General features: G+C 36.3%; 4 protein-coding genes across 5 annotated transcripts; 1 reads left to right on the forward strand and 3 right to left on the reverse strand.

Moving 5' to 3' along the window:
- Nucleotides 1-15,377: 15,377 nt before the first annotated feature.
- Nucleotides 15,378-17,630, reverse strand: LOC125494872 (uncharacterized). Its single transcript, XM_048638730.1, has 2 exons — nucleotides 16,862-17,630; nucleotides 15,378-16,345 (listed from the first exon to the last, which is right to left on the reverse strand). Exons 1-2 carry the CDS (start codon nucleotides 17,628-17,630, stop codon nucleotides 15,378-15,380), a joined length of 1,737 nt encoding a protein of 578 aa, XP_048494687.1.
- Nucleotides 17,631-19,728: 2,098 nt separating this feature from the next.
- LOC125494873 (uncharacterized) lies at nucleotides 19,729-20,982 on the reverse strand. Its single transcript, XM_048638731.1, has 3 exons — nucleotides 20,863-20,982; nucleotides 20,649-20,736; nucleotides 19,729-20,564 (listed from the first exon to the last, which is right to left on the reverse strand). The coding sequence occupies exons 1-3, from the start codon at nucleotides 20,980-20,982 to the stop codon at nucleotides 19,729-19,731; spliced, it is 1,044 nt and encodes a 347-aa protein (XP_048494688.1).
- Nucleotides 20,983-27,180: 6,198 nt separating this feature from the next.
- On the forward strand, nucleotides 27,181-34,341 carry LOC104886577 (thermospermine synthase ACAULIS5). 2 transcript variants are annotated; one of them, XM_010671035.4, is made up of 10 exons: nucleotides 27,181-27,433; nucleotides 28,305-28,371; nucleotides 29,177-29,271; nucleotides 30,362-30,467; nucleotides 31,087-31,175; nucleotides 31,282-31,438; nucleotides 31,595-31,670; nucleotides 32,088-32,146; nucleotides 32,270-32,406; nucleotides 33,591-34,341. In XM_010671035.4, exons 1-10 carry the CDS (start codon nucleotides 27,285-27,287, stop codon nucleotides 33,709-33,711), a joined length of 1,056 nt encoding a protein of 351 aa, XP_010669337.2. In that variant the 5' UTR covers nucleotides 27,181-27,284; the 3' UTR covers nucleotides 33,712-34,341. The 2 variants fall into 2 exon arrangements, with proteins under 2 accessions (XP_010669337.2, XP_010669338.2); XM_010671036.4 differs by having other exon boundaries at nucleotides 30,365-30,467.
- A 2,222-nt stretch (nucleotides 34,342-36,563) lies between these two features.
- Nucleotides 36,564-42,294, reverse strand: LOC104886579 (mechanosensitive ion channel protein 10). Its single transcript, XM_010671037.4, has 6 exons — nucleotides 40,688-42,294; nucleotides 40,465-40,585; nucleotides 38,953-39,246; nucleotides 38,668-38,870; nucleotides 37,668-37,958; nucleotides 36,564-36,835 (listed from the first exon to the last, which is right to left on the reverse strand). The coding sequence occupies exons 1-5, from the start codon at nucleotides 42,001-42,003 to the stop codon at nucleotides 37,709-37,711; spliced, it is 2,184 nt and encodes a 727-aa protein (XP_010669339.2). The 5' UTR covers nucleotides 42,004-42,294; the 3' UTR covers nucleotides 36,564-36,835; nucleotides 37,668-37,708.
- Nucleotides 42,295-72,089: the final 29,795 nt, after the last annotated feature.

The following is a 72,089-nucleotide window of genomic DNA, read 5'->3' on the forward strand; positions in this document are numbered from 1 at the left end:
TATTCAACAAAATGTTACAATTAATGCTCTTTAACCAATTATTCTCCATTTTCTCTCCTAAAATCATCTTTTCCCATACAACATTTATTTAAGTAAACAAAAAAAAGAAAAAAAGATGTTAGAGAAAGAAAGAGAGCGAAACACAGAAAACCCTACTAAAAAGAACCCCCAAATCGATTTCCCTAAATCCTCCCCCTATAAGCAAATTCTTCTTGATGGTTTTCTCATCATCTTCAGTTCAGCTTTTTGTATCCCTATTAAAAAGCTAGTGGTGGGATCACTTTTAATCTCACCCTTTAGAGGCGTCCTTTTCGTTTCCCCAAATTTTCCCCCAAATCAATTGCATAGACTTTCGGCTAATAAATCATGGTGGTGGTTAGGGTGCCAGTCTTTTAAAGTGTTCTTTTGGCATGCCGATGCTTCATTTCCCCTTTCTAGAGCCTCTCAAAAAGCTGTAAATTGGATTCGAGGGATTTATTATTTATCTATAACTTCAAAAATTGGAGTGAAGCTAGGGTTTTCTAGGTGCTTGCATTTAATGCGAGTGAGAGTTCCTTTGCTCTGTCAGCCGTTGTGTGCTGCAGTGGTGTTAATGTTGTTCATGATTGTTGGTTTCTTGTGCCAGTTGGAGGTCTTTCAGAGGCTTTGCTTATGAACTTGAATTTTCTCTTTCCCATTGAAGTTTCCGTGGCATTTAATGCGATGGAATGGCTCAATGTGGTAGCTGGATCCCTTATTGGGAGTAGTTCATCATTCAAGTAGTTAACTTTGCCTATAAAAGGCAAAGTCTGGTATGGTTTCTTTCCACATCTCCCTATCATAGTCTCGTTTATTCTTTCTCATTCCCTCTGCCTGGCTTTTATTTCTTATTCTGATTGTTAGAATTTATTATGGCTCTCCTTTCTTCATTTAAAGAAATTTTGTTAGGAACCCTAACCCTAATTTCTGAGTATGTTATTATTGAAATGGTAATGTTGCTGTTCCAAATGATCATGAGTCCATCACTATTCCCTTAGGTCCCCATCCTACTATTCCCCCAAGGTCTTCTATATGTCATGAGTCTGATCAGGACCCCCCCTTTCCCCGAGTCTATTGTCTTGGATGACCTCCCTTAGGTCAAACAGGATATTGCTGAGCTATTGAGGTCTTGTTTGTTTGCAAAAATGCTATATGCTACCTGGATGTGCGTACCATTAAAGCACGAACCAAAGCTGATTGAAAATGCATTAAAGGTGAGGTGGATCACCTTGAGATAGGTAATGGCTGGTTGTTGCTAAGATTTGCTAATCCTAAGACCTCTCCCTTGTGTGGTCCCAAAGACCTTGTGTAATACCCCATATTGTTAGTATTTATTTAAATAATTAAATATTTATTTTTCAAAATAAATATTTTAAACAAAGGGTATTTTAGTATTTTTATTAGGTTTTAAATTATTTTGGCGGGAATATGGTGCCAAAATTGAATTTGTTAAGCTTTTGGTATTAAATCCTAGTCAAAAAATTTCAGAAAACCAAAAAAAAAAAATTTTTTTTAGGGGCCATATATTCCTACGGGATTTACGGTGATTGGAGGGAGTTTTGTTTTCCTATAACTTCCAAATTTATGATGGAAGTTACAAATCTTGGTTTAATCCCCTAATTTATGGTGAAGGTTACAAACTATTTAATTTTTGAAATTAAGTACTCCTATTCTACTCCTATAAATACCCCTACCTTAAACCATCTTTTCCAAAAAAAAACTTTGAAGAATCCATATTCTCTTACTTCAAAGTTCTTCTTTCTCTTCCTATCTATTCTAGTTTTATATTTCTTATTCAAGTTTCAATTTTCTTTGGTTTAAGAAAAATATTTTCATATTCTTACTCAAAAATATTATGCTCATGATAGGTCATTCATGTTTAAATTCATTATTAAGTTCATGTGGTAAATTGCTTATTGGTTGGTTATGAGAAAGCTCAAGTATAAGAATAAGTGAAGATATTAGTATACTTTTGTGCAAGATCAAGGTACGTTATGTAGCTAGATCTTTTGAAATATGGTTTTATGTGTAAAGTTGTTTATTGATTTAATGGTTGGATTGGTTTAGAAATTTGATTTGAAATGGTTACAATATTTTATTATTCACTCTTGAAAGTGAAAAGAATGGAATGATTTTCAATCATTTTATATAGAAGTTTTGTTATCCTTTTTGGAAAATTAAATTATTTTTACAAGGAAAGGTTATTGGTTTTTATGAACTTTGAATGTTCAAAAAGTTGTTTATGAGGAAAGAGGTTTATTCATGACTTACAAGTCATATTATTATTATTTCCGCTTGATTAATATCAAGAGATTCAAAGTCCACTTGTTGGCAATTATAGTTACCCCTTGATATAGCTCCTGATGGGATGACTAGCTTGGGGGTTGCAACTTAGCAAAATAGAAGGGGAGATAAGAAGAGGAATTTTTTCAGGATTATTTTTCATCCAAGTTGTTTGGAAAGAGTTTGTTCTTAAAATGTTATTTTTGAATTATTATTCAAGTGTTTGGAAAGAGTTTGTTCTTAAAAGGTTATTCTTGCTTGAATTATTTTTCAAGTGTTTGGAAAGAGTTTGTTCTTAAAAGGTTATTCTTGAATTATTTTTCAAGTGTTTGGAAAGAGTTTGTTCTTAAAATGTTATTCATGAATTATTATTAAGTGTTTGAAAATAGTTTATTCTTAAAGAGTTATTCTTGAATTATTGGTGATGGAGTTTTCGTAATGAAAAATTGTTACGAACTAACAAACGTGTTACTTATCTAGTACATTTCGTACTTAGTTTTATACTGACGCGTATTTCTTTTTTCCTATTTGGCTGTTTACATTTTTGGTAAGTAGATTTACAGGTGAATTTTGGATGTGCATGGGAGCATACTAGAAAGCGGATCTTCACCTAGATTAGAGTGTTTCATTTATATTGAGTTTTGAGACAGTATTTTACTTTTATTAATAAAGAAGTATTATTATCTTTGGTTAAAGTCTTCCGCTGCAAGTTATTTGTTAGTTAGTAGTTGGTAGCCGAAAGCGTGTTAGTCACGTGGCGGTAATACTCCTAAATTACACAAATATTATTTACTAAATTTTTTTTTAAAAGCGAGTAATTTGGAGGCGTTACACCTTGGCATATCCAATGTGACTTACTTGTATCGCAACCCTGGAAAACTTTTTTCGACCCCTATCTTGAAGAGATTCAGTGGGTAGATTTGTGGGTTAGAATCCCCCGTCTCCCTACTGAGCTTTTAAACTTTGATTCTATTGCTAACCTCCTAGGTGCTAATGATATTGGGGCTTTGATTAAGTTGGATCAAAGTTCTTTGCTTAAGAATAAAATTTGGTTTGCGAGGGCTTGTGTGAGAGTTAACATTCAAGCCCCTCTTCTTGAGTTTGCTGAAATTTATCGTATTGGTGATCTAGTTCATGGCTATGTGATTTATTATGAGGATTTTTAAGTGGGTTGTTCCTTTTGTAGTGAGATTGCTCATGTGATAGATGTTTGTCCCTTGTTGAATGCTCCTAAGAAAGAAATTACAGTGCAACTGTTGAAAAATCCAAAACAAAAAGATCTTTTTATGTATATGACCAAGGCTTATGAGCAAGAAATGCATGAACCCACTGCTGAGCAAGCTAGAGTGGTTCATGTCAAGTCCAAGTATGTTAATAAAAGTGGTTTTACTCCCCCTCTACCCTCATTCAAGAAAGATAACAAGTCCCCCCATGGTGGTATTCTGCCTACTCCCCCTGCGAGAGGTATTATCATCAAAGAAAATGTTCATGCTAGTAAGTCTGTTGCTGGTCATCTCCCTCCTCCTCCTATTCATGGTAAAGGTAAGGGTAAGTTTATTGTAGCCCATCCTGTGTTGTCTGACAACTCCTCTGACAACTCCTCTTGTTCCCCTACACCGCTTTGAGTCAACTGGTCCTGAGATTGAAGTGGCTAGTGAGAGTCACTCCCCTACTTGCTCTCTTGCTCCCTTGTCTGTTTTCAGCCCTCCTGTGCTGGAGGGTTCTGCCTAGAATTTGGTCCTCCAGGCTGATAGCCCTATTGTGCTCCTCTCTTCTCCTAATGATAAGAACGATGGCACTACTTTTCTCTTATACAATGTTGGCTCAGGCGGCCTGGGTGACCTGAATTCATTTGCTAAAAATTCATTCCACTCTCTTCACTTTGATAGCACTATTGTGAAGCATATTGAGCAAATGGGGATAGATTCAACTCGTCTAGTCCTTCTCTCATCCCAGTATGGCTCTATTAGGCGCAGGGAAGAAGACATGGAGAGTGATGATGCCTCTTCAACCCTGAAGAGGAAAAGAAATTAAATCATTTTAGTCCTCCTGCAATGGTATGATTTTTGTTAGTTTTTAAAATGTCAATTGCCTGTTGGAATATTCGTGGAACCAGTAGAAAGAATGCCTTGCCTGAGGTGAAGGACTTTTGTAAGAGCTGCCACATTAGTATCATGATGTTGTGTGAAGTTAAAGCTCAATCTCCTCCCTCCTTTCATACTGCTATCCAGTTAGGGTTCCAATATTTTGATTTTGTTCCAATGCAAGGCTTTGCGGGTGGGAATTGGCTTTTATTGGAAGCCTTGTAATGTTAATCCTTTTCGCTTGCATGTTATCCACACGTCTAGTAGATTTATAGCATGCAATATTAATTTACTCTCTTATGATTATAATTATACAATAATTTTTGTTTACGCTCCTGCTAGACAAGAACAAAAACTTGTTTTTTGGCAAGATCTTATTATGTATATTAACTCTTTATCCACCCCTTTTCTTATAATTGGAGACTTTAATGAAATTTGTTGCTCTAGAGATAATTGGATCATCAATGTTGTCTTATATTTTCTCGCAAATAACTTGTGTTGATCTTCCTTTTTCTGGTTCTCGATTCACTTGGAGGAAAAAGAAGGGAGGACCGAATAATATTTTTGAACGTCTAGACAGAGCAATTGCTAGTATTCCATGGCTAGCTGAGTTCCCTCAAGCTAAAGTCCACCATCATAACTCTACTTCATCAGAGATCATTGTTGCATCTCATTAGCCTTTGCTAATCTAGGCATACCCAAACCCCCCCCCCCTTTCGATTTGAAAAAATATGGTGTTCCCGTAAGGATTATGACAATCTAGTTATAAAAAACATGGTGTACTCAATTTGAGGGGTCCCATATGTTTCGTCTTGCAAGTAAATGCAAACTTCTCAAAGCTAAAACTAAAATTCGGAATCAAACTCAATTTGGTAACATCTTCCGACAACTTTGAAATCTCGATTTAAAATTAGCCACCATCCAAGCTGAGCTGATTTTAGATCAACTTAATTTGGCCCTCCTCAATAAGCAAGACCCGCTTCTTTTAAAGAGAAGTAAACTGATTGCCTTTAGTCACGAGTATTGGAAACAAAAAAGTAAAACTAATGATCTAAAATTGGGAGATGCTAACACTAGTTATTTTCATGCTCACGCTTCAATCCGCCGCAACCGAAATCAAATTTCAGAGTTCACCTCTCATAGTAACACCATTTTTTCGTCCCCAACAGAAATTTCTAGTGCAATCACGTTTGAGTTCACTCAAAGGTTTGTTTCTAACCCGAGTTTCTCTTTCATTAGCTCGAAGGATTTTGAGCTTATCTCTCCAATCATCTCCCATGAAGACAATGTGTTACTTTCTGATGTGGTGTCAGGGGAGGAAATAAAAAATGCTACTTTTGATCTAGCTTCAGACATATTTCTAGTGCAATCACGTTTGAGTTCACTCAAAGGTTTGTTTCTAACTCAAGTTTCTCTTTCATTAGCTCGAAGGATTTTGAGCTTATCTCTCCAATCATCTCCTATGAAGACAATGCGTTACTTTTTGTTGTGGTGTCAGGGGAGGAAATAAAAAATGCTACTTTTGATCTAGCTTCAGACAAATCGTTAGGACCGGATGATTTCCCTCTTTTTTTCTTCCAAAAGTATTGGCCTATGGGTAATTCAGTTATTCGTGATGTCCAAGCTTTCTTTCATTCTGGGAAGATGCTTAAAGAAATAAATAATCATACATTCTTGGCGCTCATTCCTAAAGTTGATAACCCTTCTTGTGCTAATCATTTTAGACCAATTAGTCTTTGCTCTTCGATTTATAAAATCATTTCCAAAGTTCTTACTAGTCGGCTAAAAGTGGTGTTGGGTAAGATTATTCACCCTCTCCAGGGTGCTTTTGTGTCGGAACGCCTTATCCAAGATAATATTCTGCTAGCCCATGAGATCTTTCATTCTTTTAGGAGGAAATGGGGGAAATTAGGGTGGATTGCCATCAAGCTCGATATGGAAAAGCATATGATCGGCTCAAATGGCCTTTATTATTAACCATGTTAGAAAAATTGGGCTTTTGTCCGGTTTGGATTAAAGAATGCATTTCTTCTCCCTCGTTTTCAGTTCTTGTAAATGGAGTGCCTGGTTCGTCTTTTCGTCCCTCTCGGGCTATTCGCCTAGGGGATCCTTTGTCTCCTTATTTGTTCATTCCATGCGCAGAACTCCTGGCTCGCTAACTCGTTGCAGCATGCCGCCATCAAGATAAACTGGTGGGTGTTTTGATTGGCGATTCCGGTATTAGAATCCCTTTCTTGACATTTGTAGATGATACCATGATTTTTGCCAAGGCCACAAATGAGAGCTGTAAGATGATCCATTCGATTTTAGATAAATATTATACAATGTCTCTCGTGAACTACCATAAGTCTTCTTTTCAAGTTACTAACAATGTTTCTTTTAGTGATAAGCTCCTCTTCTCTGAAATTCTTGGAATGCAGGAATCTAATGATTTGGGATCCTATCTAGGTTGTCCTACTATTGCGTCCAAGGTCTCCAGAGAAACATTTAGTAGTGTTGTTTCTAAGGTTACCTCCCAACTCCCCAAATGGAAGGCTAACTCCCTCTCTCAAGCGGGTCATACGGTTCTTATTCAGGCAAATCTTGCCACGAAAGCCGATTTCCAAATGCAAAGTTTCTACCTTCCTAAGCCTATTCTTGAAAAGCTTGATAAGACCTATAGTAATTTTTTCTGGAATAAAGACCCCCTTTGCTCTTCAGCAAACCTCATTGGTTGGGATCGCATCTGTAAACCCAAGTGTTTTGGTGGTCTTAGCATTCGAAGGCGGATACAATAATATTGCTCTACACCTTAAACTTCTTTGGAAGCTTCTTAAGGATAAGGATAGTTTGTGGGTCAAACTAGTTTTAAAAAAGTATGTCAAAACCCAAAGTCTGATGTCCCATAAACCTTCTAATGTAGCATCCTGGCAACGGAAACACCTAATGAGACTGGGTTCTACTTTTTGCAGAGGATTGAGATGACAAGTGGGTGATGGTACTCAGATAAGCTTTTGCTTTGATAACTAGATTTTCCAGTATCCTATTAAGGATTTGGTCATCTCGGCTCCTGGTTCTCAGCATCTGCAAGTCTGTGACTTCTTAACCCCGGGTGGTTCCTGGGACCAGCCAAAATTAGAGTTCTTTCTTCCCCCAGCTCTGGTCTCTAAAATCTCTTCTCTTTTTGTCCTGCCCCATCCTCAATCGGATGGCCTTATATAGGGTTTATCTGCGGATTGGCTTTATTCGGTTAAGTCAGGAGCGCTGCTATCCCAGGGCCTTGCGCATGAGTGTGTTCCCAAAGTTCCATTTGATTGGATTTGGAAACTCCATGTTCCTCCCAAGGTTAAGAATTTCTCGTGGAAGGCCTGTAGTGATGGGCTCCCCACCAAGTATCGATTGCTGAAAAGTCATATTTTCCTTCCTCAGAAATGTGTTTTTTGTAATTTTCACTCATAATCTGCGGCCTATTTATGCTTTCATTGCCCTTTCCCAAAAGATACGTTTTCTCATCTTCATTTTCATCATGGATGGCCTCCCTCCCTGATTGTCTTTTGTCCATGACTAGTCTCTCTTTTATTGACCTCCTTATTCGAAGTAATGAGCTGGTGGCCAAAAATGAGTTATCACTATTTGCTATTGTATTGTGGGTCATTTGGTTTTGCAGGAATAATTTGATTTCTCGAGATGAGTCTGTATCTCACATTCAAGCGGCGGTTGGTCTCATTTATAAATTTTCCAGCAATTGGTTCAAGTCAAGTTGTGTAGATTCGGTTACGGATGATCCCATCGCTAGTGCAAGAGGCCCGCTGTCTCGAGCCTTGCGGATCGGCCCAAAGACTACTTGGTCCCCCCCTCCCTCAGGTGTTTTCAAATTAAATTTTGATGGTTCTAAACTTAGTGATGGCAGTGCTGCCTTTGGGTTTGTTATTCGGAATGCGGCTAGTCAGGTGTTGTTAGCTTGTGCCCAAGCCATTGGTTCCTCGCTCTCAACGAACTCTTCAAGCTGAAGCTTGGGGATTTCATGAGGGCATTATTTTTTTGGGTATTTCAGACATCCTTATTGAAGGCGATAATTTGACGATTATTATTAACTCGATTAAGAAAGCGTGGAGCATCCTTTGAGAAATTAACAATATTGTCTGTGATGCAGGAACCGATTTAAACAGATTATCTTCGGTTCATTGTGATCATGTTTTTAGGGAGGCCAACCGAGCGGCAGATTTTATGGCGCATAGAGGCCCACTCGTGTCCTTCTCTTCTGTACTCCTCCCCTCCTTTCAATATTGATTTTTCTCTTATCATCCGTATGAATGTTTTAGGCTGGCCTCCGGACTGGGGGGGGGGGGTCTTCCTAAGTTTTTTTTCCTGATAAAAAAAACATTTATTTAAGTAAACAAAAAATCTTTATTATCCCTCTTATATTCTACTTGCATAAATTACCATAAAAAAAAAAAGAAATGAGAATTATATTTTGAGACGATAAAGTATTAAAGTTCCAAAAGGTGTAGCTAGACCATATTGATGATGGTTGTAAAAACATGTCTTAAATGTAATTACTTGTATTACACATATATTCCCCTGCCTCATATGCTAACATCTGACATCCACCTACTCGTTCCACTCATTTAAACTAAAAGTGGAGGACACTAACATATTCAAGGAACTTGGTTGGCTAACTCATAAAGACAACACCCTTTTAAGCCATGGGATTTTTCTAGGGAAAGTCAGTGAATCTAATTGATTGAGTTCCACATTGGTGAAGTAGCCACCTTTGTTAATTTCCAACAACAATCAACATATGTGCTAGACAAAGAGGGGGCCGTATATGTGCACACAAAACCCACTTTTTAGGCATCATTAAGCGTAAAAGACCTTAAGATTTGCAGCAACTCCGAACAATATCTCACAATCTTGAAAACAGGCTGAAAAGTTGTGGCCCTACTTGCCTACTTCCCTTAGTTACTATTGCTGTAGGACATATCCACAAATCACCAGAGAGCATGCGGGTGGGTAAGATTTACCTTGTCCCTTATCTTTCTTATTAAAATTTCAATATCCTATTAGTCAAGATTGGAGTACATGAAGTGATCAAATAGAGGTGACCATGGCTTGGGGAGTTACGCTTGGGAGGCTCTAAGATAGGACGAGCAGTGGTGGATTCGAGATATATAACTCCGAGTGAAAATGTCGCTAATCACTGCTCTACTTTTTCATAAGTGATATAACGTTGTAATATTTTATTTTTTATTATAAAATTTAACGATATCATAAAGAAATCCATATTTGTCTGCTCTACTTTTTCATAAGTTATATAACATTGTAATATTTTATTTTTTATTATAAAATTTAACTATATCATAAAGAAATCCATATTTGTTTGGGGTATCCATGCCACCCAGGACTCTTATTGAGTGCTCGCGTGAGGACAATACGAGCTAATAAATTGATTAAATTAACTTTAATACTATTGTGTAAGAAAAACGATTTTTTAACTAAAACTCTTAAACAAGTATATAAGACGTAACATTAAAGATGCATGATTTTGTCATAAATTTCTAACTGAATATTACTCAGCAGTTGTATTAAATGATCATAGTTAACCCTAACTTAGATCTTCTTATAGCAATATTCGTTTACCCTAATACACCTCCGAATCATAGAGGAAAACATATATTATTGTACTTAAGTATGAATAATACACAAAGCTTATGTTCCATGCAATGAGATTATTCTATCGACAACTTAGGCTTGTAGGATTCAAACTCAAGGCTTTCTTCAATAATCTAAATATCAATTTAGTGTAATACAAAATGGAAAGATTAGCAAGGAAAAAGGAGCTTGGGAAAATTTTGAGGCAAACAAGTTTGCATTGGTGAATAGGCGAAATTCGTTATTCTTATTTTTTCGTTTTTTGTGGTGATTTTTAATATTATGGCTTGTTTGGTTGAAGTTGCGAAATATAACTTTCCATGAATTTGCATTGTCCATGAAATTTCATTTCCTAGGAAGTACATTTTTTTGTTTGGTTGAACATGGGAAATTCTATTCTCCATGGGAGTTTCCACTTACCTAGGAAGGCCTAGGTAAGTTATTTCCTCCATTTTGTAGGAAATAGAACTTCCTAGGAAGTTCTACTTCCCATGTTTTTGCCAACTAAACAACAATACATATATTTACTTCCTAAAAATTCTAATTTCTCATACATTTAAAGGTTAACCAAACAAGCTCTAGGTTGATGACTAAGCGACAAGTTGAAAAAGCGAATTTCTTTAAAATCTGAAAATAAAAAACTTAGAAAGACGGTGATATTGAGTTTCATATTTAATTGCCTTTCCCCCCCTCATTTTCCAATTAAAATACTAAAACCAGGTAGGGGACATAACAATTCCTTGTCCACATACAGCAATTATATGGGTTGCATGATTACTACTCTACGATGAATGACAATATCCTTAGTGGAGCAAGTAGCACGAGCTATGTCATTCTGGTGCATGCGAAGTTGTAATTATCAGCGTTAGGTTGAGCTCTTTAGATTATTTAAAGGGTAAAAAAAATCAGAGATTCTTTTATCCTTTTCATTTCCCTTGAGTTTATGCATAACATGCCAAACAAAAGAAAAGAGTCAAGAGAAATCTCAAAGCCTTTTAATGGCCACACAAAAAGAGCTAAAAAAAGACAACATAAAGCTAGGAAAGGCAAACTGCTAACTTCCTAAGTGATCTTATCAAACACGCGTGATAATATGAAATGCACTAACCAAGCTATAGTTTTTAAGCGTGTCTTGGTGATGAAAGTGTTTACTTTGTTTATGATCTATTTGATACAACTAGTTGAAGATACAAGATTTTAAAAGTTCAAAAGTTTATGGATAAGTCAACTTATTGTATTTTTTTAAGGTAAGATAAGAGGACTCATTTGAGAGAAAATTAAGGGAAAATCCTCAAATGAGTCACATGAAATTTGATCCCTATACCTCAGGGATATGAGGTGTGAAGCGATATCACTACTCCACCACCTCAACCTCATGTAGTCAACCCATTGTATTAGAATAGTAAATGTTATAAATAAAAGGACAATTCTACAATAGATCATATATATGACACGTTTGTTTTACTAATTGCTCCTCTAATCCGAATTGCTATTGTTTTCGACTAGGTAGATAATATTGTTTCATTTATTTATAATTATTTTGGCAAACTTTCAAGAGGAAAATCTACGAGTACTAACGCAGTAAATAAATATTCGAAAAACTGGATATCGGATCTTAATTTTTAAGCCATATTAGTTATTGATGTTATTTAATCCTACTTATTTGCTTGAGAAAAAATATTAACTTGACGGTAACATGAAAAATAATATTGGAAAAATCTGAAAATAGTCTTTTTGTTTTAATGTATCTGAAATTAGTCTTACAACGTTTAATGTGTTAAATGTATTTATTAAAGGGATTGACTCGTTAAGAAAATGGATTAGGCAAGAATGCGCCTTTAAGTAGTGAGATTACTATATAAATTATGTAGATCATTGAAAGCCGCCCATACACTGAGGAAACACTGTTTTTGCTTTAGAAAATAGAACTCATCCTAGTACCTTTGTTTCCTTCTTTACGAAATAAGAGCATAAGATTAACACAAAGTCCTCGCATCATTTCATGCTATCACTTCGGATACAACGCCCATCTAAAATCCATTGAATTTGTTGCTCTATAGACTATAGATACTATTAATCAAGACATGATATATATGATTATCAGAATAAATTGGCAATAACTACCTTTTTTTTATACTAAGTTGTAGCTATATCAAAATTTTTCTAAATTTAGTACCTTTTGTGTCCCAAAAGTTATACAATAATTGCCAACTAACAAATTCCTCAGATCAATTGTCCATTTACTATGACCACAATTTATATTATACACTGGTTGTATGGTAGCTTTTTGGACTTTTCCAATAAGTAATGAGCAAAAAAAATAGCATTGAATGAGATAAGCCTAAGTGTACTTTTGATTTTTATCTCAATTTAACTCGTTTCCATCTCGATTTCTTGCATGAATAATGAGTAAATTAGATAGGAATCTCATCTGAGAAGTTCTCAATCTCTTTAAGATTTCCAATTCAAGTTTAAGGTTCATCAATTTGGAGCTAGCTATTGCAAGTAAATTCCAAAAGAAGAAGATTAGACTATTTATGCTTTTGTTAGGCTCAATTTGAAGCTATCACTTAAGATGATATCTTATACATAACATTTTGTCCTAGATTGTGAGTTTTATAAAAATTACACAATGGCATTTGGCTTCTTTGAGCAGGGGTTTGAGAGGAGTTAGACATACATATATCATGTGATTACAAACTTACCAATTTTTTTTTTTTTTTGGGTACAGAAGGAGAAGTTAGGGCACTCTTCTCTCAAGGGAGTAACCTAACAAATCTAGGTTTACAAAATAGGCTAGTGTAGGATCATTTCCTGTGTCAATGTTCACTACCGCAGCAGAAATAGTGTGACCTTTTTTTGATAGATAGTCTGCTGTGCGGTTGGCTTCGCGGAAAATGTGATCTATGGAACAAATAGTCATTTGACTAATTTTCAACCGAATATCGTTGATGAGAGTGGTAATGCTCCATGGACATGAATATCGACCTTGAAGAATGTGAATCACCACCTGATTGTCTCCTTCGACATAGATGTTCTGGATATTGAGATTTTGAGCCAAAATCAGACCATTGCGTAATCCCCAGGCCTCAGCTACAAGGGCAGAAGTTTGACCAAAATGATACGTTTGTGCTGCTAAAACTTGTCCTGCAGAGTTACGGATGATTACACCAGCCGAAGCGGAGGTCCCAACAACAGAGCCATCAAAATTAAGTTTACAACATCCTTGCGGAGGGGGGCGCCATTGAACATACACTCTGGTAGGTGGCCTGCACAGTGGGAGGGAAGAGATAGTGTGAGAGATATCTACCAATGAGCGAGCGGTCCATTCCTGTTGCAAATGCCAGGCTCTGTAGTATATACGATCTATATTGACATTACTTCTTTCAAAAACAATAGAATTTCGTTCTTTCCATATGCTCCAAAGGCTATAGCTAACTAAACGAATAATCTTAGGACGGTGGCGAAGTGAGGTAAGACATTGTTCAATATTAGTAGGTATAGTAGACCAAATTTTTTGTCTTATATGATTAGAGTTCCAATATTTTTGAGTAATAGGGCATGTGAAGAAAAGGTGACTTATGGTTTCAGTTCCTGTATGACACATCGGACAATGAGAGTTATCCGTTATTTGTCTTGTTACTAAGTTTGACATTACGGGGAGGCTATTATGTAGAATCTGCCATAAGAAAATCTGAATTTTTGGGGCAATATCAATTTTCCAAATCCAATGGAATGGCCAAGGCCTATGAGCTGTTATATTCAATCCATGAGCAAGCCAAGTTGCTGAGTTGATCGAAAATTCACATGAGCTAGTAAGACCCCAGCATGGAGAGTCCGGCATAACCTGGGAGGGGATAGGGATACCTAAAAATTTTTGAACAATATGTGTAGGTACTAATTGTTTAAGCATTGGGATATTCCATTCTCGAGAAGGCAATATAACATTATTAACAGTTAGCTCAAGATTTTCAATATTATTTATATCTAGATTAAGAGTTTCAATTAGGTTTTGTTGGGAACACCAATTATCCATCCAAAAATAAATCTTTTCACCTGTTCCAATTTTCCATCTTATACCTTTTCTCAAAAGTTCTCGATTTTGGAGAATGGCTTTCCATATGTGAGAGTCGGATGGTTTAGATTTATAGTTAAAAAATGAAGTTTGTTGCAGATATTTTTGTCGCATAAGAGTTGGCCAAAGATTCTTTTGGTCTGTTAGTATTCGCCATCCCAATTGTAAGAAGGAAAAATCAGATGTCTGAAAACTAAAGCAAATCTATGCACTTCTAAATTTATACACCCTAATTTGCCACCCATCTTTTCTACTAGTACTGCCCTTATCTTTTTTTTTTTTTTTTTTGAGGTGAAAGGTAGGCTAAATATATTAAGATGGAATAGTCGGATAATCCGATACAATCAGATCGGAGATCCAGGTAGGATCTCCATCATGCCAAACCTCATCACAATAATTAGAAGTAGCCCACTTGGCTAACCTATAAGCTATTTCATTACATTCACGAAAGCAAAAAGCAAACAAAATATTATTAAACTCCACACTTGATTGTTTAACATCCTCATCAATCAATTGGATGTCACCTCTTCTCTGGCACAAGTTGTTAATGGCTCGTATAATGCACTGAGCATCACTCTCCACAATCACCCTTCCCCACTCATTTTGCCTTGCCACTTTAAGAGCCCAAAGAATAGCAGCAACCTCCGCGTGCTCCACCGACCAGTCTTGAAGAAAAGTACGAGCCATAGCTAGCATCACTCCCCCCTCTCCGTCTCGTACCACTAGCTCCAGACCCACCCTATTGGAGTTACTCAAGAGGAGGGCCAGTGGGCTCTAGTCCTTGCACTTATCGTTCCCTTCTTGGCCCCCGCTTTTCTGAAGTTATTCAAGAAATCATGAGCCCTTGTCAATGCTAGTTCCGGGGTACATGCCTTCTGTTGGAACAAGAGCTCGTTCCTGCACCCCCACAATTGTCATGCTCTTATCGCAAACTCCTCCTGCTTATCTTTTGTGAATGTCGCAAATATACATGCCAACAATTCCTTGAAGTTTGAAGATGCTTCGTTTCTCCACCCCACTCCATCTAACCTTCAGAAATGGCAAGCCCACTCGCAGTCCCTCAGTACATGAACCGCATTCTCAGCCGCATCGCAATGCACACACTTCACTTCCGCCATTACCCTTTTCATGCGTAGATTAATATTATGTGGGAGGATATCCCACGCAACTCTCCACAATTGTTTCCAAACAGGATCAAAACCAGTTGAGCTCGACGCATTATTTTCATCTTCCATCGCTAGTCTATATGCTTCTCTCACTCGAAACTCACCATCCATGCCCCCAACCTAGCAGAGTTTATCTTCAGGCAATCGTCTGCTTATGTGAATACTTTTGATCCGCTCATAGTCCACGGCGAAAAAGACCTCCTTAATAAGATCATCCCTCCAGCAGCCATTATTCTCGTCAATTAAGGTTGATACACAAGCATTCTCATGCAATAACCTTGTTGGGTTGATAACACGACCTGATCCTTCCCCACCAAGCCACCTGTCCTGCCATATATTAATACACTTCCCATTTCCAATCCTCCATCTCACTCTCTGAATCAGTAGCTGTCGAGCTCCCATAATACTACGCCAAGCATAACTAGGTGCTGCACCTAAACCCACCTCCCACGGGCACGCATGGGGATGATAGCGAGCCTTATAAATCCGAGCCAGAAGAGAATGTGGCTGGCTGTATAACCGCCATAATTGCTTAGCTAAGAGAGCTTCATTGAATGCTTCAAAGTTATGAAACCCAAGCCCTCCCTCAACTTTTGGGCGACACATAAAGCCCCGATTCTTCCAATGTATACCATTCTTCCCACCTGAACTCCCCCACCATAATTTCCTAATGATACTCTCGAATTCATGGCAAAAGGTTGTCGGCAACTTGAAGCAGCTCATGGCATAGTTTGGGATTGCTTGCGCGACTGACTTGATTAAAACTTCTTTTCCATCTCTCGACAAAAGTTTTTCCTTCCACCCTTGTAACTTCTTCCAAATACGATCCTTTATGCTTGCAAAACTCACCTTCTTCGATCTCCCTAGGAGAGTAGGTAGCCCAAGGTATCTATCATGCCACTCCACTTCCCGCATTACTAATATCGACTTGGTTGATTCCCGTATATTACTCTCTAGATTATTGCTAAATGATGTTTCACATTTGTCTAAGTTGACTTTTTTCCCCGATAGACCTTCATACCTTCTCAAGATATCTGCATTTACAGTTGCTTCTCGGTCATTTGCACGGACAAAAACAATGCTATCATCTGCAAAAAAAAAATAGGTGAGTAATCGAAGGATCCCCTTGAGCCACCGCAATCCCATGAATGAGATTTAAATCTTGAGCTTGTTGTAACATGGCACCAAGTCCCTCTGCACATAGTAAAAATAAATAGGGGGAAATTGGGTTGCCTTGGCGAAGACCTCGGTGAGGGGCTACAATCTCAGTAGGTTTGCCGTTTACCAAAAAAGAATATGTTACAGTTGACACACATTTTATTATTCGATCGATCCACCTATTAGAGAAACCCATCTTCATCATAATTTTCTGCAAATAGTCCCAATCGATTCTATCGTAGGCCTTGCTCATATCCAACTTTATCGCCATATTTCCCTTCTTCCTAGCATTGATACGCTTCATATGGTGGAATACTTCAAAGGCTACTAAAATGTTGTCCGTTATCAGCCGACCCGACACAAAACACTTTGAGTAATAAAACTTGGCAGGAATTTTTTAAGTCTATTAGCAAGGACTTTAGAAATGAGTTTATACGAAACATTACAAAGGCTTATGGGTCTCAAATCTTTCATGTTTGTTGGGTCTTTCTTCTTAGGTATCAACACTACATGAGAATAATTTAGCTGTTCAGGCATTTGTCCACCATTCAGAAAATTCAGAACAACAGTAGTAATCTTAGCACCAATGAGATCCCAATACCTCTTGTAGAAAAGGGCGGGAAGACCATCGGGACCAGGGGACTTACATGGGTGCATCTCCTTTAGACCAGCTTTCACTTCCTCCATCATAAACATGTTGTCTAGTTCAGTGTTCATCTCCTCCGTGACACACTTATTTATCATTCCAAGATCGTCAATATTAATTTGCGGACGGGACGTAGTGGAGAGCTCGTTAAAATAATCAACTACGATCTCTGCAATCTCCTCCTTTTCCTCCTTCATTACCCCATCTTTATCTACCATTCGAGTGATCCTATTTCGCTTCTTTCTTTCGGTTGCTTTGTTATGAAAATAGGCGGTATTCCTATCTCCATCACGTAACACAAAAGGCCGACAACGTTGCCATGCTGCTGTTTCTTGGCTACGTCGTAATACTCGAAGTTCCTCCTCAACTTCACGGATCTCCTCCACCAATCCTCTAGATAAGCGCATATTTGTTAATCTTTCAAGTCTCCTCTTAAGCCAATTTGTCCTCCTAGGAACCTTCTTATACACTTTCGCATCCCACTCTCTAAGCTTTTCTCCACACATCTGGATACTTACATCCCACTGTCCCATTCCCATTAAATCCGATTCTTCCCAAATATCCTTCATAATCGTGTCAAACTCGTCCGATTGCAACCATTTAGCTTTGAAACGGAACTTGTTCGAGGTGGGCCTCTAATCCTCCTGAGCCACAACACCATGAAAACTAAGCATGATGGGAAAATGATCCGACCCATCCCAAATTAAAGTGGTAAGGTTCGCTTGAGGGAATAAAACAAACCATTGCTCCGTTGCCAGAGCTCTATCTAGCCTTTCTTCAACAAGAGCCTCATCTTCTCTTCTATTGGACTAAGTGTAGGAGTAACCTAAACATGCAACATCTTTCAGTAGGAGCTCATCAATAACACTCCTGAATTGTTGTACAGAATCAAAGTCACAAGGATTGCGGCCATTTTTCTCCGTTTCATACAATACTTTGTTGAAGTCCCCCATAATCAGCCATGGTACTTCTATCTGCTCATTCGGACTTCTTAATAACTCCCACGTTTTAAATTTGTTACTTCTTCCGGGCCACCCATAAACTCCTGTTAATTTTACCAATGGGCACCCGAGTCCTGCTTGACAAACACATCTATATGATTTTTACTCATACTCCGAAGTGTGATGTCCACCGTATAGTCCCAAAGTAATGCTAGCCCCCTGCTCTTCCTATAGGGTCAACAAAAATCCCACTCTTAAAATGTAGCCGATGTTTAACTCTCATCATCTCATGCGTAAAAGATTTCGTTTCCGTAAGAAAGATGAGAGCGAGAGTTTTATGCTTCACTAAATCGTGAAGTGAGTCAACCGCCCCGGGACTCCCTAACCCGCGACAGTTCCAAGCTATGAAATTCATTGGTCACTGAGGGCCTTAGGGAGGCCCGCCCCTTCATTTGCTGTAGATAAAATTCTTGCCTTCTTCTCACCGTTCTCTTCCCCATTCTCTGCGCTACCTTTTCTCTTCCTATCCTGAAAAACCCTGTAGGGTCCTCGTAAGTGATCATGCGATGGTCCTTAACCCTGGTCCATCTGCGTCCATACTTGGCATTCAGACCCACCTGCCCTCCACACCCTCCTTCGAAATTGGGTGCTATACTCTTCTCGACTTCTTCAGTTATATCTCCTTCCTTGCCTCCTACCTCATCATATTTGGGGCTCCCGAACTCCTCACTCTCCTGCTCTTCCTGCTTGTTATCGTCATACCTGTCCTCAACAGCCGAAGGGGGATTAAAAGCTCCCAGAACTCCACTGCTTTCTATAAGATTATGGTCCTAAATATACTATGCCCCCTCAGATTTATTTCCCCCCCTTCACTTACCCAGCATAATCTTTTGGCCTCACACTCTCCTATGACACCTGTGCTGTAAGCCTAGTCTCTTTGGAACACTCTCCCTTTGTCATGGCAGACTTAGATGCAGTCACAAGGGCATTATTGTTCAGTAAAACCGTGCTCTCTTCAACTTCATGAGCTTCCACCCTCATAGGCCTACTAACCTCCTCATTTAACTCCCTCTGATCAGGTACTCCGTCCCCATGTACTGATCTAAGGGACGTGAACAAGGCCCGGCGCACCGTGCTGGGTGGCCCTAATTTAATAGCATTCGGATCATTATAACCCCTAGATATCCCCACCTTTCCCTTCGCCAACGCTTCCAGCCAAACTCTTTCTTTCTCGCAAGTTTGTGAAGTTGGCTTGCGTAGTCTTCTTGGAGAAGCTCGAAGCCATGGTCCATACTGATATACGACTTCATCATACCTGTCGTCATTCTGCTGGTGTGAGAAATCTCGGTCAACATGGCCACTACGACCATAATAGTAATAGAAATTGGTGAGCCTTTCATACTTGATGTTAATCCACTTCACTGCTGCCCCTACACCCCCAATTTTTACGCCCCTTCTCAGTGGTTTTTTTAGGTCTATCATTACTCGAATCCGCATAAATTTCTCCCAACTTAAAGGATCATATTTATCCAACTCCATGAATTCACCCAGCACCTCTCCTATCTCCATTCATCTTTTTTTTTTTTTTTTTGATAAGCAAGCAATTTTCATTGAAGAGCAAAACATTACACCAAGCCATTTCTAAGGATAAACGAACCAACTAGGTTGGACCCTTCATCACAAAGAAAACGGCACAACAATTAAGCTTACAAGAGCATACGCCCCATTACAAACTACTAAACCATGTCATATCCCTCCTACTAATCTTCTGTGGAATCACTGTATCAATTCTAAGCTTGACTATTGCTCTTATCTGCTTCCCTGCTGCCTCCACACTTGGAATATATGCATTCCAATAGCTATTGTTCCTAGCTTGCCAAACAGAATATATTAATGCTGCAAGCCCTGCATAATACACTTGTTTCACAAATTTGGACTGCTTAGTTCTCTTTAGCCATCTGATAAGATCATGTAATGTGCTCCTGGTTGTTGTAATCCCCAACCATCTCTTCAGATCCCAGAAACATTTCTCACTATATTGGCATTGGAAGAATAAATGCACATGGTCCTCAGTCCCATTGTGACAGATTAAACATCTATCTGAGGTACTGATTCCTATTTGAGCCAGCTTAACTGTTGTCTGGAGCTTGGATTGAACTGTCAACCAGCTGATGAATCTGTGCTTAGGAACACTCAATCTGTTCCACACCATTTTATCCCAAGGCACCTTCTGTTTATCTCCTTTGATTGTATCATATACATCCTGAATGGAATATTTAGGCCATGAAGACATCTCAGCTTCAGTATAGTGTCTCTTTAAATCTTCTTTGATCTTACAAATTCTTTTCCAATACCAGCTAACACCACCTTTAGGGATGTAACTCCACCAATTTTCCCCTTTCACATATACAGATTGTATCAATTTGATCCAAACATTATCTTGTTTGGATGCAATGGCCCAAACATATTTACCCAGACAGGCTATATTCCAAGCAAACACATCCCTAAATCCCAGCCCACCACATTGTTTACTCAAGCATAATGAATCTCCATTCATCTTTTCTGCTCATTTGCCAAAAAGGACATCTAAAAGTCTCACCCAGAAAGGGGAATGTTGGAATGAAACTTCTGAGGGTTGTTGATCACCACTCACTTCTTTCAACAATAATAGTTGATTATCAAAGGACCAAGGGCAGCCCTCGAGAACCCTTTGCTTGTCAGCCACATTGTAGAACTGAAACACAAATAAATTTGTATCCACGACATGCACCGAAATTTTCTCCCTGATTCGCTATATCGATTGAATTGTTCTTTGCATTGCCTCGACAAAAAAAGGTTTATTAGTGCAAAGCTTTCCTACCAAGATCAAAGAGATCTTGACATCTACCACTGTATCCCCAGTATCATCATCCCCTATAACCCTGTCCTCATCCTCCGTCAACTTCAATTTCTCCCAGTCATTAATCAGGTCTAAAGCCATTGTCAAGTAATCGCTATGAAGGAATCAGAGTGCACGAATCAATGCTAGGGTTAGATCCAATATTGATCCCTAGTGAAGGGACGAACTAAAAACGGCCCCTGGATATCGCCAGACTCGCAACCCTACGGAAGGGACTTTTTTATTTTGGATAAAAGATTATATATTCACTAAAATGGATTACAATTCCACACTTCTCACCTTCCCCTTATCTTTTTTTTAAGTACCAAAGTTATCCCTTATCAACTCTTTACTCTTTCTCTCTTTGAACCATTTAATTTTCTCAATTCCACCACCACCCTAGTAAATGGGAAGCCACCGCCACTAAGCACCGCAACCCAACCAACACTAAGATAGAGGAACCCACCACCCGGGCCACCACCGCCGACCACCATCAACGTCCCATCATCAATAATGAATTGTAAAAGCTCTTAACCTAGCTATGTTAGGTTCTTTAACCATTGTTGTAGCTCACCGCATGTATCTAATGATCCCTTATCCATATCTATCTACTGACTATGGTACCCAACTTTCATTGTTTACACAGATCCATTTACGGACCATGGACATAAAGGCCTATATGAGATCCTACTCGACAAGTACAAGTTAGTCCGTAATTGTATTTTTTTGGCAGTAAAATCATGGAATCGCGCAATATTTTAGGATTTTACATGGAGGAAACATAAAAAAAATTTCGATTCCTCCACAAAGGAAACAAAAAAAAAACAGGTAGATCTCCATTGTGAGCACCTATTGTTTCAATTCCTTCCTGGAGGAAATTTCTTATGGTGGAATCAAAGATCTAAGGCAGTTATTCCTCCTTAATTAGTTTTAGTTTTTAATAATTCTTTAATTAGTTTGTAAATTAATCGACAAAAATGTTGTTATTAGTTGTTATTAAACAGACAAGATGTTGTTAGTAGTTTTTTTATTAATATTAATATTTGAGTTAAATGGTAATCAATAAAGAAATTATAATCAAATTATACGAATAATACAGTTACTATTTGAAAATATTTATAAGTTAATTACATTTTCATAATATAAAATTAAATATTATTCATAATGTAATTATGTAGAATAAAGACTAGTAACATATTAGGTGTTAATATTTTAGTTATATTGAATAACAAAATTATGAATATTTATATGTAAATATTGGACAAAATTAGACACTAAATATTAATTATTATATCTCTTAAGTTTATGAGTCAGATTTTGGAGGGGATTACGTAGATTATACACCTTTTTTATAACGAAGAAGCTTGGACGAATTGAAAATTAAGCGGAGAAATGGTGTAAAGAAAGGGCAATAGAAATTACATTTATGATAGTTGTGTCATCAGGAAAATCTGCACATGACAGTTGAGAAAGTTCTTATTTGAGGTGTAATCAGGATGAAAGGCTAAAGTGATTTCGCTTTGTGGTGGAAACAAATTAGCAGACTTGAGATTTGTGAATTGAAATTGGTATCTAATCATCAACGTATCATCTGAGCCGAAATATGAAGTTATCGTTGTTACCATGAAAGATTTTTGGAGGGAATTGGCCATTCGTTATTAAGTACATACGTGAAAATTACTTGCCTAGTATACAAAGTAAAGTTTGTTTAGGTACAGAAAAACAATGTCTTTCATCCAGGTATACGTCCGGCCACTTGTCGAGTTAAGAGCGCACATGCATCAATGAAGGGATAGGCAGGGCCGACCCTGAGCCTTGTTTGAAGGGGCAATGGCCCACGACCCATGCCTACAAGAGACCCAGTCTTAAAAAAATAATTTGCTGGCAATATTTTTGAACGTCAAGACGTGAAACTAGGGAAGAAAGAGAAAAGTGTTGTCAAATTAAACACTCAAACCCATGTTCTAAACCTCCAAACGCTTCATCTTCTTCACTCTTTAGTTATTTTCTCTCTCCTTCCTCTGAATTTACCATGATAAAACCCTAATTCCTCATTTTCGAAACCATCCAATTCGAATTCAATTATCATTCCGCACTCGAATTAGAGCCCATAATATTTTTCCCTCTATTGAAACCCTATTTTTTTCCATTTCCTTTTTCTAGTTTTCTTTACAATCATTTGTTCGTACTTTTTCAGTACAGATCCAAAATTTTCTTAGGCAATTAAGTTCGAAATAGTGGCTTTTTTTTGGACATCAACTATTTATCATCGAATTCGCAGAAGTTCTTGCAAATATAAACTTAGGTTTTCCGTTAATGTCTTTTGTTTTAGGGTTAGATATTTGTCAATTTTTAGGGTTTTTAGTTCTCCAGGATGAATGATAATGGTAGAGGTCGTTACCGTCGAGAATGGGAAGAGGAAGAGGCGAAATTGGCGGAGATGTAGGAGGTTTAGGTGGTGGTGGGATGAGTGGAGACCCTAATTTTCAAAGTAGGAATTTTTCAGCAACAACCTTATGCTCAAAGGGGGATGTTGCCGAATCAGCACAAGCAACAACAACGTTTTTAACAGCAACAATGTATCAACGGTAGCACCAACAGAACAAGCAGATGCAACAACAACGACAATGGCTTAGGAGCAATCAGCCGGAGGTACTTGATGACTATTAAGGATCTCTTTCTTTCTATTTTTCCTTATGTTGGATACTGCATTTTTAATTTTATGGTACTTGATGCTCGTATAGGTTTATTATGAATGTGGAAGTATCTTTTTAATAATAAAATGTTAGGCGGGCTTATTATTCTCTGAAATTATCGCAACAAGTTTACTTATGTGCATTCTTTGAAATTATCACATCAAGTTTTTATGTGCATTCTCTGAAATTATCACATCAAGTTTTTATGTGCTTTTTCTGAAATTATCATTTCATTTCATTTCATTCTCTGAAATTATCATATTTTTAGTATCATGTATTAAGTGATGTTATATGCATGAGTTGCTTGAACAATTAGTTTTTTGTAAATTTGTTTGTAAGATTGCATTCGCTTAAACAATAACGGATTCATTTAAATAGAAGTACCGTCATGTGTTTTTAATTTGTTCTATTATAAATTGCATTTTTTAAAGGCCCCCAATCTCCTATTTTGCCTAGGGCCCCAAAAAGGGCAGTCCGGGCCTAGGGATAGGTTGGACAAGAGTGTCAGACACCCTTTTCAATGTTCTTCATTGTGAGATAGAGAACCAAGTTTTTAATTTTTTAAGGAATGACGCAGGACCTTGAACAATGACATGATGACGTATAAACTGGAGTTTAGACCTTTTACAGCATGAGCAAACACATATGTTGTTGTAGGCCAACGAGGCGAATGAGCGTTGTGGATGTTCGCTGAGGCAATGCATGTCATCCCTTGTGCATGCTTTATATGTAGACACTTTGATGCGAAAAAGGGATTGTATTTGACGGATATACATTCTTACTGGAAACATTAATTATTGGTGATGGACTTGATCACCAACCCAGATTTTGTATTTAAGGCAGCATTGGATGCTTAGTACTTTTGAGCATTGGTTTATGAAGTGAATAGTAATGATTTTGTCATCTTATGTAGCGCTACTCAAGTGTTAGAGGAACATTTACTAGTGGAAATAAAAAGGCCCATTTGATGCGATTAAAATCGGACTTACTGATGCAGTTTTGGTCCATATTGGGTGAGGTAGCAGCAGTTATAAAAATTTAACTGATGCAGTTACAAACCGCATTAATTAGGCATTAACTGATGCGGTTGCATCACAAAATCGCACTAGCTTGGCGGAAAAACTGATGCGGTTTTGTAATAGAACCGCATCAGTAAAGGTTCATTAAAATTTCTTTCAAAAAAAAAAAGTCTAGCCTATTGTCTTGGCTATAGATAGAATATCCGCATTGAGCCCTATTCAAAATTTTGGTACAGTAACTTTGGTATTCACCGAATTCAAGGTTTGAAAAAACGAAATCAAAATCCACCAACATTCAACATTCCAGCCCCATTCAAATCCACCAACATTCAACAATCACATAGCGAAAAGATCAATTACTTACGAAATAAGAACAAACTAATCAACTAATCCAAGAGGTGGTGAAGAACTCTAAATTACAAAAAAAAAAATAACAAGAAAATGAAAATAAAAAATAACGAATAAACTAAATTACATGAAAAGGAAACCAAAATAAAAATAAAAAAGAATTTTTTTTTGCGAATTAGTACTGGTGGTTGGTTTTAAATTAGGATTTTGTGCGTGGTTGTTTAGTTTTCGAAACGAGAGAGGGTGAGAGGAATGATGGTGCTTGGGTGCGAATTAGGGTTCCATCTCCTTGCCGCTTCTTGCGCTCTTCTTTCGATGCTACTTGCGTCGCGTTCGTGCTCTTCTCGCCGCTTGCGAATTGTCGTCTCCTTGCCTTGTATGGTGGTGGGCCTCAATGTTCGCCGATTTCCAAGAAATCAAAGAGAGGGATGTGGTGGTTGCGTAATTCATCGGTGTTTGGAGGTGAGGGATGTGGTGGTTAGTGGATGAGAGAGGGAAGAGGAGAGGGTTTAGGGTTTCAGTGAGGAGAGGGGCGGATGAGAGAGGGAAGAGGATAAGGTTTAGGGTTTGAGAGTTGAGGGAAAAGGATAGGGTTTGAGAGTTGAAGGGCGGATTATAATATAATTAAGGGAGTGGGCTGGGGATTATAAGGGAGTTGGCTGGGTTCGTTTTTTTATATAGAAAAAATAAGAGAATCTGATGTGGTCCACCAAACCGAATCAGATTATAAAAAAAACCGCATCAGTTTTTATAATCTGATGCGGTCCACAAGAGGAACGCATCAGATTGTCCTCCTAGCTTTCCCTCCAATTTTTAGTGTTGATTTTCGGATGCGATTTTACAAAAACCGGATCTGTTACTAAGTGACATATAAGGTTTTTTCCACTAGTGATATCATCCTGGTCAATCAAGTATGTCGAGCCTGCAGTGAACGAAAACCCTCGCGACAGACCTCGAAAAAATTTGCCAAGTAGAAAAGGGAACCCTAGTAGTTTTGAGTATGCTTCTCGTGGTACATGAGCTTCTTCTTCCAATCGTAAAAGTCGCTAACATCAGTTATGAGCATGTGTTTACTTCTTGAGGTGATCAGATTAATTATATTTCTCTTAATTATTATACTTGAACGAATTATATTACTTACGTATCATTTGAATGTTTTAGGGTCAATGTCAACAAGATTTGGAACATGCTCGGTTTCATAACACCGACGGACTACGGGGATCATCTTGCTTTTCATTATTGAAAGGTGCACGGATGTCCATGTAGATGATAATCCAGGATTTCGAGTCGTTGCCGATAATTTTCTGGGGGGCGAGGAACATTTGCTACATACATGTCTGAGTGAAAATTGTCAATAAAATTGCTATTCATCAAGAACTTTATCAACACATCATTTACTTCGATAAAATGGATAAAATCGATAAAGCAATACAGCCATTACATGGAGTGGTGGCCCAACATCTCAAGCGCATTGTATGTCAATTATGCAAGACTTGTTTCCTATTACTCATATCTTCAATGCCACAATCATATTCGTCGCTCGTAAGGGAACGTGGTATATGTGCCTTGTTGTCCTCTCTTGGTGCTCGTATGAGCATTTTATTATTAATAATAATTAGGCCACCAGATAATTTGGTGATAGAATATAAAATCGAACTTAGTGCTACTACCATCAGTTTAAACTTTTAGTTGAATTGGTCATTTGACATTTGACAAACTAATTTCGTTTAGCTTATCAAAAATCTTAAAGTGATTAGATTCGACCTGGCTCACGCCCTCAAATAATCAGACAACATCAAGAATGAGTTCAATATATTGTTATCTTTATTTTAAGTCTTATCCAATATAGTAACTAATAAGTAATATTTTTCACTTTGATTGATAAGGAGAAAATTGTATTATAGTTGCGGGTTGAATTATATAGGACAAGAGTCATAACACCTTGAAAGTAGGTTGGATCTTAGTGGAAAAACACATGAATTTTGAGGCATGCATTTTGACCATATCCAATAGTAACCTCCTTTCTTCAATTCTTTTTGCCTGAAAAAGCTTAAATTTTAAATAGGTTGTTGACGATTGACATCATTATCCTATATGTTTTACAATCTACTCAATGAGGAAGCATTAATCCCTCAAAATCTACCCTACCCTTATTTTAAAATTTCGCCCTTTTTATGTTTACCTTTTCACAATATTTTTTGGTGGTTTGCTACCATCTATAAATTCCCACTTTGTGTCTCCTTATTTTCACACTACTTAATCCAATTCTACCTATATAGTATACCGTTTCTTTCTCTCTCTAGACATCTAATTTTCTCTCTCTTAATTTATTCAGTTTCAAATGGGTACTGAGGCTATTGAGATAATTAATTCAAAAGCTTTAACAGCCATTTTTGATAATAAACCCAACTCATGTTTCAATCAAGAGAATGAGTTTTGGTATGAGGAAGAAATTGATGAGGATCTCAAATGGTCTTTTGCTTTGAATAGGTTTGATTTTATTTCTCTCTCCTTAGTAATAAATTCAATCGTGTTGTTATTTAAACCGTTCATATCAAAGTTTTTTTTTGTTTTGGTTAAAATTAATGATACAAATTTTATGTTCTTAAAAAAGAAGAACGATGATTTCCATTTAATCAATGCCAAAAAAAAAAAAAGATAAATGTTACGTGGTAAGTTATTAAAATTTATCTTTTTGCCATTGTTCTAAGATAATCATGCATGTTCGTTTTAAAAATACATATTGCATGGGGGAGATTTATAATAGAATTGTTTTGTATCTTTACAAATCACGAGATATTATTTATAGAATTCTTAAAACTTTCTTTTAGTAAAGATTTAATTATTATCAAAAGTCATATGATACACTTTGCGGAATTTCAGTGGGGCAATTTCTCCAATATGTTTACAAGTACACTAAGAGTATCTCAATGTTCTTGTTGCAAGTACACTAAGAGTATCTTAATGTTCTTGTTGCTCATTCGCTCATTCGCTCATTCGAAATTATCTAAATGAATAAATAAAACAATCTTTCTTGTATAAAAAAATATTATATCTAAAATTTCCCATATATAATGTGTACTATGAGGATGGTAACAACTTAGATATGGATTTAGTTCCATCACCATTTTCAAACTTCAAATCTAGCTCAATTAGATTCAAAATTTTAAAGATCTAGGTCCAATAATATAATGATTCAACCGTTTAGATCTGGATTTATTACATGAAACATATATTTTGACTCCAATAATTATGTCTCACTTCAATAAATATAGAGTAAATGTAGTGATTGATATTGTGTGGGTATGGCCATGATTATCCTTAATGTTACAACAAAAGCTTATTGATGTATTTGTATCAGCGTGCTGCAAAAAGCGACTAGCGAATATCAGGACATTGTTTTACTTGACACAAAACGGTTCGGGAAGGTTTGTGGATCTCTACTCATATATAGAATGTCGAATATCTAATTACTTTTCTGATTTTAAGGTACATTATATGAGGTATTGAGGTTACAATATATGAATATTTTCGTTCTTTCATTTACTTAGGGCTACATATATATCATTAATCATGCTTTAAAAAATTTATTGCATGTCTCTAGAAAGTTGCAATTCGCTAAAATTTTGAAAGTCCTCATGTTACACCCCTTATAAAGTAGCACCAAAAAAAGTTGATAGTTCGCCTCATCTTGTATACTTCTTCCGTCTGGCGTCTTGAAACAGTTGTACCGTTTTTATCTATTCACATCTTACACTTAGATTGTCTTTGGTGATTTATATTTTAGGAAACGTAGTCATGTGGGGGTCTTGTTAGATTTGTCTCGATGTTTATTAAAACAAATTTTTTTATAATTTTTATTTATTGATAATTAAATGTATTAATTATAGTTGAAATCATACATCGAAATGCGTGAAAGTTAGAAATAGTGTTAATTATTTCTAAATGGAGGAAGTATTTACCTGGGAGAGAACATTTGTGTTGGACCATAAGAACCATGCGGCAATTTTTTGGTTTTTCAGATATTAGTTTTTTAATTTTTACTTTGAACAAAAACCAGCGATATCTTTTTATGGCACTTTACCTAGTGTGTGATTTTTTTAGGTTGATTTAATTTTCCCTCTTTTAATTAGATTTTCTTTCAATTTATTTCTTTTTTAAATAAAAAAGCAGTATTTTTTATGCCAATATACCTAGTGTGTTTGAGGCTGATTTGGGTATCTAAAATTGTAGGTGTTGGTACTTGATGGTAAAATGCAAAGCGCGGAGGCTGACGAATTTATATACCATGAGTGCTTAATTCACCCTGCCCTCCTTTGTCATCCAAAGTTAGTACTACTTCTAATACTCGAGCTTTACCTATTTAGTATTTACCTTTTACTTAGATGTTTGGTTTAAAATCATTGGTTGCACCATCTACTGATCTACTTATAGTATCTACTTTTGATTTTCTCTTTCAGACCCAATAAACTAAAGTTTCCGCCAAAATTTATCAAGTATATGTATTTGGAAAATACAAATTGAGACGAATCAAATAAGATCCAACATGACTATGTTTTTTCCTTATGTATATCAACTAAAAGACAGTCAAAGTTACCAAGTGAATAGTACCAATGGTCAAAATGTCCCAACATTTTTGGGACAGAGGGAGTATATGCATGGATCATTGTGTTAATACTTAGCAAATGACTATATTTGAAATGAGATTTCATTATTTGGACTTAAGAAACTTTATTTGAATCCCTTCCTAATGTAGGATGACAATTATACTCAATAATGAATTTGGTCCACTTAAAAAGGAATAAAAATTTAAAAGTGAAGGGGAGAAAAAAAAACATAGAGGCAATTTTTGCTAATATGATTTTTCTAAAATAAAATATTGTCGTACAATTATATGAATAAGTAATGATGTAACATTAATCAATCTAATATTTAACTTAATTTGTAAGTTTGGGGGGGGGGGGGGGGAGAATAAAACGTATATATCCAACTTCAAGGTTAAAATCTGTCTACGAATATGCCTTTCATGCACCCTCAAAAGGGAAATTTCACCACCAAACTCTCAATAATTAATTAACTAAAAATAGTACATAGTGGTTGGTTGATATACCACTATGGCTGATGATTGTTTACGACATTTTGTCGCCTATCTCATCCGCACATCTAAATTGATCATAACTCATAAGCTATAACATGCATGCGTGCAATAATTATCTACCAAATACTCCTATAGTGTGGAGTTTTGTGGGAGTTCAAATCAAACTAGTAAAAATACTATATACTCTTAACATGGTAGTATTACACTAGCACTTGTAGTAGTTGTATTGATACTTGCATGCGTCATGCTTGATAGGCATTGTGGTTATTCTAGTGACTAATGGACCATGATTATGTTTAATGACATATTAAAATTGATAGCAGCCCCAAAACTATGTTCATTATGGGAGGTGGTGAAGGTTCTGCGGCTAGAGAAGCTTTTAAACACAAGTCAATTGACAAAGTGGTCATGTGTGATATTGATCAGGTAATTTGTTGCATATTTTCATAAATTAACTCAGCACTCATTATATGAATTCATGACTGATTATATATATCGTACTAATTGAATAGAGTACAAGTTCATGAAGATTTCAACTTACTATCTAACATTTACGTAATAAATATAGACAAATCGACTCCCACAAGAATAAAGCAGACAAGTTTGGACGGCGACTATACAAAGTAGTGAAATTTATATTGATAAGAGGGTGTTTCTGCTAAGAAACTAGTCAAAAAAGTAATATTATGTGTGAGAGTTAATCTTGAGTTGAAATGTAATCTTGAGTCTTGTCACTTAGGAGTCCTGCAAAACAAGGAAAAACTGGCTCGGGGTGTTCTGGGAAAAACCCCTCCGTCGCTCAAGTTAGTGACAGGCTAGAGAGAAAAAGTAAGCAAGTCTAGAGAGAGATGTTCTGGTTTTATTAAGTGATAATTTAATACCTGTTCATTGATGAGATAATTGAACTTCCACTATATATTAAAATTTTCTTACACACTATCTTTGTTGAAGATATATGAATGAGATATTACTACTAATTAATGGTCTAGTGCATACAATTAACTACATGTACAACTAATTATGTGTGTATATTTTAAACATGCAGGAGGTGGTGGATTTCTGCCGTAAACACTTGACTATTAACCAAGAAGCCTTTAACAACAAAAAGCTTGAGCTTGTGATCAATGACGCAAAGTATGTTTCGGACACTAACAATTAAAAATGCATGCATATACAACTCTTAGGAAATTGTAATTAGTTTACTAATAAGAAGTATACACTGTTTTTATTAATTGTGTAGGGCTGAATTAAAAGGGAGGAAAGAGAAGTTTGATATAATTGTAGGAGATTTGGCAGACCCAGTTGAGGGAGGACCTTGTTACCAACTCTACACCAAATCTTTCTATGAGAAAATTCTCAAACCTAGGCTCACTGATAATGGAATCTTTATTACTCAGGTTCGTTTGATAATCACCTTTTGGTTTAATTTTACTAGCTAGTATCAATTAATACTAACTTGTATATTTGAGCTTCTTTCGTTTTTCATAGTTCACACCGTACCAACTTATGTAATTTTATATGTCTTGAATCTTTTTTTGCTTGTGGGGGTATAGGCTGGGCCTGCAGGTATCTACACCCACAAGGAGGTTTTTTCATCTATTTACAACACCATTAGACAAGTCTTCAAATGTAAGTCTCCATATATTGGTGTAATGGTGTTAGCGGGCACAATGGCCGCTATCTGTTATCGCTTTTTCATTTTTCGAATTTGTATATATATATGTATATACTACCTCCTTTCACAGTACATGCACCATTTGCTTTTTCACGCACTACATTGCTCTTCTTTTGAAAATAATATCTTCAATTGTGTATAGGTAAAAATTATAAAAGAATTGATATTTGATTTCCTCGCATTGAGACGAATTTGACAAGATCTCACTTGACTATGTTTTTTCATACATAATTTTGAGAGAAAAATTGTCAAAGTTAGTTGATAAATAGTGTCCAAATGAGAAATGGTGCATGTATTGTGAAACAGAGGAAGTACTATATATCTACATTGTTGGCTTTGTATTGAGCTCTCTTTGTATTTTTTTTCTGCAGATGTAGTTGCATTTACTGCTCATGTGCCATCCTTTGCAGATACTTGGGGATGGGTTATGGTATGGACTGGACTAACAATCTAAGTATAAATATTTGTAGTACATCACTCTTCATTTTCTGGTAAATTTACATGATGATATCGATATGTAATTGCGAGTTACTAATTAGTATTGTATGATTAGGCCTCGGATCATCCAATTCTTATTAATGCTGAGGATCTCGATGACAAGATCCAAAATCGAATTGATGGAGAGCTGCTCTATCTCAACGGGGCTTCCCTGCTTTCCTCAACTACCCTCAACAAAACACTTTCTCAAACGTAAGCTAACCAAGTTTTTATATTTTCCCCCCTTATCTATTTTTTGTTTAGGAAAATGATATACATAGCCCTTAGAGCTATGTATAAGGTGCTTAAAATGGAAATAAAATATTGAATCAAACATTTATTACCTATGTTGACGTGAAAATGTATCTTGAATTCTTAAACTACTTCCTTTTAAAGAAATGTATCTAATGCTTATATGTAGCCCTTAAGGCTACATATAACATTACCCTTTTGTTTATATCCTTGATTGGATTTAGGTAGCGCTGACATATGGGTCGAGTTGTTTTGCGTCTGTGTTGAATCAATAATAAATGGGTAGCAAATTCATCAACCCAAACTTAACCTATTTACTAATCAAATTAGAACCAAAGATGTCTTGGCCTAGTGGTTAAGATTGAGGTGTTGTGAACGATAGGTCACAGGTTCGAATCCCCCCTCCCCTTCTTTGTACTTTGTACCGCCTTCGTGGCTCATATGGATATAAAAAAAACTAATCAAATTAGAAAACTCAACTCTAACTCGAGTATTCATTACGAAAAGTATGCATGTTTGATGTTTTTTAACATAAGTATGACTTGTATTGGACTCTTTTTTGTCTTTAGCAATTTCTATAGTGACATTTTTGTCTTTTTATTACCAATTTTCTGTCAATATAAATTTCTAAGAATTTTTATGAAATGAGTTAATCGAGTTACAGACGGATAATTTTGGGTTGGAAAAGTTAACCTTATGTAACTCGCTTAATCAAACATCATTAAAAGCATTGAAAGTCTGAACTATCCTAATCCATTAATTTCATGTTGGAATAACTTTGCCAATGCTAAAATCAGGTGTAGGAAGAAGTTTGATTTCCTCAAATGTAAGAAGTTGGGTTACTTATATTGTAGCTTACGAGCTTGGGGAGCACTTTCATCTCCCAAGTTCTGTAAGCCCAATTAGTTATCTACTTCAAGAAAGAAAATTGTTGGATCGAGTCGATGCTACATTTTACTTTTCCTTTCCATGGATCATACATGTTTGCGGAGAATGCCAAAATCCCGGAGATATCTAAACAATGGTCCTAAATCCAACTAATTATATTTATACTGAAGAAAATGCAAGAAACTCATAATTGATTTATACATGTAGATATAAAATTCTTACAATTGATTGTGTTTTCCCCCCTTTATTTTGGTCAGGTTGCTGCAAGAAACGCATGTCTATACTGAAGAAAATGCAAGGTTTATATATGGTCATGGACTATCTAATCGTCTTTTAAGGATTGGAGCAGCAGATACAGATCCAACCTCCACTAAATGACGTTGCTGTTGAACAGAATAGTAGCTTCTAAAGGTTAAATGAAGAAAAGTATATCTAGGGCACTTATAGGAGTAAAAAAGCAAATTAAAAAAAGGGTCTTATTAATTATTGTTGTTGTAGAAATTATATTAGTAGAGCACATGCGACGGAAAAAAGCTGTCTACTCTTCAGTCTTCACCCATGCTTTATATGAATGAAAGTTTGAGGCATTCCTCCAAGAACTATTCTCAAATCTCAATAGCCAAGGCCCAACCGCCCAAGAGATAAGGTCGTATCGAAAACTTAATGGCCTTATTCTAAGGTTGAAACTAGATGATTGGGTAAAATACCATATACAGAAGAACAGAAGAAATGATGCTGTTAGAAAATAGGGTGTTGTAGTTTAATTATTGCGGAACAGAAAATCAATGAAATAATAAGGGTGAGAAAATAATAAAGATGAACAAACAAATAACACAAGAATTTACGTGGTTCAATCAAATTTGACCTACGTCCACAGGTGGGGGATTAGAGCTTCTTCACTATAATGGAGAAAATCAGAGAGAATAATACAAGGGATCCTAAATCTAGAGGCTAAAAGTGTTTCATAAGTTGTGTTAATAATAATGAACACCAATAGCCCTTTTATAATCATAAGGACCTCGTACAAACCCTAAAAGATAACTCAAAAAACGAAAAAATATCTAAAAACGCGTTCAGCGCCCAAAACCGCGCACCGCCCGATTGGGTCGGGCAAAATCCGCCCGATCGGGCCCGGGACGAAACAGCTTCGTCAATTTTTCGTAAAACAGTCATAACTTTCTCGTTTCTCAGCGAAATTGGGCATATGACTTATCGTTGGAAAGCTCTTTGAACAAGCTATCACCTCCAATTTGAATCACATCAAAACCATTTATAGATTGGGAGATATGTGCATTCAAAGTCAGTCTTATGCCATTCACAAGATTTCAAGTCATAATTAACAGATGCCACATAACATTTCGTGATATACTTCCTCCGTTCCATAATAAGCGAAACATTTCTCTAGAAAAACTCTCACATAAAAGAGGGAAGTGTTTCACTTATTATGGAGCGGAGGAAGTAGTTCATATCCGTTTTCTAAACTAAATTAGTATTTTGACCCAGACGATGCAACAAATTAGATACAATTATTAAATATATTATTATTCAAAGATTTCATAATTGATTTTATTAGCTTTAGGTGATATTTTGTCTAGTGGCGAAAATAAAAAAATGAATGTTATGACAAGATAAGTTGTTTAAAAAATACCTTCCAATGAATTGGGATAAAAATAACAATTCCAAATATTTTTAGGGTTATGCTATATGCAGCCCTTAGGGTTGCATATAAGACATAAATACACTACTTAAAATGGACTAAGTTGTGAATTTATGGAAAATTTTTGCATCAACCGATGTAATAAATGATCAATTAATGCTATTTATTTCCATTTTCAGCTTCTTATATAATGCCCTTAGGGCTGCATATAGCTTTTCCCATATTTTTAATGGATTTGGGGTAAGAGAACATTATTACCTTAATAAACATGTTAGGGATCAAAAAACTTGTCTATGTCTTTATAATTACATATAATTGTAAGACTTTATTATAATTACGTATAATTATAAGACTTTATTATGTTTTAATTTGAAACATTTGACATTAAAATTATATGTGTGTGCATTGTCATATCTAGGGGTGAAAGTACGGTGTGCAATTTCAATTCCTAATCCAATCAAATTCGAATGAATTTTGGAATTTAAATTTCAGATCAGACTAACTAGAGTTTGAGCACAAACCAATCCAATTTGAATTTTCAAATACTTAATTTGATCTACTGATCCAAATTATCCAACTTTTTTCAATTTGTTTTTCCGATGAAATAAATTTGACGCGAGCATCCAAACAAGGTGTTCAACAATAGAAGTAATTCATTTAATCTCATAAAAATTCATTAATGAATTAATAGCAACTGATAATTCATTACAAACTCATAATTCATGACCACAAAAAGGTTCAACAACAGTATAACATATTCAACTAAACAACATGTTCATCTACATAACACAAACTAGGATTTTAACTTTTACCGGAAGGGAATGACTGATAGACCATTTGGGTATTTTTTCGGAAAGACAATCAGTTAAGCCCAATCAGAAATATACTCTCTCCGTTCTTAAATAGAATGTCCATTTTTTCATTTATTTTTGTCCCAAATAGATTTTTCATTTCCTTATTTAGTATGAATCCACCAATTAAATTATTATTTTGCTTTCAATTTTTATAATATCACCCACTTTCCCATATGACCCACGTTCTCTCTCTTTAACAAACAATTTATAATAAGTGTACCAACTTCTATATTTAATTATGGTTTAAGACAACTAAGATTCTATACATGATTTCTTCTTAATATTTGTGCCCAAAAGAAATAGACAGTCTATTTAGGGACGGAGAGAGTACAATCTAAAACCTATTTATATTTACTATTCAATTATTTTGAATTTTTGTACCTAATCATCTTCAATCTATTCCGAAAATTCGATTTCTAAAAAAACTTAATCTTACTCCAATCGGAACATAATTCGAATTTCCTCGGAATTCCATTTGGTTGGTTTTCGGTTTTTCATAGCTTTCGCCCCTAGCTATATCGTTATCAGTACTTATCACTTTGATATTTGGATAAGAGATGCTCCCAGTCCGCACTACTCTTTTTCCTTTTATCACGTAGTTACGTTACATCTATTGTCATATAAAGTGGTGCGAGCACTATGATCACATCACTCCTGGCTCACATCAGTACAATCAACATGTAACAAGAATCACTTTTTTAACTAACGAAGAAGAAGCAGAAGAAAAAACCTTCTGAGAGAAGTATAAAGAATGATTAGCACCAAAATATACATCTATTGTCCTAAATTAGCTTGAGTTACACGCAATTACAGATTCACCAAAAAAAAAAAAAAGGAACGCAGATAGCGAGAGTGAGAAAAAGCAAGAGTCAAGGATTAGTTTCAAAACATACAATGTGTTAATAAGTTAGCAAAGCATCTGAAAACCGGTTTTCTCATACGAACACGAACTTCTGCAGCGTCATTCATCAAGCATCCATTGAGAATAATCCTACCATAAAGCCATTAGATTTAATCAGCACGATTTTGCTCGAGAAATGCCCAGCTCACAACGGTCATAAACATCTAGTGTCTATATTAACACTTCTCGACCATCTATCCTACATTCCTACTGACTACTCATCTAGTAGGCTGAGGTGCGGATTAAAATGTTACATTGTAGCAAAAACTCACGTCATTGTCCATGATAATGAAACATTATACTCAAATATCTGTGTTTTTCTTCATTGATTGTTGTATTCAGTACCACCTCTAGGCTCTAGTAGTATTAAATGGTATTTGTAACTTTTATGAAGCAAAGTGATGTCTGGGGGGAACCTAGAATGATAGTTACCAGTAACATTGACATAGGACTTTCCTTACAAAATTACAAGGAAAATTCATTTGTCATCTCTGCCCTTTATTATTGCCTACCATACAAACGTTTTAAGACTCTTTGGTATATGATAAATATATTGAAGTAATGGTAACAAAATTTACAAACACCCATGAATATGATAATGCTACTCCTTAATTTTCGGCATTGGAATATTATGAAGAAATTCACATATTGTGGATCAATTTTATTTTTTTTAATATCATTTACCATATGGACATTGACATGAAACCTTTACCGTGTTAAGTATAGATTCATTACCAGCAACAACATTTATTACGGCTACTAAACAGGCGCTCTAAGTCATGAATAAGTGTACACTTGTAGAGTCAACCCCCAAGAGAATGAAATATGACTACCGTATCAACTATCATGCCAAATAGTAGCAACTAGCAATGAAGCTTTTTAACTTAGAAACCCAAGTTTGCTGAATACAGAGATGACTTACTTGCAATTGCCGATGCCCAAATGAACTTGTCAGCTATTACATCAAACATTTGACGCCATTTTAGTAAGATGAACCTCCTGAGGCAGTAGGTGGTATGAAATTTCTAGGTCGTCAAATATGCTCTTCATTTGCAATACAAGTTCAGTTTTCCGCCTGCCCTTTTCAACAATGTCTTGAAAGTTCATCGTATGATTGAAAAAGAGAGCCATTTTTATCTTATTAACATTCTCGATCTCTTTGACAACCAAATTGTGTTCCGGGTGCCAGAAGTGAGGAGTATGCTCCAGATACCTGCAAGAGAAGTAAAATACAAGAAAATCTGTAACTTCACTCTTTAATCAATTACAGCATCTACTTGTGTCAAATGACAGTGTTATAATCAATAACATAATATTTTTGGATAATGAGAAAAAGTTGTGACATTTTGTAGAAACATGTCATACTAGTATAAAAGGTAACTTTTTATAGACAATGTGATATAAAATTCTGATTAAAGGGTGTAAATACTGAATAAAAGACTAATTGAAACTTCTTATGCTACTCCATCTCAATCTGGACCAAAAATATTGCACGCAGAAATTCTAGCTTTTACCAACTGGTCTTGCAATGATCTGAGTTTTCCCACTAATCAGTAAGCAGTGATTCACTAATAACCAGTTACCAGTCAGCTACTCAACTAACGGTTACATAATGTTAAGTTCAGTTATATAACTCAAGTGGGGCTTTAGCAGACTCTACTCCAGACAAGAAGAGCAAAGCAATTCTGCCTTCTTCTTCCCCATAATTGCAAAGATATCGAACTCCAAGGTCAAATCTTACTTCATTGAAAGCATCAATTGTGATACTCATTGCAAATCAGTGAGATTCTGACAACAACAAAAACCTGGAGCTAAATTTTGCCAGTTCAAGAGAGATTCTACTATCTAAACAATCAAATTGTATGATAAATTCTGCAATATAATCCTCAGGCAGCTGACACAGGTAAATTCAAGAAACTTACTCTTTTATATGTTCTTTTAGCTTTGCTATTTTTGGAAGCGGTGTAGTATAATCTATTCCAAACTCCAAACTATCTCCCTGATCTGGACTCCTGTAGTAGTTGCCAATGGCTTTGGTAGACAAAACTGAATTTGGATAATACAACTTTTCTTTGTCAAGTTTCAAAAATACTGTTGTTAAGATATTCATCTCTTCAACCACCATCTGTTACAACATCAAAGGTTCTGAGTTAATAAAAAGCTATTTCACAATTTCAAAACACAAATTATACAGCAGACATCATTACCAGCGTCCCATCGATGACACAGCGATCACCAACATCAAATGGATGCATAACAAAAACAAATATAATTGCTTCAAAAATGGTCTTGCAAGTGTTCCCAAATACAAAAACTGCCACGAGTAGTTGAGAAGAGAAGAAGAGAAGTATTTTTGTCGTAACAATCTCCGTCACAAGAAGCCAGAGTATGATGATTATAATTATCAGAATTCCATTCAGTATCTTGTTGAACTCGTCCACCGCAGTTTTGTTGTCATTCAAAGCATGTTTGAGTGCCTGCCGATCTTGGTAGACTCTGACCTACACATGGATGAAAAGGAAAGTACGACCAGCTTCCATGAGAAATTTTAGTTACACCTACAACATGCATCCAATACATGAAAACTAATTGACCACAAGATTAAAATGTAAAGCCAAAAGCTTGTAACTAACTAGCTATCTTGTATCTCTGTCCATAAAAGCGTTGAGAAGAGCTTCTTTCTGATAAAGTATAAAACTATTCATGTGACTCCAACCCTCGGCTTAAACTTTTGGTTGAGTTGGTCATTTGACGTGGTATCAAAACTAACGTGACATAAAGGTCACGGGTTCGAATCTTATCCAACCCTCCTTTTTAAGTGGAATATTTAGCATCAGGTATGAGGAAGCATGTACTGCATCCACACTTCAAAGCCTAATAGGCTCTCACGTGAGGGGGCGTGATAGAGTATAAAACTACTCCCGGGACTCCAACCATCAACTTAAGCTTTTGGTTGTTCCCATGAACTACTAAGCTAGAGGGTATAAATCGGATAATCAACATGTTAGACACCGAAATGCTCAATTAGTATACTTTTCTCTTCAAGTTCACAATCAAAAACATCATATTTTAGTAGGACTTTCCTAAAAGAGCTTAACTATTCTTAGGGGGGGGGGGGTTGATATAGAAAACCTTGATGTATGAAACGGATTCAAACACGCGATTTCATTTCTAATTGTTTGGTATGAGTTATAAGTAACAAATACCGTTTCCAAAAGCTAACATACTCCCTCCATTTGTTACCCTTGTCAAACTAGTGGAAACAAATTACATTTCATTTCTCAACCATAAACTTCTCTATTTTTTCCATTCAACTAGGATACCAAACAACTATTAAAGGTAACACTTATTATTACCATTTCCCCTCCTTATCCAAACCCTTTCCGTTCCGTTTAAAGTGACGATACCAAACGCCCCTTAAAGTATTGTTGCAGGAGCAATAGAGGAAAGCTCTTTGGTTTTCTTTCAAGTGGGTATTTAAAGAAAGCTCAAAGAGAAGGCAGTGTCCAATAGTCTCTTAAGTCTTAACCAAAGAAATACAATTGAAAAAATTGCTGTCTCAGAAATTGACATAATTACTCATAACAGTTAGACTACATTATCAAGCCTTAGATGAAATCATCAGATATACGCAAAGCATCAACGTAGGAAATATACTTGCAGTTTCTATAAGTTAGCAGAACAGAAGCAATTCAACTAAGGCATATGAATATACTTACCACCCACTTAGAGAAAGCTTTCATGTCAATCTGTCTTTTTTCATTGACTTCAAAATACGGATAAACAAGATCCACCTCTTCCCAAATCATGAACCTTAGGAGGTCACCTCTATCCATGTAGCTGAGGATACAAATATAAACATTAGTCAATTAGAGATTTTCATGTAGAATCATGCTTAACAGCTTAACATTGCACTAAAATAAGCATAGATAATCATCTTACAGTTCATCCTTGTCACCAACCACATTGTAGAATATCCTAACAGCAGTTGCAATAGCTTCCTCCTCACAAGTAATTTCATCGTCATCCAATTCAACCCCGCCTTCAACTACATCTTGGTTGAGAATACTAGACATGGTCGATAACCCTGAATTTGATACCACATCAACCAACAACTTCATAGTCCAAGAAGGCACTTTCTCCTTCTTCATTTGATGAAGCTTCCCCCAATCAACCACCTTCTTCTCCTTGGAACTTCCCATGTGCTCTGTGAAGCTCACCTGATTACTCTGACTCTCCTCCTTACTAAGTTTACGGGCAAGCTCAACCACCGGCCTCCCAGACAATGTCTGGAGCACATAATGATGAAACACTGCCTCCTGAATCCTCTCAAAAAACCTATTCAAATGAAACGAAGACGCCAATATCTTTATCAAGGTAGTCTTAACCAACCACAAGAATGAGCCAATGAGCATAGTAGCTATAGTCCAAGTAATGTGATCAAGTATACTCTTCGTTTTCGAGCTCAATCTCCGAGTTGTTGCAGGATCATGTTTAAACATCACAACCCAAGTAACAAGAACCACAGTAATCCAAATAAAGACAACAACATTAGTTTGCAATCCATGTGTAAAATACACCACATTCTTCTTCAACAAGAATTTCCATTCAATCAAGAACACAATACAATGCACAAACCACCCAGTAATCAACATACCAGAAAAAATAACCATTAGAAGTGCAAACCATTTCCAAACTTCTAACCCACAAAACAATTTACCCTTAAAAATCTCAAGAGTTAAACTGCACAACAAACATGTCAAAATCAACAAAAAAGCAATTAACTCAAGAATTAATTTAACAGTCATTCTCCATCTTTTCCTAGCACTTAGCTGAGCAGTAACTCTCTTATATATCTCCTTCTCATCTGGGCCCACCTTCTGATTTTCCTTCTTCTCTTTTGGTGTTTCCACTTTTACCCTTCCAGAAGCTTCCTTAGGAGTCTTCTCTGAGAAGGAAGATTGGCTCCAAAATCTAGGAGAACCCCCCAAATTTTCCATGGTTTGTGAATCAATTGGAACTGAGGGTTCCCCAAATCTGGTTTTTGACTTAAATGACCTTCTTCTCAATATGGGTGATTCTGGTGTTGGGTAAATGGGAGGTTTTTTGGGGGTTATTGAGGTAATTTCAGGTGATTTGGGAGAATCATTTGTGGGTTTTTCATGGTTTTCAAAACCCATGTTGGGAGGTTGTTCATTTGTTGAAGACAATATAGGAATAGCAACTTCTTCTGGGTTTTTATTGTTGATAGTCGCCATTGAAGAAGCTCTAAAAGCTTAGTTTTTTAGCATGGTTTTTAACTCAGAGGTGAAAGAAAAATAGCTAAGGGTTTGTTTGGTAGTTTAAACTTTTAAAGATGTTGCAAAAGTTGTCATGGGAGGGAAGAGTGAGAATGGAAAGGTGGCTTCTTAAGAAGGAAAACAGGGGGAAAACATAGTAGAAGTCAGAAAGCAGAGCAAGTAGGGAATAAAATGTATTTTTTTTGTGGTTTTTTTATTAACATTTTATGTAAATTTACATTATAATTTTTATTTAAATGGGAAATTTCAATTTGATAATTCAATAATAGAAAGAATTTTTTCCTTAAATAATGCAAAAGTGGGTTTTAATTCCCAAAATATGCCCAAAAAAATTAAAATTCCCTGCGTACCGTCCACGTAGGACGGCACGCGAGAAAATTATTTTTTTTTGTTTTAACCCACGGAAACCGCTACTCAAAGTAGCGGTTTAATTTTAAAATAAACCGCTACTCTGAGTACGGTTTATAAATATAAACCGCTACTCGGAGTAGCGGTTTATAAATATAAACCGCTACTCGAAGTAGCGGTTTACCTGCGCAAAATATGGTAAGCAGATATCAGTTTTCATAATAAACCGCTACTCGGAGTAGCGGTTTACAAAAAAAAAAAAAAAAAAAAAAAAAAAAAAAAATTTTTTTTTTTTTTTTTGTAAACCGCTACTCCGAGTAGCGGTTTTACCTAAGTTGAAAAAAAAAAAAAATTCTCGGCACTTGTAAACCGCTACTGCAAGTAGCGGTTTTACTAAAAAAAAAAATTCTCGCGTGCCGTCCTACGTGGACGGTACGCAGGGAATTTTAGTTTTTTTGGGCATATTTTGGGAATTAATGAAGTGTCGCTATAATTGGAATAGGTATGTTTTTAACTTCTTATTAAGATTATTATTAGATTGTCTGATAACTTAATAAGTGGCTGGAGTTTGACTTTGGCAGGTTGTCAAAGCTTCAACTTAAGGATAATCAACCCTAGCCTAGTCACTGATGGCTTAAGGAAAATCAACCCTAGCCTAGTCACTGATGGCTAAATTTATGGAGAAAGGATAACATCTTTTGTATCTCTTGTTTTTTTGGGTAATTGCCATGTTTTGATTTGTAATGTTTATTATATATTATTGGACTTAATTAAGAAGAAAATGGATGGATTATATTCGCTCTTATATATTTCTCCCGTTTTTTTATAGATGCTACATAGAAAAAGTAATATGTTAACTATTAAGATAGGGCAAAAATGATATAAAATGAAATAAAGTGAAAGTATATAAATAAAAAGATGCAAATGAATAAGTGGATAGAACAAAAAGAAATTAAAGAGAGGGAAAACTTCTTTGTAAATCTTTTTTTATTTTGCTTTTGTTTCTTTCTTTTTTTTCTTGATGCAAATTACTTTAAAACAAGTACAGAATATATGAAGTTAAAACCAATATTAATTAAAACATAGATAAGTAATTTTTGACACAATATCCCTAAGTAATTTTTTTTCGACCAATACATTTCAATCTTTCAAAATTCACCATGTATAATTTCCTTACAATTCAATATATTTTTTAATGAATAATGCCTGCCAATTTTTTTAGTCATTAATCCTTAATGGATACTGGTCAATTAGGATTTTGTAAATGGCTTAAGGATTAATGACTAAAAAAATGATGATTGTTAGTGATTAAGAGCATATGGTAAAATTTAAAAGAAATTGATAGGTATATGGTGACCAGTTGGTGCTATGACCACCAACTTTTAATGTAAAAGTAGGCACGACTCAGGCCTAGAACAGGCCACTTTTGTGAATATAATGACTAGTTTAATCTAGTTTGTGACTAGTTTAGGGCTTATTTAACAAATTAAAAGAAGTTGTTAGCTATTGTATTAGTTGTCAACTGCCAAATACTTATTAGTAGTTGTTAGAATTTGACTGTGAAAATAGCTTTTATAATAATTAGTGTTCGATAAAACTAGTTGTTAGCCAAAATAAACTATATCCAATCTTCAAAAGTTACAATTATCCCCAAAAGCTAATATTTATAGTTTGTCCAAAACACGAGTTCAAACACCACAAGTTACTTCGAATACAACTTCACTAAATACGATTTTTCACAATCATTCGCGTTATGATCTATATTCTAAAGCTATTGCCGAAAACGCTATTGTCGAAACGCCTTATTTTATTCAGTGACCAATTTAATGTATTCAATATTATTGTTTAATCCATTTAGTCACTAGTTTAATCCATTCAGCAAGATTGCAAGATATTTTTAAAATTGTCTAGTTGTAGTTCGACATCCAAAAGGGAACAAAGGGAAGAGAAGAAAAGGGAAGACTAGATTGGTGCGAGATGTTTAGAGATAATTTTGAATTAGAATGAGAAGGAAATGTGTTTGTTAGATGAATATAAGCTTGGGTTTGTATAATTTTAGGTTAAAATTAGACGACCTATTCTAGTCATTTGTGTATGGTGAATTTTAAAATCTAAGGTATTTTGTGTGTAATTAAATCACTCGGTGATATTTGGTACATAATTCACATAGTTAATTCAGTTTCCACTACTAGGGGTCGGGAAAAAAAATGATTGAAGATATAAAAAAAAAAGGAGCATATTATTTGTAGATATAAGAAATTTTTCGATAATACAATAAAAAAAAGTAGCATGAAGATTCTCAAGTTTCATCCAAATTTCTTGATTTATTACTACATCCTTTTTTTTCTTCAATCACTTGAAATATTTTTACAATTTATTTGTCTAGTTTTTTAAAAGAGGGTGATAAACCATAAGAGTAATCTTGATTTGCAATATATGAGATGATAATCTTCAGCCATAAAAGCTGTAGTACAGAATCTGTGGGGAACATAGAGATAAAATAATAGAGGGATAGAGCGCGAGGTAATTATAGGGGCAGATGATTGACATTTGAATATTTGTAGGTCTGTTTTATTGGAAAACTAGTGTGTACCTCGGAGTAGTGATGGCCATTGGTGCGGGTTAGACGGGGACGAACTGTGGGCAATAGTAGACTGGGTTGAGATTTCACAGTCCAGGATCAGACCACGAAATTTATGGGTTGGGCGGGCTGGTCCGCGGGCTGAAAAATCTTGGCCCACACCGATCTGTTACCGGTTTTCACGGTTCATGAAGCGGTTCGTGGGTCTAGCTGGCTGGACCGGGATGACGGGTCGGCATGAGAATTTTTTTTCAAAATTATTTAATCATTGAAATTATTCATTATTGTTACATAAAATCTTTAAAATGAATTAAAATGTATTATTAATATTAATGAATAATTTCATTATTTTAAAATTTGATTGAATTATAATATATGCAATTTGATTAAAATATATGCAATTTGATTAAAATATATACAATTTGATTAAAATATACACAATTTGGTTGAATATTTACTTGGACAAGGCAGTTCCGGTTCATGGGCCGGGCTGGTCCGGTTCCATGGTCCCGACTGGGCGGTTTTAGTAGCGGCTTTAGTGGGTTGGGCTCAAAAAATCTGGCCCCCACCCAACAATTTCACGGTTCGAGCTGGGCTGGATCGGACTTTTTGCCGGCCCGGTCCGCACGACCCACGAGGTGGGCTGAGCTGGATGGGTTGGATTGGCCCGCGTTGTTGCCATCTCTACCTCGAAGGATACCCCGAGTTTTTATTACTTTAAGTAATACTTCTATGTTTTGAGCTTTTATTTATTTCAAATTAGTTTATTATATATATTTATATTCCAAGTTATATATATTTATGTGGAATAAAAAAACATAGCTAATAGTTGGTTGAGATGGTAAGATGTCTACTATACAACTCATTAATTGCATGTTTGAATCTTACTACACAAAGTTTTGTAGTACATGTTTCTTGTTAAGCATATGATATTGCATGTTCCTAGTGAGGGGGGTTTCACGTGGCAACATATATTTTATTATGAACACCTTTTAATATATTAGTATAGATCTACTAGTCTACTATATTGTAGGTATAGTTTTCTTCTGAAAGAATTATATACTTTTATGACTTCATCATGTTATTCTAAATGATATAAATCAAAAAAAAATTACTCTTTTGTCTTATGAGTTTTGGTACTTAATTATCTACTTTTGGCACAAAGATTATTAAGAGAGAGACACTAGTAGCATAATTGCTTATTGCTGCAATTTTACCCATATGTAGCAATAAATCACGTGAAAAGAAAAGGTAAAATATAAAATAAAGATATTGCTGCGGTTTCGGCCGAAAACCGCAGCAATATGGTTTCAAAGGAAATGTTTTGAAAAAAAAAAAGTTGATTATTTGACCAGACTTATTGTTGCGGTTTATGACAAGAACCGCAGCAATATGTCCGCGCATGATCTAAAAAAACACACTCTCTCGACTCTTTCTCTCTCGACTCTCACACTCTCTCACTATCTCTCACACTATTTCCATCGAAAATGTTAAGTTTTCCGACGACAAGGGTTCAGCACTCTCCAGATATGGGTTCACACTTCTCCTCCGCCACTTTTTGGTTCGATTTTTCCCCTCTCTCCTCCGCTTCTTGCTTGGTTGGTTTGGTTTTTCGCCCCTCTTCTCCGGCACTTTCGTACTTCACCGCCGGCGCCACCCTCTCCTTGTCATATTAGGTTAGTTTTTTATATTTTTTGTAATTTTGTAGTTTTCTTATTAATAGTGTTTTAATGGAAAATTTGTAAATAGTAGTTGAAAATGCTTAATATAAAGTATATATATGATTAGTTATAAGATTTGAGGATTAAACACTGATTTTGTGATGATTTTTCTCAAGTTTTTGTATGCCCTAAAATGTTATATGAGATTCTTTTTGGTTAAGTTCTTGTGATGTTTTTGCAATACTTTATTTGAAGTGATATGCAATGCCTTCATATTTTTAGACTCACCAATGAGAGGGGAAGGGAAATCTAAGGAATGGTTTGGTACTTGTTGTTTGGTGATGACTTAGAATCGCTTGAATGCGATTGTTGTTTGGTGATGACTTGGAATCGCTTGAATGTGATTGTTGTTATATACATCATAATACATAGGTACTCGTTCAAGACTTACTCATTAGGAGTAAGTCTTGAATCGTCCCTGTTTTGGGACTGTTCTTAAACGTCACATCTCACTTAGGACGTGAATGTGTGTTGATTCTTTGGTACTAAGTGAAATATGGTTAGTCATTTCCTAATTTGTTCTCCGGGTACATATAAGATAAGCAAGTATTTTCATCGTGTACTTGGAGAACTGAAGGAAAATGTTGCCGAATTTTACTTAAAACCAAAGATGATACATGCATTCACTAGTGGGATTGGACGTTTAAGGATGGGTTAGGTTGGAGTGGTAAGGATCGAATGGAAGCATGCATTGAATATTAGCTTGTTGTATTATATTTATGTGAATTTGAATTTTTTAATTGATAGTATTTTTCTTATGTAAGTATGTATGTGTTGGTTTTTTTTTAGAAATGGATCGAAGTTGGATGTATGGAAAGCGGAATACATTGGAGTTCGTACAAGGTGTGAATGAGTTTTGTAAACGTGTTATAGAGCATCAACAACTTACTTGCGATGATGAGATTTATTGCCCATGTGCTGATTTGCTACAATGTGAATACAATTTCTGATATTAGGGCTAAAGGGATCATATTATTCGTCGTGGATTTAGGTCTGAGTATTATATTTGGTTATGGCATGGTGAGAAGGGAAAATATACTCAGGATAGGGTTAGTGTTGATGTTGGCACTAGTAAATCATTAGAGATTGATATATCGAATGTTGGGGTTGAGAATGAAGTTCTGATCGAAGATCATGTTAGGATTGAAGGTGATAATGTAGTAGGTTATGAAAATGACTACGGAAATAACAATGACACCGAGGATGAAGATTTTGGTGATGATCGATCAAGTGAGATGTTGGGACCATTTCAATGAGCGGCCACAAGTGTTTGACAGTTTTTCTGAAGCTGCTGGAAAACCCCTTTATCCAGGGTGTACAAAATACACTCAATTGAGTGGGGTTTTAACCCTTTTCAACATAAAAGAGAAACATAATATGACTAATGTAGGCTTCATGGAACTCTTAGAAGCTTTACAAGATATGTTTCCTGAGGGAAATTTATTACCAAAATCCACTTACGTACTATGCAAAAAAATCAATGTGTCCTTTGGATTATGAGCGGATTGATGCATGTCCGAATAATTGTTTTTTGTATCGAAATGAGTATGTGAACCTTTATGAATGCCCGAGGTGTGGTAAGTCCCACTACAAATTGTCGGATGGGGTTGAGTCTGGGCCGGGCAATACGGGTCCTTCTGCGAAAGTGTTCTGGTATCTTCTAATTATGCCAAGGTTCCGGAGGCTCTTTTCAATCAAAGAAGATGCAAAGAACCTAAGATGACATGCTGATCGGAGAAAGAAAGATGGGATATTTAGGCAGCCAACAGATTCTCCTCAATGGAAGGCTATATATTTCAAATATAGTGAAATTGGTCAGGAAGCTAGGAACTTGAGACTTGGATTCTGTACGGTTAGAATGAACTCTTACGGTACTTTGAGTAGTCAACATAGTACTTGACATGTTTTTTTAGTGATATATAATCTTCCTCCGTGGTTGTGCATGAAGCGGAAGTATATTATGTTGTCTCTCTTAATTTTTGGGCCTAAGTAGCCGGGATATGATATATATACATCTATCTTGCGCCTCTCGTCGAAGATCTAAAAAAGATGTGGGACAATGGTGTTATGGTATTTGATGCGTATTCTAATGAAAATTTCAGGCTTCGTGCCATGTTATTTTATACTATAAATGATTATCCTGCTTATGGCAATTTGTCGGGGTATAAGATCAAAGGAAAAAAAGGCATGTCCCATTTGTGAGACTGATATGGAGGCTGCACATTTGCCACATTACGGGAAACATGTTTGTATCATTATTAGGCAATTCCTACATATTTCTCATCCATATCGAAAGAAAAAACCACCATTTAATGGGTTAGTTGAAAATGATCCACCTCCTAGACCATTGACCGGAAAAGAAGTCTATAATCGTGTTAAGGGGATGGGCATAATATTTGGTAAGGGGGTTAAACCTTCGGAAGACGATGGTGTCATTTGGAAAAAAGAGTCTATATTTTGGAGACTTCCTTATTGAAACACTTATCAGTTAGACATTATCTCGACATGATGCATATTCAAAAAACATATTTGTGATGCAATTATCGATACTCTGTTGAATATGCTGTGAAAGACTTAGAATGGTCTGAAGGTTTGTAGAGATATGGAGAAATTGAAGATTCGGCCTAACTTATGGCCAAAGGTTGAGGAAAAAGCTAAGAAAGGAAAGGGAACAACAACGTATTTGCCTCCAGCTTGCAATACATTGTCTAGGCAAGATAAACGGTTGTTCTGTGAGTGTTTATACGGTATTAAGGTTCCCAGTGGATACTCATCTAACATGAGAAGACTTGTATTTATGACTGATCTGAAATTAATTAGGTTGAAGTCCCATGACTGTCATGTGATGATGCAAGTATTTTTGCCGATTACAATATGCGGGATTCTTCCTAAACATGTCAGGCTTGCCATCACGAGGTTGTGTTCATTTTTCAATACCATATGGAACAAGATACTTGATCCTGATAAGTTGGATAGTTTGCAAAATGAGGTGGTGATAACACTTTGTCAATTTGAGATGTATTTTCCACCTTCTTTTTTTGACATTATGGTTCACTTAGTCATTCATTTATAGGAGGGCTTTTGGACATCCACCTCCTAGGAACTACTGGAGCTCGAGACAGGAACAAGAGGAAGCAATCATGAGGAAATTGTCTGAAAGGTGGAGAAATGACATTGCAACGTACATGCAGAATGTGGGGCTTTCACATCGCACTTAGCTACCTACTCCGCCATTTGTTCTATCATCTGCCTCACCATTTGTTGCACTACTTACTTTACCATCTACTGGGCTATTTGCTTCACATCCCACTCAGCTAGCTACTCCACCATCTTGATTTTCTGACACTTGGTCTCCTGGTTGAAGGTGCATATATTTAACATATATACAACATATGCTTTATACAAATAAGTATCTTACATAACTAGAAATTTAAATTATTGTTAGGACAACACTCCATGTCGATTATAATTAATAGATCCAATTAGTGGAGACACTTGTCTAGTGGTAGATGCACATTCTTATGTTTTTTATGAGACCACTATAGTTCATGGGTCTAGAATGATGAATGATCACCTTCGAGTGAAAGTTCATCGTTATGTAGAGAAGTATGATAATTTGCCATTACCAGTCCCCGTCCCCACATATGAAATCGACACTACAGCTACTGTTTTGGGTACGTGGGTGCAATGGCCAGAAAATTTAGTACAAATGTTAGGTGATGAGGTAATTTTTCAAAATTTTATCCATTTTTGTAAAAATAATATATAGCATTAAATTTAAAAATTACATAATCTTATATATACGCATTTTCCGCAATAATTATTAGGTTACACCGACACCTAAAAAACAAAAGTGGATTTCGGGGGAGGCTGTTAGAAGTTCTAGCCAACAACTTTCAGCCGGTTCGACTACTCGTTATAGTCCAGTTGTCGATGATGCATAGTTCTTGGAATCCCTCACTGAAAGACTGTGGGAGTTAGCAGATACGCTTGCCCTTGCCGTCGCAGACGATGATACCATAGATGTTACCTTGCCAAGCTCCTTGTTCCATTATCCACAAGATTTCACCGCTTATCTGACTGAGGATACTGCTCAGTTCTTGAAAGGGGAGATGCTTAATATTTTCTATTATCCAAGTGTACACGAGGTAACAATAATCAAAGCTATGATTTTTTTAGATTTGATTGTATGATAGTTGTATTTTGCACATAAAATTTACATTTGTCTATTTTTTATATAAAGCACCGTAGGCTGACTTGAGCGGATTTGGGAATGTTGTTCGTGTTTGTTGGATGTGTCCGGAGAGTACCGCGGATGTGAATGCATTATATAATGCAACGACTTACATTCAGGGTGCGTTCTCCACAAATTAAAAAAATTAAGTTTCAGGTCCAATAAGTTTAGATAAGTTTAGATAAGTTCAGATAAGTTGCAATAAGGTCCAATCAGGGCAATAAGTTCCAATCAGGTTTGATAAGATCCAATAAGTTCCAATCAGTTATAATAAGTTCTAATCGGGTCTAATAAGGTCCAATAAGTTTCAATCAAGTCAAATCAGGTCCAATAAGTTTCAATCAAGTCTAATCAGGTCCAATAAGATCCAAATAGTCAATGTTCAATAAACATTTGTATTATTATCCATTATTTATTATTCATAATTTCATATCACTATTAGCTGATTATGTTATTATTAAAAATTTAATTAAAGTACTACAATGATTATATAGTATTATACTTGTATTAGTGTCTATTATTTTATTAAATATCTGTATTATTGGCTATTATTTTATTATTCATATTACTATTAGCTGATTATGTTATTATTAGAATTTTTATTAAAGTACCACAATGTATAGTATTATACTTGTATTATTGTTTATTATTTGATTATTCATATTACTATTAGTTGATTATATTATTATTAAATAAGATTATAATCATGGTCAAATAATTAAGGTTAACAATAATAATTATTATAGTTACAATATTTTACAATTCGTCTTTAAATAACTAGAGATAACACATTTTCTTTACTAATAACAATGAAAGATATAAATATTATCAATTGATTGCTTTGTTTTGGCTACGGTGATATACGAGATTTTTTTTCTATTTTTTTTTTCATTTTCTCCCTCCTTTATAATAATGCATAATATGTAATTGGATACAAGTGACAAGTGAGAGATCAAAGTAGAGTGAGAGATAAGGAGTTAATGCATTCTACTACCTTCAAGTAAATGAAAGTGGAGTGAGAATTTCTCAAATGTGCCAATTTTAACTTGTTTGCAATAAATATTAATCAACTTTTGATTTTCTACTAGTGCTTTATAAAATCAAAACAAGACTATTAGATATATTAGTGGTGAAACTTATATATAGGCAAATATATATATAAGTAGTAAACTTTTTTTTGTTAAATTAATTATCATAAGAGATGATTAATAATAATTATTTTTTTAAAGGACGAATTTTAATAATTATTACTTCATAATAAATTTTGAGGGGTAGTATTTACGTTAGAGGTAATATTTATGTTATTAATGGTCAATTTTTTTTTGTCTAATAAGGTTAAATAAGTTTCAATCAGGTCCAATAAGGTCTAATAAGTTTCAATCAGGTCCAATAAGATCTAATGAGTTTCAATCAAGGCCAATAAGGTCTAATAAGTTTCAATCAGGTCAATAAGTTCCAATCAGGTTCAATCACGTCCAATAAGTTGACTCAGGTCCAATCAGGTTTAATAAGTTCCAATAAGTTTAGTTCAGGTTCAATAAGTTCAGTTCAGATAAGTTCAAGGTCAATAAGTTGAAGAGAATGCACCCTAGGCGTGCCTTGACTCGTCCGTCCTTGATGGTCATAGTATAATTTTCGTGCCAATCTTTCAAAATTAATATTCTATCTTAATAGTTTTACAAATGTTAATTGTTGCATGGTATGTTAATTTAATAGTAACTTTTGTTATTTAATCTTGCAATAACCGTCAGTGGATGCTCCTTGTTATATGCCACACGCTCGGGATAATTTATGTCTTTGATTCCGCTAGCATACAAAAGGAGCGGAAGTTAAAGATTAAACGAGTTATGATATCGTAAGTTGATCGGTTTGATATATTTTAAATGAATTGATCGAAATAATAATATAAAGCAAATAAAGTGTAAATCATTTGATGTTTTGTTGTGTAGTGCTTTTAGGAGGCTTCGGACGAGCGACAACAAAGTTCGTCAGGGCAAGCTTCTTTGGAAGCATGTTGAAGTATAATAGACTTATTTTAGTCAATTAAAAGCCTATGTTACTCTCATTAAACGATAAATTTCCTCGTTTTCTTGAAACTTTTGATAAAGTGTCAACAACAAAGAGGCGAGGAGTGTGGTTTTTTTTTGTTCACTTACAATTTATTCCATATATTATTTAACTATTTCAGGCTAACTTTGGTGAATTCTTTTCAGGTTTTTCATTCCTTTACCTCCAATTCTCATACGGAAGATCAAATCAATTGGTACGACAATGTTGGTTTGTATATATATATATATATATATATATATAGGGGCGAGATCACATGAGAATGCTCCTTACATGAGAAATGAGAATAAATCTCAACCACACGATTGGATTAGAGTTACAACACTTGTTCATTAGAGTTATACCTCCCTAAAAAATTTTGAGCCCAAAAAAAAAAAATTTTTTTTAACTTTTTTTTTCTTATATTCATTTTTTGGAGTTACATCACTTTTTCGTTAGAATTACATCACTTATTCATAAGAGTTATATCGAATAAACTTCATTCTCATTTCTCACATAAGTATGCATTCTCATAGGAACTCATTTCTATATATATATATATATAATATGTTGGATTCGCATGATATCTATGTTGAATTTTGAATTGTATTTATTATTTGTTGAACTTGGATATTGGATTATGGATGTTGGAGGAAAATTGGTTATCAGAGGATGATGGATGTTGTTTGTTGGATGAATTTTGGATTATGGATAAATTTCGGTGGATTTTGGTTCTTTAGGACGATTAGATGATGAATGTTGCATATAATATTGTACATGTGAATCCCCAATTATAGGGTTTATCCAATTTAGAAACGAAGCTCTACCGAAATTTATATAGAAAATATTATTGCAGTTGCTGCATTATGCTTCCTGCATGAGAAGGATGAATGAAACATGCATAAATAATTTTAAAAGAAAAAAATCAGTATATTGTTGCAGTTCTTGTGCAAAACCGCAACAATATACTACACCTATTGTTATGGTTCCTGGCCGAAACCTCCGCAATAGGTTTATTTTTGTAATTAAAAAAAATATTGTGGCGGTTTTGGCCAAGAAGCACAACAATAGGTGTAGTATATTGTTGTGGTTTTGGTAAGGAACCCGCCACAATAGAATCTCGGCCTATTCTGGCGGTCAAAAATCGCAGTAATAGGTTGTGGCCGAAATCGCCGCAATCATAATTTCATAATGCCATCTGCTTCCTATTAGTTGCAACAATTTTATATTCATGAAATTTCAGATTAGTTATAGCACTTTTTTTTTGTACTAGATTATATCTCTCTTTATAACAAAGTCTTCTTTTGTGTCTATGCTTGATGTCGCGAGTCGTGATCAATATTGAGCGGATGAATTATTTAGAAAAGGGAAAAGTAGATATGATTAAACATGATAAGTTATTCTTTCTAGTGTGAAGAGAGACAAAAGATAAATACGGTGAACATTGGCGAAATCACTTGGTAACAAGGGGTAGCACATGCTACCCCTAAAACTTTTGGAAGAAATTTTATTTTTGCTACCGCTTTCTCGGTCGCAAATTAGATTAGCTACCGCTGAGGCGGTTGTAGATCAGATTAGCTACCACTCAGTCAGTCGCAAATTATATGTTTGACAAATATTTAGAATACATTGCAAACAATATAATTGAGCATACTTTAGACTAATGCACCAACTCAATAGCTCACCAACTCAATAGCGTAATAATGGAAATTGTAAGGCTAAAATATCTGAGGCAGACCATTATATAAAGGTATTGGTTTTAATTATGCAGGAAACATCACCGATTTTATTCAAGATATATTACGAATTAGAAATTTTATAGGGCTTTTAATTGCACCTGTCCTACATTATTCTTTAAGACCAAGTGTTATGGAGTTGTTGCTGCATCTGCTTAGTCAACTCTTTCTAATTTGAGGAAACGTAGCTGCAGTGGCAACACCTACAATGGTGCAGTCTTTGCTGCGACCTTTTAGTAAGCACAAACGTCATGGCTACAAATCATTGGATCCACCACTAATGGTGAGACTTAAATGAACAATGGATATTTTTTTCTCCTGGTGGAAAACATTGGATAATTTTACATTTCTATTACAATTGAATCTAGTCCAAATTCAAAAAAGTATCATTTTGTTGGTGGAAAACATTGAATAATTTTACATTTCTATTACAATTGAATCTAGTCCAAATTCAAAAAAGTATCCTTTTGTTAACTTCTGTTTGATTTTTAATTTATTCCTAACTTGCTGGAGTCAATTCCGATTTTTGATTTATGTTAAACTTATTACAATTTTTTTGTGATTAATGTCCAACTTCAATAATCAACCATAAAATGGTTGACAAAATTTTCTTTTAGATGAATTTGGTTCACTAACTTTTATCTAACATTTTTATCCTCTATTCTCCAAATTTCATTTCTACATACCAAAGGAGCAATGACAAATGTAACACCCCGACCCATCTGAAGCTGAATCTATCCCCCCCAATGCGCATCCTGGGCCAACAACTATCATTAATAACCAACACAAGTTCTTCCAGTGCATTTTGTTCTCACTCATACACACCCCGACAAACTTCTCAAGAGGTCACCCATCCCTGGACTACTCCCAGCCAAGCATGCTTAACTGTGGAGTAACTAAGGAAATGAGCTCTTTAAAAGAAAGATGTATCTTGTTGGAATAAGTAGCATGCTAAATCCCTTTAAAGCAACCATGAGGGGTATTACATACACCCCCACTTGAGAATAACAACGCCTCGTTGCTCCCGAGGACTCCGCATATTGGCATACGGCCTGTGGGTCACCCCAACCTGAAGACTTATCGCTGGAGACTCCAAATATTCGGTCCGATGACCTTTGGATCGCTCCTTATGACAATACATCCCCAAAATCCTTCCCCACTAGGCGCCTGAGGGCTCCTATATTCGACCTTACAACCTTAGGGTCTACCCAACATGCGATCACATGGTTGCTCTAATACCATCTTTAACACCCTGACCCATCCGGAGTTGAGTCTATCATAACCAATGCGCATCCAGGGCCAACAACTGTTCTCAATAACCAACACAAGTTCTTCCGGCACATTTTTTTCTCACTCATGCGCACCCGGAGAAACTTCCCGGTAGGTCAACCATCCCTAGACTACTCCCAGCCAAGCACGCGTAACTGTGGAGTAACTAAGGAAATGAGCTCTCTAAAAGAAAATTCATCTTGTTGGAATGAGTAGCCTGCTAAAACTTTTTAAAGCAATCATGAGGGGTATTACATAAATGTCTAACTTTGGACATGGAAAAACATCTAGCACGGGGTGTTTGGGTCTTTTCACTTAGTTACTAAGGGTTTGGAGAAAGAAACATGTCATGATGTTGTTTGTGCAAAAAAATATTATTTTTGTGATTTTGAAACTTGTATATCTCAAAAAGTATATTTGAAAATAAAATAAATAAATAAAAAATACCAATATTCATATATTTTTATTCACTACAAATAGCTAGACATCCATTTTGATATAATTTCATCACATTTTTTTTATTTTACCATGCTCTAATAATTATTTAGATTTGTGAAAAAATTAACACAAACACTATTTGTGTATACACAAACATTATTTGCTTATACACAAACACTATATGTTGTGTACACAAACAATATATGTCGTGTACAGAAAAAAAATATGAATATTGGTAAAATAAAATCTGATGAAATTATATCAAAATGGATGTCTATTCATAGAGAATAAAAATATATGAATATTGGTATATTTTTTATTTTTTTTAAATATATTTTTTGAGATATATGTGAATTTCATGATAAACATATAGTTTTTGTGTGTATAACAAATAGTATTTGTATACACAACATACCGTGTTTGTGTATAAACAAATAGTGTTTGTGTTGATTTTTTCACAAATCTAAATAATGGTTAGAGCAGCGTGAAATAAAAAATATGATGAAATTATAGCAAAATGAATGTCTATTTGTAGAGAATAAAAATATAAAAATATTGGTATATTTTTCATTTTTTAAAAAAACCTATTCTTTTTTTTTTTGACGGAAAAAAAACATATTCTTTGAGATACTTAAGTTTCAAAATTGCAAAAGTAATTATATTTTTTTGGACAAACATCATCATGACATGTTACTTTCTCTGAACTCCCTTACACCCACTTGTGTGCTGTCACATGGCTGTTAGATGTTTATAAATGTCTAACAGTTAGACATTTATTATTGCTCCATACCAAAGACCCATAATTCTATCTTCTTAACACATGAAGTACGTCAAATGACAGATCCAGGAATTTGATCAAAATGGTTGGTCACACTAACGCAAATCGACAATACAACTAATGACCAATACATTATAAAAGATTGATAAAAGTTTCCAAAAGCAAAATATTCATATTACAACCAAAATAGTTCTTAGAAAATATTACGATTCTTCTCGACGAGTTCTCATGTTTTGATATCGATTTTGAGTGGGCGTTCTTTTAGCAAAAAAAACTTAAAATATCCCTCGTGTTTTTCCTTTTCATTCTGAAAATTAAATTAATAATATGAATTAAACAAGTTGATTAAAAAGGCCAACACAATACAATCAACCACATCATATATGATACATCATTCAAAATAATTATTTCTAAATCACAATTTGCCATCCAAACCTAATTCCTAAATCACAACACAATCCTTTTACTATCAATTTGTCATTCTAATTCCTAACCTTAGTAACATGATTCCTAATCACAAATTCACAACACAATCATTTGTCAATTCGGCATCTTAATCTAATTCCTAGATCACAACACAATCGTGATTTTAATTTTCAACAATAAATACATTACAAATGACAAATCGACGAAGTGAAGACGAAGAGTAACCGACGGCCGACGAAGTTCTGAACTCTGAAGTGAAGACGAAGAGTGACCGACGATCGACGAAGAGTGGCCTAAGGATTGAAGATGACCGACGACCGCCAACCAATGACGACGAAGGAAGTGAGCGCGTGGTGGCTGGTGGGTCGTGGGATTTGAGAAGGAGAAAGAGAGAAAGAGAAATGTTAGGGTTTAGTTCGCGTGAGATATGAGCGCTCCTTTTCATTTTTTGATTTTTTTTGTAAGTTCTATTGACTATCAATCTAAGAATAATAGCAAACAAATATAGAATATCAAATAAGAAAGCAAGGAAAGAACACCAGAACTTTTTACGTGGAAACCCAAGAACTGGGAGAAAAACCACGAATCTGCACTAGGAATCGATGAATGTTTGATAGAGATTACAAAAGCACTCAAGAGCTCTCTCTAAAGCTTTTTCTCTCTCAAACTATGTGTTAAAGATGATGAATAATGATAAACCTAATTAGGGTTCTATTTATACCCTCATTAATAACAAAAAAACCGGAAAATATTGGACTTCGGCCTCGACACCCTGCGGGCGCGCTCGACACCCCGCGGGCGGACATAACTCATCGCTGAGACTGCAGCTCGTCGTGCGGTCGCGGGTGGGCGCGGGATTTTGCGCGCGGGCAAACAACATCCTTGCTGATCCTCTCTCTCCCGCAGACCCTCAAGCGCGGGTGAGTGCGGGCACCCCTCGAGCATCCCTCGAGCCACCTCGAGCCACCCAACTTCAATTCCTTCACCGTTTTTTATTCGACGCAACCTTTCTCCACACCCATACACCCCATTGAGCCTCAGATACTACCATATACCCAACAATCTCCCACTTGGAGACACTACAAAAAAAAGCTCGTATAGCAACGGAAAGTTAGGGACGGATTAAAATCCGTCCCTAAATTAGGGACGGATTGTAGGATCCGTTTCTAATTAGGGACGGATACATAAAGTCGTCCCTAACTAGCGACGGATCCTAAAATCCGTCCCTAAATTTAGGGACGGATCGTAAAATCCGTCCCTAATTTAGGGACGGATCCAGAAATCCGTCCCTAAGTTAGGGACGGATTTTACAATCCGTCCCTAAACAATTAGCTCCTTAAACCTTAGGGAAAACAATTGCCTTTAATGGGAAAATTTAGCTACGGAAATGAAAATCTGTAGCTAATTTAGCTATGGAAATGAAAACCCGTAGCTAATTTAGCTACGGAAATGAAAATCCGTAGCTAAATTTAGCTACGGATTTTCATTTCCGTCCTTAAATTTAGCTACTGATTTTTATTTTCCGTCCCTAATTTAGGGACGGATTTAAATTCCGTCCCTAAATTTCCGTCCCTAATTTAGGGACGGAATACAAAGTTCCGTCGCTAAATTGATTTAGCGACGAAGGTTTTAGGGACGGACAGAATCCGTCCCTAAATCCGTCGCTAATTCAATTTAGCAACGGATTTTGCCTATTTAGCGACGGATTCTGTCCGTCGCTAAAACGAGTTTTTTTTTGTAGTGAGATTGGTGTAAGTGAAGAAAACTTCATACCTTCATCATCATCTCATTCATCACAACTCCTACACACAACTCCCACTGCAAAAGCAATCTCTAGTCGTGTCTAAACCATGTCATACCTCAAGCATTCCATGACATCACATCTCCTCTCACCAAGGAAACTGACATTCGAAGTTTGCACCAACTCCGATACAAAAGACATCAAAGCCTACACCGATTTTGATTCTTAATCACTAACCTCTAAATCATTGCACCTTTACTCCATGAACCTACACACCCTCTAAATCATCCAGAAATCAGTCCCTACGGTTTTTCATTTCCGTCGCTAACTTTAGCAATTTTAGGGACTTTCTACGAACTTTCACAAAACAATTTGATTTTGAAAAATTAGCGACGGATTCTGGAATCCGTCCCTAAATTTAGCGACGGATTTTGAAATCTGTCCCTGAATTAGCGACAGATTGTCAAATCCGTCCCTAATTTAGCTACGGATTTTAGAATCCGTCGCTAATTCTTCCAGTACATATAAACAGATTTTACCGATACATATTAACAAGTTCGTATGCAGAGTAATTGGTTGGACCTTTAGCTTATGACTTTGAGGTTACGAGTTCGATTCCGGAGAAGAGCGCATCCAGTTCGATTACGAGTAGGGACGGATAACAGTTAAATCCGTCGCTAGAAATTGGTGATTAAGAGTAAAATCACCACAACATTTTTTTTTAATTTCATTTTAGGGACGGATTTGTAATTTCCGTCCCTAAATTTAGGGACGGAAATGAAAATCCGTAGCTAAATTTAGCTACGGATTTTCATTTCCGTCCCTAAATTTAGGGACGGAAATTACAAATCCGTAGCTAAATTTAGCTACGGATTTTTATTTCCGTCCCTAAATTTAGCTACGGATTTTTATTTTCCGTCCCTAATTTAGGGACGGATTTAAATTCCGTCCCTAAATTTCCGTCCCTAATTTAGGGACGGAATACAAAGTTCCGTCGCTAAATTGATTTAGCGACGAAGGTTTTAGGGACGGACAGAATCCGTCCCTAAATCCGTCGCTAATTCAATTTAGCAACGGATTTTGCCTATTTAGCGAGGGATTCTGTTCGTCGCTAAAACGAGTTTTTTTTGTAGTGAGATAGGTGTAAGTGAAGAAAACTTCATACCTTCATCATCCTCTCATTCATCACAACTCCTACACACAACTCCCACTGCAAAAGCAATCTCTAGTCGTGTCTAAACCATGTCATACCTCAAGCATTCCATGACATCACATCTCCTCTACACCAAGGAAACTGACATTCGAAGTTTGCACCAACTCCGATACAAAAGACATCAAAGCCTACACCGATTTTGATTCTTAATCACTAACCTCTAAATCATTGCACCTTTACTCCATGAACCTACACACCCTCCTACCCCGGAGGTCGGATCACCTTAGAGACAAGCACAACCAAATGAAGATCCCTTCCTCAACAACTAAGGAAGATAACCACTTCCTCTCCAACCAAAGAAGCACATTGAAGTCTCATCAAACTTCAATAAAATTAATTACCACCTAAGCCAAAGTAGCTTCTCATTGTTCTAAAAGCAAACTCATCACATTGCTCCCACTCGAACAATACACCCTTTGTTCCACTTAGGATTTCCGGCACAACATGCTTGTGTGCCGTCCTTCACCTTGTGCGCTTACCGGTCAATTTGCCACCGGGATACCGCTTCACCACTTTACATGAAGTTCTCATCCTAATCTCGGATCCCATTGTTGTGCTCTCCATGGTGTAAAGTGTTCCACTCCTTGCCCCACGAGCTATGATCATTGCTCCCTTGACAATCTTCCAAGAACCACCATCAAACACAACCTTGTAACCCGATGTAGCAAGTTGGGCTACAGATATCAAGCTTTTCTTCAACCTTGGGATAAACTTGACATTCTTCAACTCCAACAAGCCACCATGAGTGAGTTTCACACTCACATCACCTTTCCCCATGACTTCCACTGCCTTGCCATCCGCAAGGTAGTCCTTTTCAAGTTTTCCGGATTTGAAATTCCGAAACAACTCCTTGCATCACTACTACAAAAAAGGGCAAAGATAACTGTTAAATAAGGCTTTACATAACAGTTTTGAGGTGTTATCCAAGTCAATGTAATGTAAAGTAAACATAACACCTGACGAAAGTGTTATGTTTGCCAGAGAAAACATAACAGTCATTTATAATACACGTTATGCCACTAGATAAAACATATTGTAAATAAGTGTTATGTTTGCTATTTCTATGACAAATTGAAAAAAGGAAAAATTTAACACTTATCTTGAATAACTGTTATGTTTTCCTATAATATATATAGCATATATTACCTATAACTGTTATCTATGATATTTTTTTAAAAAAATAATCAAATTATCATTTCACACAGATGTTGGCAGACGCAACCCAATAATGTCGTACATTACAATTCTTTTTTTTACAGTACAGTACAATACCTATATATGTTGTATAATTAATACTCAACCCATAAGATCTTACAACCAATAAATTGAATATGATATTCCAAAATTTCAAAATTCTGTATATCACAAAATAATTCAACTAATATTCATAATTCTAAACTTCTAAAAAAAACTACTATATATACATATCAATATTAATCTAAATCATAAACAAGATCAAATCTAACCTATAGCTACATCCACATGATATAAATATCCAAATCCAAAAATATAATGTATGTCTAAAAGTGGATTAATGTAAAAAAAATTTAGGCGGAAAGTTAGAACTCATTCATCATTTGTACTCCGTGTTGATCTCCGACTTATGTAATCCACAACTCCCTGAGTTCATCAATTTTCTCCTGAGAATAGGTTGGACCAATGCCTTGAGAGTACTACAATAAAGATAATTATTACAAAATAAGTATTCATATATAAAAATTTGAAAAGTAATTAAACTTTGTAATTAATAATGCACAAATTAAAAGAAACAAATACAGGTGTCATGAATTTGTAGTAAATTTGTTGGTACATTAGCATGTGGAACTTCATATAAGCTAGAATATCATCTTAGATGTGTTGCAAAGTGAATACTAGAGAGGGCAACTTTTCCAAGTTTAAAATACAAACTAAAACATCTATGGAATAATGTAAAGGTAATGAAGTTACAATACAAACAGATTTCAGCACGACTCAACGTTGTTTTGGATAAGTCAATACCTGCACGCATAAGGATATGATATCAGCAATTCAGCACATCGAGAAAGGGCCTTTGCAGTGAATGATCTTCTTAGAATTGGATCAACCATGTCCTCAAGAGAGCCATAATCATGAAGCCTACTTGAAGCCCATTTTATCAGACATTGCTCTTCTGTTGGTCGAGAACTTAAGCAGGAAATTATTTTTTTAAAGCAGATGCAAGAAAAATCCAGCAGCAAGATGATGAATAATATAACAAACAATTACAACACCTATCAAATGGTCTTCTTCCGGTCAAAAGTTCAAGAAGCACGACACCAAAGGCGTATACATCAGTCTTTATAAATAACAATCATACTTTTCAAAGAAAAGAAGGGCACCAGAATATATGAGGCCCTATGCTGTTGGCCTGATTGCACAGGCTCATAGCCGGCTCTGAACTGTACCATCAGAGCAGCCTTCACTGGAGTGGCAAGAACTCAAATGAGTATACAATTTCAGCTAATTTAAGTAAGGAATTAAAGGATGGAGAAGCAAAAAAAAAAAGGGTTAGTTACTAAGGCTGCAATCAATGCTTGCTATGAAACTCAAAATTAAGTGCCTAAGGTAACATAACAAAAAGTAGGTCAAGCATCAGTTCAACACAGACCAAAATTCTAAACACAAGCATATTTTAAGAAGACAAAACCATGTAAGTCAGGATATTAAAGTAGCATAAATACCCATTGCTTGGCTTGCAAGAGCATGTACGTTCTAGCCACAGATAATATGGGGTACCCACCTGAAGTTCTGTAACGTGAAAACAGCCTAATATAAGAAATTAAGTCTAGTTAGAACAAATAGGTCTTGAACTTAAAAGTGTAGGACTTGCTGCACAATATATGGAGCATAACCACAATGTTAAATAGGTATACATGAGATTACCTTTACCTCTATAAATCTGTAAAGACACGGAGCATACCAAGGGAGCACACAAAGCAGGGAGATCTACATGAAAACAAAAAAACAAGGAAAAATTACATATATATAACGCACATAATTTGCAATTTTAAGAACATCCATGATGACAATCAAAGATATAAAAAATATAACAAAACTCTACTAATGGTAATTAGAAGGGCAAACATGAAGAAAAAGGAACTAGGTACATAGATAATTAAAGAGATCGATAATAATGTTGGGCAAGACTCCCCCCCTTACCCTCAAGAAGGATTGCACAAATACACTTAAACAAAGGAGCTCTCTCACGTCTTGACTCACCAAATTACACATAGTATACAAACTCAATAGATATAGCATCATACTCTGAACTATTTAAGCTTAAGGTATACGCAACTTTTCTCTTCAAAACTTTTTACAGAACCTTTTAGTATAATAAATACCTCGATCACAAGTAAAAAAATACCAACATCATCATCTAACATCTTTCCTATAATGCAATAGTAGATAAAATTAGGCTAGTAGACTAAAAGATCTAGTAATTACAAATTTGTACTGAGAGTAAACAAAATTCACACACACCAAGTAGGAAATTGGTGAACCCTAAACAAAAAGAACACAACGGAGCAATTGTAGTAGAGAAGTAATTAAAGAGACTATCTAACATTTTATTTCTTTTTCTATATATCAAATGTTGAAAACTTTAATTTATCAATAACATAGAGCTTAAATGAATTTAGATGAGAAATCTCTAATAAGATTGTTGCAAAGAATAATAACAGTTAATTGGATTTAAACCATACCTGATGCTTAGAATTGGAGGCCAGCAAAGAGATTGCGTGAATTGTAAAATGAAAGCTTACATGGTGTGTGACCTTCGAGTCCCCACTTGTATTCCCAATGAAACCAACTTCTTCTTCGCAACGTTCGTCGCCCATTTAACCAGATGTTCGCTGGCGTAGTAGACCCGGTTCTTCTCGAGACGGAAGCAGTAGCGACCCTGTAAGGTGTTCTTCAAAATGGATATTCGCTCATCGTCAGCTAATTGATTGTAAGCCGTAAGGTGTTGTTGATGCCGCCGATTTGGGGTTTTCAAATAAAAAGAAGAAGGGGGGAGAAATTTAAAGTACCGCTGGAAAACGAAGAAGGTGTAAAGCTCAATGACAAAGGGAAGAAATTTGAAGGCTTTAAAGATACGAAATAAAGGAGTCATCATACCTGTATTTAGTTGCCTGTAACAATGGCGGTCTTGACGCCGGTGAGAATAGTGGTGTTGCCGACAACAAGTACGGTGAAGTTGCCTTTAACAAAGTGAAGGATTGAGAACTGAATAGTTAGTGGGGTTTTAATTTTTTTTTTGGAAGGTAGTGGGTTTTAAACTAGTTAGGGATTTGAGAATCATTTAATTTTTTTTATAAAAATAGCAAAGATAACAGTGTACATGTAAGGGAAAATAGGATATGAATAGGGATAAAAGATAACGCTTAATTTATAAAGGGTTAAGTTTCTTCTTGTATATGGACTATTTTCAAACTTTAGATAACGCTTTTGTTAGTAAAATGTTAATTTAGATTAAAGATAACAGTTATAATAATAATTGTTATTATAGATGTGTTATCTTTTTCCTATTTTGTAGTAGTGCATGGTGAGGAATGATGAGAAGAACCCGAATCCAAGACCCATGATCCCGAGCACCTAACAAACTCTTCCTGATCATCCATGCTTACCATCAAAGCATCAGAATCGTACTCAGAAATCAAGTTAGTTGATGCTTCTTCTTCATCATCACTTTCTTGAACCTTCTTCTTCCCTTTCCCATTCTCTTTCCTAGGACAATCCTCTTTCAATGTCCTTCATTACCACACCCCCAACAAGTAACACTAGCCCTGCCTTTTTGACTTACTCCGGTCCCCCTTTGACTCCGATTTTCCCTGAAAGTTCCTCCCTTTTCCCCTCCCTCTACCTTCTGCACTGTATGCTCCAGGTGATTCTCCACTCTCCTTCCTTCGAATGCTCTCACTCAAAATCAGATCACAGACAACATCATAAACTAATTTCTCTTTACCAGAGGAATTACTAACAGCAGTTACAACAGTTTCCCAAGCAGTAGGTAAAGAGGACAACAAAATTAGGGCTTTCACTTCATCCTCAAAGGCAATATTAACCGAAGATAACTGACTTATTAATGAATTAAATTCATTAATATGTTCAGCAGTAGAACTACCATTATTCATCTCTAAACCAAACAAACGACGCATCAGATATACCTTATTCATTGCTGAGGGCTTTTCATACATATCTGACAGAGCTTTGATTAATCCTGCCGTTGTTTTGATATCCTTGACATTGAACGCCATAGTCCGAGCCAATATCAAACGCACACCACCGCTAGTGCTGTATGTCCAGTACTTTCCACTTAGCCTCCTCCATCTCAGCAGGCTTTTCAGACAAAGGTTGATACAGATTTTTTTGATATAAGATGTCTCTATTTGCATCTTCCAATATCCAAAATCTGTCCCATCAAACTTCTCAATTCTAATATTTGAATCCTCCATTGTTAATTATTCTAGATCTAGACAATAATCAAACCTGGCTCTTGATACCACTTGTTAGTTCTATTGACTATCAATCTAATATAGATTATCAAATAAGAAAGCAAGGAAAGAACACCAGAACTTTTACGTGGAAACCCAAGAACTGGGAGAAAAACCACGAATCTGCACTAGGAATCGATGAATGTTTGATAGAGATTACAAAAGCACTCAAGAGCTCTCTCTAAGCTTTTTCTCTCTCAAACTATGTGTTTAAAGATGATGAATTAATGATAAACCTAATTAGGGTTCTATTTATACCCTCATTAATAACAAAAAAACGGGAAAATATTGGACTTCGGCCTCGACACCCTGCGGGCGCGCTCGACACCCCGCGGGCGGACAGAACTCATCGCTGAGACTGCAGCTCGTCGTGCGGTCGCAGGTGGGCGCAGGATTTCGCGCGCGGGCAAACAGCATCCTTGCTGATCCTCTCTTTCCCGCAGACCCTCAAGCGCGGGTGAGTACGGGCACCCCTCGAGCATCCCTCGAGCCACCCAACTTCAATTCCTTCACCGTTTTTTCTTCGACGCAACCTTTCTCCACAGCCATACACCCCATTGAGCCTCATATACTACCATATACCCAACATTTTTTTCCAGAAATATTAGTTGGTCAAGTGACCAAACTGTGACCAACAGTAGATATGAGTGCTGAGTACGTATACGTCGATCAGATATTTTCAGTTATGTTCTTTAAAAAACTTCTCAATTGTGAATATGTCGAATGAAGTTTACAAAATTATTTAATCGTTCTGGGCTATATATAGACATATGCCACCTCATATCCACCTTTACAATAGTATTATAAAAGCATTACCTAATGTGCATCCATGAACCCACAATATATAATTACTAGTCTCATATGCACGCGATGCGTGTGAAGACATATTAACATTAATATTGACATTAAAAGCACTAAATACACTTATATTATTTTATTGTACTTTAATTTGATCACTCACAATATTTTTTTTCAATGTGATAAATGAACGTATACCGAAATGTACTATAAGTTGTATTATTGGATGAGATATGTATCTTTAATATGTGTGTACGTAATTCATTGCGTAACATTACATTGAAAAATTGAATGATATAAGCATATTTCTTTGATATATTTGAATTACGAACATATCTTTAAATAATGATGAGATGGATTATCCCAACTAACACAAACGACCACTATGAGCCTTTAAATAAATAAATTGATAAATTATGTTAATCGACACATAAGACAATTATAAAAGCCAAAAAAAATGAAAAGATGAGATTGTCCCCCCCCCCCTCCTTTTTTGGGTATGTTTATGTTAATGTATGTTCTTTGAAATTGTGATTGCAATCGGATGTTTAGTTAGAAAGAAACTTTGTAAGTTCTTAATCGTTTGAAAATTGCTTTAGTTAGATTAGTTTAATTTTTAATCAAAAATATATGTTTTTAAGCATATTTTTTTAAGAAATATACTTTTTTTTTTTTGGTGTGAAAAGAGGGCTAACCCAATACAAAGAAAAGGAAACAAAACAAAGATAAACAAAAGCAAGCAAATCAAAAGAAACAAAACAGACTCCAGACCCTAACACCTACAATCTTCGACACAACCCAACACCTAGGTCGTGTCTGCTAAAGCACGCTGCGCCGGCACCAACCGAGGCCATGCCACTCCTCCAAGGTCCTCCAATAAAACGGTTCGAAGGTCCTGCGGGACCGCCTCCAGAACTTCGAACTTCACACCGAGCTCGACCCCGTAATTCGCAAGCCAATCCGCAGCTCGGTTAGCCTCACGATAACAGTGCTCAACTCTCACCACCCAATCTTGATTGCGGATGAGTGCAATGCACTTACGGATAATATGAATATATGGAGAGTTAGAGGGTGGATCCCCTTCCAACATACGAACAACCACCTCCGAATCCACGGACAACACAACCTTCCTATGACCCCCAGTTCGAGCCACACTTAAACCTCTCATTACTGCAATCAACTCCGCTCTAGTGCACGAGCATTCACCACAGTTAGCAGCAAAAATCTCAAATAGCTCACCACGATGACCACGGATTATTCCACCCGCTCCCGCTTTGCCCGAATTTCCTTTCGAAGCCCCATCCGTGTTCAGACGAACCCACCCTAGACTCGGGTACTGCCACCTCACATAGACCTCCTGCCTCACATTACCATGCCCATTTCCATGACATTGATTGCGTATATTAGCTTCTCGAACGTCTTTGACTCTCGCAAATATAAAATTCACCTGGTCCAAGGGGATGCGGGGTTCAGAGTTAAAGCATCGTTCATTTCGCCAACGCCATAGCCACCAACAAGCCACACTGAAAATCTGCGGCCACTCCTCTTCATTTCGGAGGTTACGTTTCTCTAGGTTCCCTAAAAGCCAATCTCGCAGTGGCAGCTTCCATCCCAAGTCATCAGTATCCACCCCAATTAACCTCCAAACTCGTTGCGCAGCTGGGCAATCTCGCAACAAATGGAGCGAGTGCTCCTCAATCTCCCCACAAACGAAACATCGAGGATCCTCCGTCAACCTTCGAATGAACCTATTACCATTTGTCATGAGACGATCCTGACTCGCTAACCAAATGAAAAACCGGATTCGTTGTGGCACCATGACACCCCACATACTTTTCCACCCTCTCACCTCATCTATTTCCGGCTCCGACGACTCATTCCGAATGATTTTGAGAGCTGAAGCTAGTGTGAATCCGCCCGAGGGAGCCCCATTCCAGAAAATCTCATCCACCATCTCGTCATTGTCCACCAGGTCGTGAGCCGCTATTTTACCCAGTTCTTCTTTATTCAGAAAGTTAGCGAAACTCTCCCACTTCCACCCAGTGTTATTATCCCACATTTCACGAATTGTAACATCCTGTAGTTGTAGTGGGGGTTCCGTTCTAGCCACCTCAATTAAAGGCTTGTTAATAGCCCACCTATGATGCCAAAAGAAAGTTCGATGACCATTACCAACCGCCATATTGACTCCCTTTCTAACAATATCCACACTACTCATGATACCCCTCCAAGCGTTAGAAGCATTCGGTTTATCTTTAAACATGTCAAGGTCACACCGCCCCTCACAATATTTCGCCCGAATAACTCTCGACCAAAGAGCTGAAGGTTCGGCCAAAAGTCTCCATCCCAGTTTGGCTAAGAATGCGGAATTCGCTTGTCTCATCTGACGGATACCTAAACCACCTTGTTGTTTTGGTCTCGAAATTTGGTTCCATGAAACCATATGAACTTTACGTTCTCCTGCCTGTGACCCCCATAGAAAACCTCGCGACTTACGATCAAGCTCGTCACAGGTAGACCTCGGCAGCTTAGCAGTCTGCATTGTATAAAATGGAATCAAGCTTAAGGTAGATTGCACCAAAGTAGCTCTCCCCGCCAACGATAGAGTTTTCATTTTCCAGCCCGCTAATTTGCCATTAACTTTATCTACTAGGTACTGGTACTCCCTCTTAGAGCTTCGACCATTAATTATCGGAACTCCAAGGTACTTGCCTAGGTCTTCAGTTTCTTCCATACCCAAAGTCGCACCTACTGCTTCTCGTATCTCAAAGTTTGTATTTTTTGAAAAGAAAACCCTGGACTTTGCGAGACTAACTTTGCTCCTGGAAGCTTCACAAAATTTATTTAAACAACTCATCATCACTTCAGCCTGGTCTATCGAGGCCTCACCAAAGAGTATCAGATCATCCGCGAAGGCAAGATTCGAAATATGAGGCCCGTTTCGACTTGCTCGCGTTGGTTTCCATGTCCCAAGTTGGACTTCTCGCTCTATCAAATGGGCTAGATGTTCTATACATATGACATACAAGTAGGGAGATAAAGGATCTCCCTATCGAATACCCCGTGTTGGTTGGAAAGCCTCTAATGGTTCTCCATTCCACAAAATGCGAAGCTTAGCCGAAGTAACACACATCATGACAACGTCTACCATTTTTTGGGGAAGAGAGAGTTCTAGCAAAGATTCTCGGAGAAAGGACCACCTCAATCGATCATACGCTTTCTCAAAGTCAATCTTAATAGCCATGTAACCCATCCGACCTTGCTTGTACCGCATCGAATGGATCATCTCTTGGACAATAAGAATGTTGTCCGTAATTTGCCTCTTCGGAACAAAACTACATTGGGTTGGAGAGATCAGTGTGGGCAAAACCGGCTTTAATCTATTAACGATCACCTTCGTGACTAACTTATATACTATGTTGCACAACCCGATAGGGCGAAATTGATTCGCTCGTTGTGGAACATCTACCTTCGGAATTAACACCAAAAATGCATCATTAAGGCCTTCCGGAAATTCTCTTCCCTCCAGAACATTTTTCACAAGTTGGGTTACATTCGGTTGCACTACTTCCCAGTACCTTTGAAAGAACACCGGTTGGAAGCCATCCGGTCCCGGAGCCTTAAAAGGCTGCATGTCTTTTAGTGCTGCTACTACCTCACACGAAGTAAACGGTCGAGATATTAGGTCTCGGTCATCAGCCGAGATTTCAGGGAAACAACCCCAAAGTAGTCGACCTCCTTGCGTTACTCCCTCCTCTTCTTGAAAAAGCTCACTCCAATATTTGAGTACCAAGGCCTTCACTTGAGAATCATCCATGGTCCAGTTATCGGATTCATCTTTTAAAGTCTCAATTCGATTTTGCCTTCTCCGAATTAAAGTAGACAAGTGAAAGTAACGAGTATTTCTATCACCATCACTAATCGCCTCCATGCGAGATTTTTGGAACCAAAGTAATTCCTCCTCATTCAACACCTCATCCATCTCTCTACGCAACTTTGCTTCTAATTTCACTAGGTGGGACTGTCTACCCGACGCAAGAATAGATTGCACTCCCTCTAATCTTGCCCACAACTCAGCTTTTTTACGGAAAATATTGTGAAATTCCTCTCTATTCCACTTCTGAAGTTTGAGCGCGAATTCTTTTAGGAAAGGCACAATCGGAGCTCCTTTTTTCCAGTTCTCATACACAAACTCATGGAACTTGATCTGATTCATCCAGGCGGCTTGAAATCGGAATGGCTTAGTCGATACAGGAATGGGGGCAAGCCCATTGGTACTCACGATTATCGGGCAATGGTCTGAGGCAGCTTTTGGTAAATTTCGAACCGCGCCTTCACAAAATCGCATCCTCCAATCTTCATTCACTAGGCCTCGGTCTAGCCTGGCTGACTTAAAAGTCTGACTCGAATTTCCTCGAAACCAAGTGTGACTTGGTCCAGAGCACCCCAAATCAATTAACTCGTTGTTGTTAACCCAGTTAGAGAACTCACGACACCGCCGCGACATCTCCGAGCTTTCACTTCCATTTCTTTCGTTCATCGTCATTGTTTCATTGAAATCCCCCGCTAACAGCCATGGACCAACATAACTATCTTTTATTTTTTCTAACTCTCTCCAAAACTCTTTCCTCAAAGTACTGTCTGGGCTAGCATACACCGCAGAAAACAACCACGGGTCCTCCCCGAGTTTTCGAATTTCCACCGTAAGATGTTGTGAATGCGAACCATACGAGGTAATAGACACAAAGCTTGTATCCCAAAGGAGCCAAATACCTCCGGAGAATCCCTGGGCTTCAACTCGTTGCTGACCTTGGAATCCAATTTTATCACATATTTTTTGGGCTTGCTCTCCACTCAGGTGGGTCTCCACTAGCACTACCACTGAAGGCTTATTGATTCTAACTAATTCTTTAATGATTGGCACCTTATTGCCTGCTCCCTGAACGTTCCAAACTAAGATTTTTATCGACATATTAAACATTGAGAAAAGAGGATACCTATCGAACTCAAGAAGAGGTACCATTGGCAATGATGTCAGCAACAATTCCCGCAATGCCCTCATGGGTCCGTCCGTTACATACGGAATTCCTGCTTCCATCATTAGAAACGGGGTCACATTCTCCGGAGGGAGATATGCATTGAATTCCAGCTTGGCCCTGTTGGCCGTCGGGTGTACCTCGATTTGAGATGGCCCTTCCATCAGGT

The sequence above is a fragment of the Beta vulgaris genome, chromosome 2 (assembly GCF_026745355.1).
Source record: "Beta vulgaris subsp. vulgaris cultivar EL10 chromosome 2, EL10.2, whole genome shotgun sequence".
NCBI lineage: Eukaryota > Viridiplantae > Streptophyta > Magnoliopsida > Caryophyllales > Amaranthaceae > Beta > Beta vulgaris.

Bases quoted from the DNA above. Each gene is read 5' to 3' on its own strand.
- LOC125494873 (XM_048638731.1), bottom strand. From the start codon at position 20,982: ATGGCTTTAGACCTGATTAATGACTGGGAGAAATTGAAGTTGACGGAG. The intron at 20,737-20,862 runs GTAGGAAAGCTT...TTTGTGTTTCAG, and splicing joins TCAAGATCTCTTTGATCTTG to TTCTACAATGTGGCTGACAA. The intron at 20,565-20,648 runs GTGATCAACAAC...GCAAATGAGCAG, and splicing joins ATTGTTGAAAGAAGTGAGTG to AAAAGATGAATGGAGATTCA.
- LOC104886579 (XM_010671037.4), bottom strand. From the start codon at position 42,003: ATGGCGACTATCAACAATAAAAACCCAGAAGAAGTTGCTATTCCTATA. The intron at 39,247-40,464 runs GTAAGTATATTC...ATCCATGTGTAG, and splicing joins AAGCTTTCTCTAAGTGGGTG to GTCAGAGTCTACCAAGATCG. The intron at 38,871-38,952 runs GTAATGATGTCT...ATGTTGTAACAG, and splicing joins GTGTCATCGATGGGACGCTG to ATGGTGGTTGAAGAGATGAA.
- LOC104886577 (XM_010671035.4), top strand. From the start codon at position 27,285: ATGGGTACTGAGGCTATTGAGATAATTAATTCAAAAGCTTTAACAGCC. The intron at 31,176-31,281 runs GTATGTTTCGGA...TTAATTGTGTAG, and splicing joins CTTGTGATCAATGACGCAAA to GGCTGAATTAAAAGGGAGGA. The intron at 31,439-31,594 runs GTTCGTTTGATA...GTGGGGGTATAG, and splicing joins ATGGAATCTTTATTACTCAG to GCTGGGCCTGCAGGTATCTA.
- LOC125494872 (XM_048638730.1), bottom strand. From the start codon at position 17,630: ATGAAGGATATTTGGGAAGAATCGGATTTAATGGGAATGGGACAGTGG. The intron at 16,346-16,861 runs GTAATGTTTCGT...TTTTTTTTGCAG, and splicing joins TTTGAGACCCATAAGCCTTT to ATGATAGCATTGTTTTTGTC.